Genomic DNA, 60,837 nt, shown 5'->3' with positions numbered 1-60,837 from the left:
AAAATTGTTAGGATGTTCACATTTAGAGGGGTGGAGAAGGAAAATAAAGAGGTGCAAAAATAAATATCTTTATTTCTCTTCTTTTTAATACTATTAAATGTGTTTCGAATATTTCATTTCAAAATGTACTTCGTATATTCCAAAACAGAAATTATGAAATTCTTATTTTGGAAATTTACTTCTCAAAATTGTTTTAAAAATCTTATTCCAAAAATCTGATTTCAGAAATTTTAAAAAACTTGTTTCAAAAAAAAAAAAAATCAAAAACGTTTTGAAGTAGTAAAATGATCTTTTTAGAAATTTGAGGGAGTGACCGAAGAAACTGAGGAGGTGCAGTCAATAAAAACCATGAATTGCGCACAATTCAAATTTCAATAAGGAAAACTGTGTATCCAATACCTTTTCGCATCAGTTTCAATCAAACTTGACTACAAAAATTTTCTGTCAGGGAGACAACAAATAGAAGGGATTATCCAATATCGCAAAATTCGTCTTCCGGTTCACCTTACCATAAAACTTAACAAATTTGAAATCTTCAAATAACACTCACTTGAAGATATTTTTCTCCATATTTCCTTCGGAGTTAAAACAAAAATAGGACTATTTTTTTCATATTTGAATTCGGATGGAGTACATAAATCCAAATTCTTGCTTCGGAAAAGACAAACCAAAAAATGAAATTGAGCATCACTCAGATATGGAGCCCCTCAGATGGGCGAAATTACACCCAAGTTATGACGGTTCATTTCACTGTCTCCTCTACCCGCAATACACATGTAAGCAAAAAAGAAAAGAAAAAAAAAATGGAAATATTATGTTGGAAATCCACTATCATCATGTCATGCCTTAAAAACAAAATAACAGCGGAAGGCATGAGCATGGAACATCGAAAATTGGGTTGTATGGGAAATAGTAGCATGGCATGTACAAGAACAAAATGTCCAGCTCTCTCACCCACCCGACTTCAATCCATATCTTGTGTGCAATCTGATTTTTTCCTTTTAGCAGAAATTCGTGGCCGTAGCTGTATGAGCATGTAAGGAGTAAACTGTAAGCAAAGGCAATATAGTATGGCAAAAAGCAAAATTTATGTGTACTGTGTTTAAGCATGTAAACAATATTTCTGTAAATTTTTTAACTGGGATACATTTTAAAAGCCTTTGCCTTTGTCCTTGTCCCTTACTAATCAAACCAATTCAAGCCTCGTTAAAATATTAACCCTTATTAGCACAGAAGTATAAAAATGCAAACTGCTAATCAATCACCAAATATTCCTTTGACATAAATACAATAATGAAAGTTATGCAGTTTCCATACCACTTCCACATACTTCAGTTGCTTCAATACTTGATCTGTTTCAAGCTCCTGCAGCAAATATATAGGTGAAACGGATAGGATTTAATGAAAGATGATAATATTTGAAATGATCAAAATAAAGGATTTAACATGATAATTTTACTGTCTAATTTATGATACGAATACAATGAGCTATGCCTTGTCCAGATCCATATTCATGTCGAATACATGAAAGGCACAAAATACTACTCACTGTACCTCTACTATAATTTAAATTGGATTTCAGTATCAAATATTTTAAATATATTTTTATTTATTTGAACATGTCTGACAAGCTAGCTGTCTCATGCTTAACATCTCAATGTTAAGTTTTATATAAAATTTAAGACTCGTTGATATATTAGCTGTGATGTTATTGTGTCTTGTATTTTTGCCATATATGTTGTGTCCCCTGTACTGATTGTTCTGAATACTTGTATCTGTGTTATATTCATGCACTCCATTGAACACAACAATATGTCTGTGCGAGAGCATAGAGATCTGACCATATTCAACCAAAGTAAAAGGAATACTCCAATCATAATAAATGAAATACTTCAGCATAATATTTCATGTTCACGCTTGGTTAAGCAAATAGGTAGAAAATGAAAAAAAAAAAGTTAGGTTTTTCAATTCAGAATTAAAAAGTGACACCTTCATGACAAGACAATCAACAGAAAGGAGAAAGCTGAAGAGTTAAATATATTTCACCTGGGGTACAGCACAATCAGCATGAGATGGATCCCAATGGATAGCACAAAAGCACTCCCAGGCATTAGTTTGAACTTCAAAAAAAGGTGCCCTGCCAAACAAAAACATTGTCTAAATTAATGCAATTTAAGCACAAACAAGAGACTCTCTCACACACTACTCCTTTCTCAAGCTTTATTCATTTCTCCCTTCTGTGTGCGAAATAAGTAGAAAGAGTACGATGGTGCAAGGTCTATTTGATGGTGATAAGTCTAACTATTAAGAAGTTTAGCACAAGATAAGTTAAACAAATTTTCCTAGAATAAGCTGGATAAATATCTGGACAAATCAACGTGGAAACTCTTGCAGTGCAGACACACCGCTCTAAGAAATACCTCGGCAAACTCCTTTGGTTCCAAAGGGTGAGCCATTGCAATGAAATGAGCATATTTCATCAACTATTTGTCACCGCGAATATTCTTCCAAGCCCTATAGCACTAGCTATTCTCGAATCAAGTCCACTATTACATGAGACCACGATTGACATGGGCATGGATATACTGAACTTGTATATGTACTCGGTGAACTCATTGGGAAACTTGTGCAAACACACCACTTTAAGAAATACCTCAGCAATCTCCTTGGCAGTAAAAAGGTGAGCCATTACAATGAAATGGGCATATTTCGTCAACTATCCATTGCCACTAATATTTCTCCAATGAAGTCCACTATTTCATTGGACCACACTTATGATAGACTTGGATATGTTGAACATGGATGTACTCAGTGAACTCAAAGGTAAACTCGAGTAGAATCACGAGTTTAAGGGTGAGTTTGTGTTTACATTAAATTTTTAAATTTGATGACTTCGCCCCAGAATTGTCATTGTTCATCGTAATTTTAAAGTCTTTTTCTCTCACGGAACTGTGACTCACTCATGCTAATTTCCCAAACCATTCTCCTCTGTTATTGTTTGACGAATCCATCATACTACAGTCTGCAAACTCACTGGTGCTGATACTGCTGTCTGCAACCTTGTCAGATGAGACTGCTGTTTGACCACTAGTACCCTTTTCACCTATATAAGATATGTTGAAACTTATGGAATTATGGTATTTTCACTATTTTGATACTATGATCATATATGGATAGTTTTTACTTAAAAACTGTATGATATTTTGTTACTTCTTAAGGTATGGATGAAGTTGGTTTTTTAGTATTTCGACTCAAGTTTACAGGCCCTTCACTACCTTACCTAAATTCTCAACTTTAACAATATTGATCGTTGTTACTGGTAACAATCATGCCTTGATCGAATTCTCACTACTCAATTCAATTTGGTATTTCATTGATAGAGCTTGGTGTTTTAATCTATTTTCCTGGAATTAAAGTCAAGCTCGACTCCATGGGTCTCTTTATCTCACTCAAAGCATATACATAAGAGATATTGTGGAAAAAACCAATATGACAGAGGCCAAACTCATTTCTTCTCCTAAGGTAGTGACAAACTTCGAAAAAAAGGATACAAGTAAGAGTGACCCGTACTATAATTTGGTTATATTATACTTAGTCGACTTAGATCTTCAACACACACCCCTCCCATCAAGGACTAAATATCTTGTCAGAATCCCCTTATTTGTGCTGCAGTTAATATTTCCCTGTACAGTTTTAATTACATGATTAGGATATTTTATTGCATTCCATATTTAAGAGGATTAATAGGTTCACAATATATTTTATATTTATTGTACAGGATCACTAATCCTGAATTGCACGGATAAATTATATTCATCATAAATTAGGATTTTCAGTTATTATGTCTTTGTATTCTATTTAAGAGCAATTGCTCCTCTACAAATAATATCAAAAACAGTTTTCTGACATGGTAGGAGCACTCTACAATCCTTGAGAGCCTATGTAATCTCTTGTGTAGCCTTCACTGCTGCAACCCCACAACCCTTTCTTTAGTCTACTGTATTCCTTCTAGGCTTGCATTGTCATACTTCAAACCTTAAAAAGGTTCGATACTCAGACAATCCTTAACCAATAAGACAATTTGGGTAATGCTAAACTACAAAATAATCACCCAAACCTTAGGCTTAATGGGAAAAATCACCTAAAATGGTCTGACTTTGTCCAACCAAACCTTTTTAAAAGGGAAGGGTAAATCAGGTCATTTCACTGACAACCTTCCAGTCTTTAGATCCCAAGTTTGCAGTATGAGACAAGAAAAATGTGGTTGTACTATCGTGGTTGTGGAATGCCATGCCATGACATTAAAGGTGAGTGATGCTTACATGTTTATGAAGACAACTAAGGAGATATGGGATAGTTGTAAAGTAAATTATTCCAAAGTTGGTGATGCTGCCCAAATATGAGATTAAGATGAGAATCTCTAATATAAAACAAGGGAATTACTCAGTCAGTGAGTATGCCCATAAACTACAAAATCTGTAGCAGGAGTTAGACCATTGTGAACAATATGAAGAAAAATGTAATGAAGATGTTGACCTACTCAAACACCACAGGGAGAAGAACATGATCTGCAAGCTCCTGATAGGATTAAACAATAAGTTTGACCATATTAGAATTCAAGTGCTGGGGAAGGACTTGTCGTCCCTCAATGAGACAGCGGTTGTGTTTCGGGCAGAAGAAACTGCGATGGAGTAATGTTAAATCCCCCATCAAATGAAAGTTCGACCTTGCTGGTACAAAACAAGGGGAATATAGTTGGACAAGGGTAAGTCACTTCACATGGAAATGAAGTAAGAGGAATAGATATACCTAAAGGAGATAATAAAGACTCCCTTTGATGTACCTACTGTAAGAACTCGTGACACAATCAGGACAAGTGCTGGAAACTTCATGGGAAGCCTCCAAATCCAAACTGGAATTGGACACCTCATAGATGTAACTCGAGCTTCTCTTCTCCATATGTTCCAAAACAATGTTAGGGAGATTTCTTCCTGCTACCTATTTGGTTTATTGTATACCGTCCAAAACACTGAAAATAACATTCTCATTCAACTATTCTACAACTTTTTCCCCGACTTTTGACAACAAATCATCTATTACCTTGAGTCTTTGGTTGTGTATCCTTTGTCCATGTTCATTCTAAACAAAGGGGGAAACTTGATCCTCGGTCAATTAAGTGCACATTTATTAGTTACTCAACTACCCAAAAGATATACAAATGTTACCACCCTCCAACAAAACGATTCCTTGTGTCTTTTGATGTCACCTTTGATGAAAACATGTAATATTTTCAACCTTATCTTCAAGGGGAAAGCTCATGCATTGAAGATAAGGATAATTTATTCTTAATGGAAAACTTCATTCTCCCAAAATTAAGTCCTATTAATGCTCCACCATCTATTGAGTCTAAACTTCACCATCTACTGAGTCTAGTTTGGTTCCTTCTCCTATTCATTCTCCTTTAATGTCAAGTCCAAAGACAATTAGAGAACAAAATAAAAATGCCACCCATCCACTGCAAGTATACTCATGAATGACAAGGTCTGTTATTCAATCACCACAAGTCTGAATCTGAACCTATACCCGAAATATCTGATATTAAAGAAGAACATTATATGCCAACCATTGAAATTCATGATCTTTCAAGTGCAGTAACGAAAGGTGTTAGAGCATGTACTCAAAAGCAAAGGTACCCATATTCACATTTTTTGTCTTATGACAAACTATCCAATACTCACAAAAGCTTTCTTGGTCTTCTAAATACTTTAGCTATTTCAAAAACTGTTGATGAGGCATTGACTAGTACGGACTGAAAATTGCTATGATGGTTGAAATGGTTGCTCTTGAAAAGTACTAATACTTGAAAGGAGACTCATCTTAGAGTTGTTTATCACATTCTACAATACTTGAAAGGAACACCAAGAAAAGGAATTCTATTTACAAAGGGGAATGAGGTCATCTTAAACAAATGCTGACAATGCAGGTTCTATAGACCACACAAGAGATCTACCTCTAAATATATCATTATTCTTGGAGGAAATTTAGCCACTTAGAGGAGCAAGAAACAAAAATGTTGTGGTGAGATCAAGTGCAAAGGCTTTTATGTATCTAAACATGATTAAATTACATTTTAGTTATATTTTCTCTCTCACATTGAACTTCATCATTTGCTAATAGCCTTAAAGTTATCTTAAATAAAAAGACTATCCTTCAAAATAATAACTTATAACCCCTAAGAAACAACCTTGCATTAAGTTTGAATTGCACCATTCTACAGTCATATCTTCTTGTTTCATAACTCAAAATATTCAAAACAACAATGTTACATGAATTACCTGCGCCATTTTCCACATATTGTTCCATTGGTTCTGTCTATAACTGTCTGACATTGGATCCAATTACCAATGGCACTAAGTTTAGCAGGACTTCGCGTATTCTCTTCCTGCAGAAATGAAAAGCATTTCCATCGGCGGGAGACTCAAATTAAAATGAAGATAATAAAATAAATGGGAAAACCTTTACCAGCAGTCTATTGAAGTCTGAAGGATTAATTTCGAATGGTTCAGGAAGGGTATCTTCATCACTGCAAGAAACAACAAAATGATGTTGGAAGCAACTCAATAGTGAAATATTCCTCATGAACAATTCATATAGATAAACACACTAAATATGCATAATTTCACCTAAGAAAATTAAACCCATCAACCAATCAGTAGAGTGATCTCATCAATTGTTTCTGTGCTATGTGATCTCATTCAATGTTTAGACTGGTTCAGTCACAGATAGAAAGCCTAATCTAGATATGGCCTATTTAGAATGGACTTGTGGGGCAATTTAATTATGTGAAGCGAAAAACAAAGTATAGTTCCAAGGTGTAGTATTGATGCAGAATATAGAGCTAGGGAAAAAGGTGTATGTGAGTGGCAGAAAACGATTCTTGAAGAGCTACAATTTCCTATGACTCTCCCGGTAAAACTGTATTGGGAAAACAAATATGTCATATACATATTAGAAACCTATCCAGCATGACTGATCAAGCATGTTTCCTTCCATAAAAATGACAGCCAAACGTAATTTTTCCTTTTGAGAGACATTCTGCACTTCAAAAATAACAACAACTGAAAACTCTCCTTCCCCCTTACCCCATAAGATAAGACTAAATATAGACTTTCTCAGAAAGTCTCACCCCAACTAACTTCTTCACTATTTATATTTTTTAATTTCTTTCAATAATACACTTTCCATTCCTTCTCATTACTTCCCTACCTAAAGTTTCACTCAATACATCTTGGATGTTCTCAAGAACTAAAACACTTCGTATTCACAAATTGATAAGACTTTTCAGACTTTCAATGCTCAATGGGATTTTTTGGAAGTCTTATAGGGTGAAGGAAGTATATTGTGATGAATTTGCGTCATTTGATCCATTTTATATTCTATTTGTTTGGACCATGATTAACTGTTTTAAACATTATATTTGATTTGATTCAGTAAACTCTTGCAAATTCACTTGTCTGAGAGTGGAATTTATGGACTCTCCATGAGTTTAAATACTCTCAAGTTTGACAACCTTGGTTAGATGTCACCATTCCACTTCCATTGACTTACATGCGTTCCAATTTTGGGAAGTTCTCTTTTCTACAAACCACTTAATCATAAAAATGTCTTCCAAAGTAGACAAATTTAACACCAAACACCCTACCCTTTTATATAACATTGGGATCCTAACATCGACAATTACCCTCATTACAACAAATGGACCCTAAATCCACAAATGCACCTTCATGTGGTGCTCAAAACAAAAGATAAAAGAATGTTACAAATGCTACTTTAATTTGACCACTGTCACTCCATGGATGTAACCTTCCATGAGAACTAGCCCTATTACCCCAAAGTTGCCATTCAAAGTGAAAGAACAAACTAGAACTCCAAGAAATTGAACCCCTTTATTCTACTAAACCCCTCAAAATAGTTTTCTACTCAAACAAAAGTAGTAAAGGTCATTTTTAAAAGCAATGTGAAAAAACACCCACTATAGAATGGTATAGAAAATTTGGTTCCAAACATTTGTGAATAAAACAAAAGTTACCTTTTTATCAGACCTGACCAGTCAAGAACTTCTGCCTGAAATCCTTTACCAACCCGCACACTAGATGTATATGGCTTGGTGTCTCTCAACATCAAAAATATGGGATTTGATTCACCCTTGATTGAGGTAGCTCTACATTTTCCCAATTCATTGTGGATACTTGGTTCCTTGATATTTTTCTGCCTTTTCTTAAGACATGAATGACAAAACCACTCATCTATTGGCAATTTCTTCGAACGTGGATTGTAGCAAGATGGATGATATGCATCTTCACAATGATCACATAAAAGCATGTTCAGTGAACTGTCTAAACGATCACATATTTTGCATGACCTGGAACAACAATTATTACCAGTGATGACAACATCTTTCCCAGAAGCCCCATTATCTTCAGGAGGATATTCTCTAAGAAGTCCATGGGTTCTTAAAGTATTAATGCAGAAATCCTTTGTTGTCACCTCTTCTCTAATGGAATCCATGACTATTACACTGGAGATGGAGCATTCACCATTTCCGTTCATTTCAGTTTCCATACCTGCCTTTGAAGGGGAGCAACTACCATTTATGTTGCTAATACCTAAGTTTTTATGAATGTTATCTTTGGTTACTCCATCGCACAAGACTGAAGGTGTGGTAGGATTTTTATCCACCATTTCATGATTTACCCGAACACTAGCAGGTTGTTCCTCAGCTGACGATAAATGTGCAGCAGAGCTTACTACTGGAGGGTAATTTGCACTTGCCAGCATATTAGTTGGCTCTAGTTTGAAGTTTGAGTCCTTGCGAAGCTTCTTTCTCCTGTATACCATCTTAGGTTTAGGTGTAGTATTTTCCGTCATTATACTAGCAGTTGATGTCTGACCCAAGCTTGAGCGGTAAGGATCATCAGCTTTCCTTCTATCTGCCTCCACTAGTTCAGCTTTTGTACACCAGTCAAGAGGGTACCTATTGCATTCGAGACACACCTGCCAAGTTTCACCACTAGGCATCCGGTCACATAGAACATCTTTCCCATCATCAGATACATAACATAGACCAGCTTCAACTGAACTAAGGAGAGAAGTTTGTATTAACATTATCACCTGAAGCAAATTCAGAAAAAATGTTGTATATTGCTACAGAGCCCCAGAGATAAAGTCTAGACAATCCAATTTTTGTGTAGCAAATTAAAGATTATTGAGTTGTTGGAAGCGTGTCCATCTATCTCATCCCGTCAACACACTAATGGCCACCTGGTTTAAAAATAAAAAACAAAAGTAGGAAAAAAATATATAAGAAACAAGTATAAACAAAAAACAAACTTCCTATCATACATATACATACTACAAACAATATTGAAGCATTTTTTTCAATAACTATAAATTTGAAAGGTTCAAAAATTTTGGATGAAGGCCAATGTTATCGAACAAACTAAATTGATGCCTTCTTCATATACCTGAAAAATACATGTCAGCACAACACAGTATAAATATTGCAATGAATCATTTCAAGACAAACTCAATTATAGATGTTAAATATCCCATCAAACATCGTATTCTATTCAATATGTGAATTAGGTACACCATAATTCCCAATTCATAGATAGCACCACCCCAGAGAGCCATCATCCGATGGCTAAAACTCCACAAGATTACACTCGGTCTTCTGTTAGCCACTTTGTAGGTTGCTTTTTTTGACACACTAGCAACTAGCCCTAATCCAAAGTACAAAGTACAACTTATAAGTTATGCATTAAGCTTTTAAATTGGATGTCTCATATCAACTAGAGATACGGAAATTTCATAGCATATAAGTGGGTGCAAACTTCACCTTATAAGCCGATTTTATAAGATTGAGTTAAGCTTAAAGTCCACTTCTTAACATAGTATCAGAGTCATTTTTAAAGTCTATCCTAGCAAGATTTATAATTGTTGGGCATATAGTTCCACCAGCTATCGGGCCGATATCAAACCACCAATTAATGTCTAGTCCCACGCACGAGATATATATACCTCGGCGTGAAAGGGGGGGTGTTGGAAGTCACACACCGATTAAAGATAAGGCAATTTTGATAGTATATATTACAAGCCGATTTTGTGGGATTGAGTTGGACTTAAAGTCCACTTCTTAATAGAGGACATAGAGAGAGAAGGGTGGAGGGTGACTTGCCTTGTTTAGAATTTTGAGTAATGAAAGGAGGATGACTTACAAATCTAGAGGAATTACATATTCTTGTCAACCCCCCTAATTCAAGAGGGTAAACTTTACCCCTTAAAGTCCTCCATCCATCTAAGGGTTTAAGTCACATATTTCTCCTCCCACTCTCACTCCTTACCTCCCATCCAACAAGAAAAATTTGGTTGCACTAGGGCAAGTTTTGCTTCATGAATTTGACAACAGCATTAATCTAGCATAAGGACTCTTAAGATGAGGATTACTCACTTATATATTGTGTTTTGACTCTCTACCTCTAGTCGATGAGAGACTTTGGTTTTTCCAAATAAGGACAAACTCTCAAAGGAGATATTCATCTTAAAATTCCTCTTAGAAACTTTCTTCAATGTCCTTGGTCTTTCTCTTTGACTCTCCCTGTATTTTTGGGATTAAAAACTATGCAATCTCTTCGTTGATGTCTCCATTGACCTTCTTTGTACATGATCAAACCATATGAAACAATTTTCAGTTGTCTTTTCATAATCAATGTAACACCAATATATCCTTGTATACAACCATTTTGTAACTTGTCCTTTCTTATGTGATCACCACACATCCACCTTAAAAATCTCCCTTTTGAAACTCCCAAAATTTTACTGTTGTTGTCCCTTTAAAGCCTAACAATCACTACCATAGAGTACAGTTAGACATGTAGCAAAGTAATACAATAAAATTTTACTTTGAGCATAGCAACTACTTTATGATTACAAATAACTTTTGATCCCTTTCTCCTTGATAGCCATCCCATTTGTATCTTGCGTGACAACCTCATTAATTTCCCCATCATTTTACATCATTCATCCCATACATTTTAACTTGAAAATTTCTCTCATCGAAACATGGATAAAAATCAAGCCAATACAAGCCGGTATGATTGATACCAAATATGTATCAATTATCAAGTCCAAATCCTTATAAAACCAAGTAATTCAAATCTATAACCAATAATTACGACAAAGACAAAGTCGTCCAAAAAAATTACCAGCACCACATTGTATCCTCCTAATTTTTTCTTCTCTACAACTTAATAATTGTCCCCTTTAAATGCAAAATGCCAGAACACTTTCCTTCACAGGAAGTAAACAAAATTTCTCCTCATCCACCTTCTCACAAAAAAAAAATACAACACACTGATGCACTTCTCCAATCTGTTTGACAAAATATGGAGGGAGTGAACAATGGGACATTACTAGGCAAGATAATAGTTTGTGCTTGATAAGGTAACCTTTACTCGTTAAAACATATAAACATTAATAAAATTTAGTAAATAGAACATGAAAGTCATGTCTCTTATACAATTACATACCATAATTGTCAATCTAGTGCAACTTTAATTTTATCCACCAAAATGGTGGACGTTTCAATAATGTTTTTTTATAGTCATGAGAAAGTAGCACAGCTTATATAAATGTTTATCTTTTAAAGTTTAGTTTCATGAAGTCATTTATCTAACACGACACAAATTTATTGTTACTTTAATGATAAATTAATGAAATCATGGATAAGAATCGTGACTTACCTAAGGTTGTGGAGATGAAAAGTACAAGAGAGTATTGGCCAACAAATTTGCATGGTTTAAAATTAAGTCTAATTAATTTAGTTGGAACCAACACAATTTCCATGTCAATGGTAAAATTCATGCACCAAACCAGCAAGAGTAGGACCAAATACATCCGTAATGATGTTGTGTCCATAAGGCCAGCTCAAGGTTTTAAAAAACACTTTGCAGCCGTGATTTTGCCAAATGGACATGGTTTTTCAGATCTTCGCAACAGCACTTACAGTCATGTTGACTGCATTTGTCTGCAATTTTAAGGATTACAACGAAACCATATTGATTGCATTAGTCTGCAATTTCCCATGATATCAAGGATTGCAAGACAACCAAAACAATTATCACAATATAAAACCTTGGTCTTTATTACAAAATTAATGAATCGGCAGGCAAATAACTAAATGCAACTAATATTGAAAAATTGCACTTGCATAGAAGTCAAGCTTGTTATCCCAAAACTTTTATTAAAAGAACAAAAACTCCAACTAAGTTGTGGGTGAGGACCCAACTTCGTGAAACTTTATTCATTTTTTGGTAATAAAATTGAAGAGACGACAGATTAGGATGTCATTCAAGGGATAGTTAAAAGGGGACAAGTTGACACCCTTGCTTGAAATAGACCATGAAGATAGCATAACATATAAACACAATAACACTGAATTCATAGAAGACCACATGATGCAAAGAAAGAATGATTGTAATAGTTCGGTAATCACTTTCAGTAATGCATTACACAACTGATCTCCCTGTTTCCATGTAAACAAGTGACTACAAACCAGGGCAATAAAACCTTCCTTCAAGATTGAAATAAATTTGTATCTTAGTCTCTATTTAAGTTTTAAAAAGGGATTTCACAATAATCAAATATTGAATCAGGTTTTTGCTGACCCATGAAAACCTTTCAAAGAATAAGAAAGCTGTGCCTTCTTGAGTTATTAGGAAGGAAAGTTTAAATATTTTCATGGTTTTCCCCTGCATGTATGACTAAACCTGTGGATAATTCCAATTTCAACATCCTTGCTGAGTAAGAAAATATTTATAAAGATAAGATTTTCCACATAAATCCATTCAATAAAAATCAATAGCCAAGGTTACTGGTTAGGGCATGAACGCAGAGTTAATGCTATTAGCATCTCCAATAGGGTAAAAAAGACAGGCAATTGAAAGCAACAAGAAATTAAATCTTCCTAAACCTCTAAGAAATAGCAATAAGTAGACAATAATTTGGTGCTTTAACAATGGAAATAAATGGCAAACAGCAAAAAATATGAGATGAGAGGGACGAAGCATCACCCAATCGGATCAGAAATGGTAGAGGCGTTGCATTGAGCGGAGGAGAGGCAAAGAGTGGCTAGCGGTGGCATCCCAATACACGAATGAATGGGTTTTAACCTTCACATCTATATGGGAACCATCCAAAGCCTTAATTGTTCAAAACCCAGAATAACCCCTCCCCTTTGTGTTTCAGTTTGAGTCTCTTGATGGATCCATCATGTTCAAAAAACACACAGTGTTGTGTCTCACAGTCACTGACCAAGACCACCCTTTTTCTGCATTCAATCCTATTTCTCTATAGCTTAAACAGCCTGCACAATAACACCCATCCTCCTTCACCAATTTGCTCAATCAATTTAAACGCTCCACCTTCTCCTCCCAAATTTTATTTATTAAGAGAACGGTTATGTTAATCATGCATGTAAGAATGTCATAAATTCAATTTATTAAACCATTACCAGCAATTGTAGAACATACTCCTCCATTGTTTTTTAATATTCAGCTCTTCAATAAAATGTAATATTTATTATTTATCATTTTTTTAATTTCACAATAGTATATTTCTTTAATTTTGGATGAAAAAACCTTGACTAATATAAGAAAACGTATTGACCAATTTCTCAATTTACTAACCGTTCTTTGCCAAAAATCATAAATTATGCAATTCCAAGAAAGACCAAAGTAATTGTATTGTCTAAAGAATAATTGCACGTTTAAGAATATTTGTAAAAACAAATTCAAAAAAGAGTGAAGTTATAGGAAAGTTCAATCACACTAAGGAATGAAGACGTTTTATTTTATAGTATTTTATTTGTAACGTTGATCTACTAAGGGGTGAAATGAGAGTTCAAACAACAAAACTACAAATTGTATGATAATTTGGGAATATATAATGTTATTTAGCGTTGCAAATATTAGTTTTAATTTTTGAATTTAATAAGCATCTTGTGGACTTATATTAAAATCTATGATAAAATTGAACATTATAATTGTGCCTTGGATATTTTTGTTCTACTGTACTTCAAATTAGGGATATTTATTTGAAAAAATCTAGATTTCAATGTGATTTGAAAATTGATTTTCTGTAATTAAAAAAAAACACAAATATTTGTATTCTTTATGAAAATTTCAAGAATGATGAACCTAATCAAATATCTGAAGTTAAAACAATAAATATTTTACAGTTTGGTTTACTAGTTTACTATGTACATTGATTACAAAACTAAAGATTGAATCTTCTTAAAAAATTTATGACGAGAAATTAATAGAAATAAAGACATGGTAAATATTACCAAATATGATAAAGAACTATAATAGAATAAAGAAGATTTATAGGGGATGCAGAAAATATTTGATTACATTGTGTTTTATTAAAGTTAGAGTAATTAATATTTCATTAATAGTGTTAATGAATTGAAAGTGGAAGTTATTTTACTTTAATAAATATTAATTGAAGTCATTAATATTTTATTAATTATGTTAAAATCATTAATATTTATTAATGATCCTAATATATTTAACTTTCTTTGCGAAATTTCTGTAATATTATTTTATTATTTGGGCACCTAAAATCTTGTAATTCTTTATTGTTTAATTTTGATCAAATATTGTAATTCTATCAACCAAAAACACGTTTAAATGTATCCTAACATTAAAAAGTGTTAAACCTCGTGCTTGTTTAAGTTTGTAAAGTTCAAATTGTTTTCTTAATGATTTCTTTTTTTCATTTGGTTTTTATTTTGAAAAGTATTTTCAGGTAATGAGCCTTCAATGATTTTGTTTTCTCTCTTTCAAGATGAATTTAGCTTATTTTTTACATTCAAGAACCCACAAGCCTCCTATTGAAACAAATGATATTGAGAGGTGTAACAGTGTTTCTTTATTATTGGTTTCAATGTTTAATGATCAAAATTATAACACTTATCATTAAGATACTAATTTTTCATGTTAATGAAAATTAGCGTGATTTCATTAAATAAGTTAAAAAAAAATTTGGAATGTGATACCGTTTAAATTGAGAAAAAATAAGTGAGAAATGATTGAAATTTTATAATAGATTTGATTAATATGATAGAATAAATATGGTTGCATAATAATATATTGGATAATATTTTATGAAATAAATTTTTAAAATAATTGGAAACTTTATAATAAATTAAAAATTGGAAACTTTATAATAAATTGGAATGTGACACAGTTTAATTTGAGAAAAAATAAGTGAGAAGTGATTGGAAACTTTATAATAGGTTTGATTAATTTGATAGAATAAGTATGGTTATATAATAATATATTGGATAATATTTATGAAATAAAGTTTTAAGATAATTTTATGTAAAAAAAGTAATTTTTTAAAATGTAGATCGAAGTTAAAAAAAAAACTATAAATAAAAAGTTATATTTCAAAATAAAAGAATATTAAAATAAATCATCAAAATTAAATTTATTTTATTTTTTGAAAAAAATATCATAACAAATGCAATTAATTACCTTATTATTGTAAACCAACAAATTATTAAATTAATAGTTTTTCTATCTCTTAATTTTAGTAATTGATTGGAATTAATTTATTTTTAAAACTTTGAATTAATTTAATCTCTCATCTCATGAAATGCATAAATTTAATCATTTTAAATAAATTTTGTTAAATTTTTAATTAATATTAAAATAAAAATGTCAAATGAACTTATCAATATTTAATTAAATAGACTAAATTCACAAGTTTTTAAATTTTAAAAACTAAATTGGGTTAATATTTGAAAAATAAATAAATTTTAAATTTTATTGAAAATTAAAGAAGAAAAAAGCATATTTAACATATGTACCCAAAAAAACACATGTCAACGCAAAAATAACAACACCATCCATTTGGGACTAAGTTTTCAACATGTGGAAGAAAGAGAAGAAAGAAGTATTGGATACATGTTTTTGTATACCATCTTCATAATTTAATTGTCCATGAATACTCTGACAAATAAGTTATTCAAGCCTTTTCTGGCACATCGACACAAACTATACATAAAAATCATCTTTATAGCACAATACTTTGGATTTTTAGTAGTGGGAAGACCAAATAAAATACTTTATTAAAAAGTCATTAAAAATAGAAAAATTAAATGCTTTATATGTTCAGATAAAAGAACATCAAAGTAGTATTATAAAGTAACTGAGTATATTTTTCAAAATTATTTAATTAGATATGAATGCTTTTCTTACCTGTATTACTCGAGTTATTTTACATGTAATATTTGTTAACCATATTAAAAGTATTTTCAAAACAACTTCCCTGTAAGATATTACTGATGCCTTTTTATAGTATTTTCATCTTTAAAGTATTTTTTCTGTGTCCTTCCCCGTTATTGTTTGAAATCTTATTAATAACTAGTACCGTATATTTATTATTTTAATTTAAAACAAATTATATATAATGCAAGATTTTTAAAGTTTGTTTGATGGTTGGAACATGAAAGGATGACATAAAACATGGTGAGAATATAATAAAATAAGAAAAAAAACATTAATGTTATCGAAAAATTGTGACAAAAGTAATATAATAAAAAAAGGAGAAATAGTTTTTGGTGAATATTAAGAGATTGAAAGGGTAGTAAAAAAATAGGGGAAGGAAGAAGGATTTGGGTTTTTGTGAGGAGGCTGAGCCGAGCCTAAGTTCCCTTATCCTCAATTTCTTTTGTGTTGTGTCACAAACACACATTGCTCTCGCTTCTTCTGCATCTTCTTCTTCAACAACAACAACATCAACAAGAACCACTCCTATCCCATAATCCCATGACATGACACCCTTCACTCACAGTCACAATCTCAATCTCGTTCATAACGTTGTCCTTCGCTACAACCACTAGAATGTCGTGTTTGTTGCCGCACTTCAATTGCCATATCGACACTTTCAGGAATCATCCAACTGCTCTTCCTACCCATCTATGTAACCGTTTTCTCCGTTCTCTCTCCCATTCCCAATTGCCTTTTATTCTCTCTCACACTCGTTTTCTCCCCCTCTTTTTGCAGCAAGAACAAGACCAAATTTCTGTTTCCAGCCGCAATGTCTCTTGTCCGCCACGTCTTCTTCGACTCTGCTTAATTTGGAGAAGAAGTTGGTATTGGATGCTCCTTCTGATCCTAACGCGTCTTGGCCCTATGTCACGACCGTTGCCCCTCCTTCGCAGGTTACACTTCTACAACTATCTTTTTAATATTAAACATAGTACCAAATCAATTTACCTACACTTATTACTTTGTTTCTCTGGATTGGGAATCTCGTAATTTGCTTTCCAAGTTATTATTATGCATGGTTGGTAGTTCAACTGCAGGTTACCACAGCGTGCTCGACTTCCCTTCTTTAGGGTTGCATCAGGTTTAGAATTTAATATCTATCATCATTTCATCACTATAATTGAATTTTTACTTCCAAAGAAGGTTAATTGGTTTAAGGCTATTGAGGAAGTTCCCAATCACACAAGGCTTCCCATTTTTTTTTTTGTATATATTTTTGTAAAAAAGGTTATTTGTTGCCAACTTGTATTATTAGGCAATCAGTTTTGTTGTGATATGATGTATTATTTGTTGTTTATTCTGTCGGTAATATTATGTAATATAGATGTTGCTGTATATTATTTAAAAGGTGTATCACTCAAGTTATGGAGAAAATGATTTTGCATCTATTCACGGAGCTTAAATATTGTAAACATTGTTTGGTCCTTAAAAACAAGACATTTTGATGAAAATATCAGCGACGGAGTCACACATTCAGCTTGAGATTATTTTAATATCGTTCTTGTTGAGATGCCTTAATTTTGTTAATTGGGGTACCATTCTATGTTTCCTTCATTGTGAATGGTTTATTGGGTTGCAGTTTAAGGTAAAAAAAGTAGTGTCACTCGTTGTAAATTTTTAAACTCTTCTGTTTGTTCTCTGAGTAAAAAATATAATTTCTCTGATTGTATGTGGATCTAGGTCACATTAGCCAAATCATGTTCTTCTTTTGCTTTTTTGTGTTTTTTGTTTTGTCCTCATCTTGTTCCATAACAGTTGTTTTATATACATACTATATCAATATATTGCTTCTATTGAAAGATGTTTTGGATTTATTTTAGAATATATAACTCTTTGATTTTTATTTGAAATACAGAGATTTAAAACCTTGCATCATGATGACTTACTAAAGTATTGATTGCATCAATCTTGAAAACATTTGAAGTTTTGGTAAACCTTTTGACATTGATGGACTTGATCTACTTTTATAATGGAAAGTATGGTCAGAAGTGCTAACAAAATAAAGTTGTTTGAAATTAAAATTGCTCAGGTTGTATTTGAGATCAATTAATTGTGAGATAACTCCAATGGACTAGCCGTATTATTTATGTAAGTGAAATATCCAGATTCTTCTATTATATACCTTTGGTTTATAATTTTCTTGCTTAGAAAGAGCTAGAAAAATAAAATATGATTGATGAGTTGCGTTAGATTATGCCTCAAACATAATTTTGCCCAAGGCTCAAGAATTCCTAGAGATATCCATGTGAAGGGTGATAGATAAGATTCAGTTGCCTTGCCCATGACAAAAATGGTCGTGGGGCTGGTTGGCCTTCAATTGCCTTCCGAAACAATAAATATAATTCCTTGATCTCTTTTAAACGCTATATTCATCCTGTTTTCATTGTCAACCAATTCATAAGCAAGAACTATTATAGATTCCCATTTGGCTGCTTTTAAACTCTCTTCTCTACCTTTTATTTTGAAAATTTCAGTAGTGCTTGTACTTTTTATTTTTGGATCAGTTACTCTTGGGTTATTTTTATAGTTGTTTGCCCTTGCAAAGAAAAAAAAAAAGACATGTCAAACTTGCCCAGGAACTAAGTATATTTATGGCTTTAATCAGGCAAACTTTAAATCAACCTTATCTACGGAATCACTTCTTACTAATGAAGAGGCTGTAATAGCTGCTGCTGCATCTGAAGCCCTTGCTCTTGCTAAAGCAGCAGTGAAGGTTGCAAAGGATGCAGCTTTACTAGTAAAAAAGAAGCCCCAGGCAGAAGCAGAGTATAGATCCAATGTTTCTTCCAAGTCTGATGATTTATTTCTCAAATGGTTTCAACATATGGATGTGGAAAATGGTGTAGCAGGGGAATCCATGGGTGCTGGAGCAGAAATGGTGGAAGGTGTTGAGCTAAGCCCCAGCGAAGAGGAATCTGATGTAGAACCTTCCCATGAGGAACTTGAGCGCCTGCAGGAACAGCTTTCCAACAGTATAGCTGTAAGATCTACACGCCAACCAGAACGAAAAGCTAAAAGAGTCAGAGCAGCTGAGAAGGCTTCCACAAATGTTGCATCTTTTAAGCCTGGCTCCTCCAGCAGAAGAAAGCGTGTTTCTGTGCAAGAAATAGATTATTCAGATCCACTTCGTTACTTAAGAACAACAACCAGTACTTCTAGACTTCTCACCTCAACTGAAGAAATCAAGTTGTCAGAAGGAATACAGGTGGGATTTGTGTGATAGAGACGTGTTGTTAGTATTTTAGGGCCACATTATCCATGCACTTAATGCCCTTAATTGTTGATATGCTCCTGAATCTGCTAATAATCATTATAAAATCTTCACAAAATATATGCTGATCTTTAGATTTTGTGAATCAATATTTGTTATTCTTCATATGACAGAAGCCTCATTTATCTGGCTTGTCATTTCCAGCACTACGTGCAACATCACGCTGTCTTTTGCTTCAAAAGATACCATTTAAATATATTTTCTATTTGTTGCCTTCTTCAATGTTTATTCCTATTTTATCCTACTGTGCTTAAAATGGAAACTCCTAAATTGAATGTTCCATCTCATGGGATCTTTGTATTTTCCTAGAACTGTATATAAAAGAGAAGCTTCTCATATTTACTTGACATTATCTTGCACTTTTTTCATAGTTATGGGCAGAGAGGGCTGTACATTATTCCCTTACCTTTATTTTATATTTAAGGGTAGAGATTTTTTTTTTTTTGGTTGGGATGCTCTTCGAGATTTTTCTTACTGGTTGGTTGGACATTATTACAGTCGAGAACCATCCAGAAAGGAAAAAGAGTGTTACATGCAAGTCAGCAAATTGTTCATTTAATCGTAGCAACTCAGCTTGTGCAGATTGTATTAATCTAAATGATTTTAGTTCAGAAGCATCTGGAATGGAAAACAACGTCACAAATTAGCAAATATTAATTTAATCACAGTGAATCAATCAGGAGATTATATAATTTAGGTGATTTTAATACTTGAGGTTGTAAATATATGCTAGCATATTTTTTTTCTGATTAATGTGTATAATTTTACTATTTTGCTTTCGTTGTCTAATAATTCATTTGCCCATTCTTCTGCCAATATAATTCAGGACCTTCTAAAGCTTGAAAGACTCCAGGAGGATCTTGCAGAAAGATGTGGTGGTCAGCCCACATTTGCTCAATGGGCTGCAGTGGCAGGGGTAGATTCGAAGACACTTAGGAAACGCTTAAATTATGGTAGATTTTGCAAAGACAAAATGATTAAAAGCAATATAAGACTTGTCATATCAATTGCAAAGAATTATCAGGGATCTGGGATGAATCTGCAAGATCTTGTCCAGGTACATTCTCACCCGTTTGATTTTTATTTAAACAATTAGTGATGGTGGAAAACATGGCAACTGTGACTGTTCCAGTAATAAACTATTTTAGTGTTTGTCATTGGTTTACAGGAAGGATGTCGAGGCCTTGTAAAAGGTGCAGAAAAGTTTGATGGTACCAAGGGTTTTAAATTCTCCACCTATGCTCATTGGTGGATTAAACAGGCTGTTCGCAAATCACTTTCTGATCAGTCAAGAACTATTCGCTTGCCAGTGAGTATTATGTGAAAAATCACAAGTTAACATTTCTTATGAGTTGAAATTGCTCTAATGTTTCTAAGGGACTTATGATTGTAATTTTTTTGTTTTGAAAGTTCCACATGGTGGAGGCGACTTACAGAGTGAAGGAGGCCAGAAAACAATTGTATAGTGCAAATGGAAGACAACCTGATGATGAAGAAGTTGCTGAAGCAACTGGATTGTCTATGAAGAGGCTTACTGCTGTGCTTTTGACTCCGAAAGCTCCCAGATCTCTGGAACAGAAGATTGGAATCAACCAAAATCTTAAACCTTCAGTCTGTCCTAATCTTGTTCTAATTTGTGCTTAAGAAGAAAAAAAAACTCTTTTCTTTCGTATGATGTTCATTTTGGTGAAACTTGTATTTCTTTTTACCAGGAAATAATCTCTGATCCTGACGCGGAATCAGCTGAAGAACAGCTCCTTAAGCAATTCATGAAGAAGGACCTGCAAGAGGCACTTGACAGTCTTAGTTCAAGGGAGAGGCAGGTGGTAAGATGGAGGTTTGGTATGGATGATGGAAGGACGAAGACCCTGCAAGAGATAGGGGAGATGATGGGTGTGAGTAGGGAGAGAATTAGACAAATTGAGTCGAGTGCTTTTAAGAAGCTTAAGAACAAGAAGAGAACCAAACATTTCCAGCAGTATTTGGTTCCATAACCCCACCAAATATTTGATATTAAACCGCTGTATGAGTTAGCTTCTTCCATACTTGTGAGGTTCCTCCATTTTTTCCCCATTCTCCGAAAGAGAAAACAACATTATTTTTAGCATGCTAGGAAATGGATGTTCACACAAAGGAATAACTTACGAGGAAGAGTCCACCATTTTTAATGTATGTGAAGTGCAAAATTTTGTTGTAGGAAGTTATCTGCTGGGAAATGATTAATCGCCATAGCTATGGATTATTTTTTTTAAAATTACTTTTCTAAAAGCTATTTTAGGAAGCGGGTAGTAATAGAAATATCTAACATAACAAACCAGTACAAGGATGAGTGCTATTTATTTTGAAACAGTCACTGCAAGAATCAGTGAGAAACACATTTCTATTTTATTGGTGGACAGAAGCCAAATTGTGTTATTGTGTTTGAATAATTTTTTAAAACTTGGCACTGTTGGCTCGAATCAATTTTTCCCCTGAACGCCAAATTCAACTGTTGCGAATATTTGGAGCAGATAAGAGACTTGAGTGTATGGTAAAGTGAATACCGCAGTCCCACATGGAAAGGTGAATGGAAAAATAAATGTATTTTGACAGTTAATTACTAACAGCTAAAAGTAACAGCCATGCATAGTATAGGAACATAACGGATTTAACATTGTACTGGTTTTTTAGGGTTCATTCCAGATGTGTACATTAAATACTTTAAAATGATTAAAGGTTTTAATACTATCCTAAGCGGTAAAAGAAAAAGAGAAAACAGATGACGACTAAAGAGGAAATGGACAAGAGAATATAATGTAAAATAATATATATTAAATAGTTATATATTGTGCAATTAATAAGTTGAGTGTGATGTTATTATTATTGGAAAGTAAATCGATAGAAGAGGGTGGTGCTGGGTCCTATTGTGGAGAGAAAAAAAGAGAAAAGAGTAGAAGAAGTAGCAGCATTTGGTGTGTGTGGCAAAGTAAAGTAAAGATCGAAGATGCAATGAAGAAGAGGATGAACAACAACAACACTTCCACTTCTATTTCAGTTCGGGAGGCCTCAACCAATGAACCATCTTCATCACCTTCGTCCTCTGTTCCTCTTCTCTTTCACAAAGACAATGGGAATGAAGAACAAACCCTCGTGCCTCCCAATCCCAACCCCAACCTCAACCTCGAAGATGGCTTCTATGAAATCGAAACCATACGCCGTAGGAGGGTACGCAAGGTAACAAAACCAACTAACTAATAATTATTACTTTCTTTTTTCACTTAATACGCTTCAATTCTATTCTTCTTCATTGAATGTTGCAAATGGTGATGCGATTCACTGAATATTACAGGGTGAGCTCCAGTACCTAATCAAATGGTGAGTTTTTACTTTACTTGTTAACATAATAATGGTGAGTGACGTAATAGGTGTGAATGAGGCTGTGAAACTGTGATTAACAGGCGTGGATGGCCTGAAACTGCCAATACCTGGGAGCCTCTTGAAAATCTGCAGTCCGTTCCTGATCTCCTTCATGCTTTTGAGGAGGACAGGTAGATGCATCTTCTTCCCTGTATGCATGTGTCACATTACATTTTGTTTCTTACATTTCTTATTTCTTTTCAAGTTTTCGCAAGCGCAAGCGCAAGCATGTCGTTCATCAAACCAAGATCAGGAAGCACCGTCAACGTTCTACCACTTCTTACAGCCTTAGACATTTTCCTACTCACAACCCCCATTCTCAAACTCCTATCTTCCCTAACCAACCTCCTCCTACCACCCTTCCTCAACCCCAACAAACTAATGTAAACGCCTTTGCAGATCACCACCAAAATGATTATGATCCAAAGCTCTGTGAACTTAAGGCAACAACAAACACTGGCCTTGAGCTAGATAACCTAGGAATGCATTTTCAGCAACTTAAGGTTTCAACTGCCAATGGTGGTCACCTGGATTGCGCGGAACCAACTCAAACTGGGCGCTGCAGAGGAGCAAAAAGGAGAAAATGTGGTCCGGTCAAGAGGTTCAAGAGAGAGACGGATGCTGGGAAGCCTGTTGATGCTCAGAATTCAATCAGCGTGCCTGTTGGTGCAGTTGAAGCAGGCTGCACGAGAACCACCGGTTGTGTGGGGAATAATAGTCCTTTGAAGATGGATGATGCTAAAACTGCCTGCAATATTGTCAAGATTTTGAAGCCAATAGGTTATTCATCTTCTTTATCCGACAATATGCAGGATGTTTTAGTGACATTTATGGCCATGAGGTTTGTCACTTAACCAACAACTCCAAATTTTATTGTTTCGCATGCACACTAACACTTTTGATTGAAAATATATAGTTGTATTTATTTTCATTACGAGTAAGTTTAATAACTAAATTGATATTTATACACATATCTAAGTTTAAAGGTTTTGGATTTCATGGTTTAGTTTGTCAGTTTTGAAACGGGGTTAAGAGTGTCTTAAATTGGATATGAATTTCCTCAATAATGAGCAAATGGTTTACAAAATCAAAAACAAAAGCCTCAAACAACTGACAAGTGAATGAAATGAGTAGAAGAATTACTGAAGTAATGAAGTTCAGTCTTACTGAAAGTTTATTCAACATTGCTGAAGGGTTCGATCACTTGTGATCATAGTTATCAAAACTTAAACCGTGTGGGATGTGATTCGGCCAGATCATTTGTTTAGTCCTAGAATGATTTGGTCATTAGTTGAGTAATTTGTTCATCAGATCACACCTTAATAGCAAGTTTATTTAGAATTTAATGCCTCATAACAGCATTCAGTATATCGAAATGGGCACACTTTTAACTAAAAGATATCCTAAGCCTCCATTATATTAGTAAGCTGTTTTGCAATCACCTCGTAATTCAATTCTGTTAAAACTGTTTGGTTTAGTAAGAACCTATATGATTCAATTAGGAGATATCAAAAGCTATTGGTATATTGTTTGTCCTTGGTAATTGGTACTTTGACAAAACTGAGCTTCCGCGTGCTCAACAGATTCGGCCAGTTCTATTTATCTTATTTCTTGTAGTTCCACTTCGACTATGTCATCACCCCACCTAACACTGACATGTTTGGTGTGATTGATAATTTTTTTCATTTGCATTCAACATGCTTTAATAATCTTGATTATTAACTAATTTTTGTTGTTACGCAATTGTAATGAAAATGCTTTTTTATCAACTTAGTTTCAGGGCATATTTTCTTTATTGTTATCTTTTGAGTTGTTTCTTCACTTAACAAAATAGACCATCAATTAATATTTGCATGATTATTTACTTCCTTTATTAAATTGATAAAACATTTTGTAGATTTCAAGGTGTGACCATTTACTTCCTTTATTATTTATAAAGTAATTCTTGTTATAATGCAAATGCTTTTTTGTTAAATTAGTTTTAAGACTTATTCCCGTATTGTTTTTCTCTGAGAAAGAATATTGGTTCTTCTCTTAATAAAATAGGCCAGCTTAAGATTTGCATGATCATTATTTCCTTTATGAAATTGATGAAACATTTTTGCTGGAGTTCAAAAGTGATTGGAGTCATACATTGTGTTGTATAGATAAAAAAAGTTAGTACTATATTAGTGAGAAAGTCCCACAAATTTTTTTCATTAAGGTTTTATGTGGAGTATAATACAAGTTTGCTTTTTCAGTATAAAGTAAGGGGAGCATAAAGAATCTGTATATTTCTAGTCATAGGAATATATAAATTCTAAAGCACAAATATGTTATATTTTGGCTTAACTTGTCACCATTCTACTTTTTAATGACAATTTAACACTTCATTTCACTTTGTGTTATTTAAGCTTTATGTTATTTTTTAAATTCACTTCCCTAAATGCAACAATTTCAATTTTCTTCAATATTATCTTAATTAAATACCCACACTAATCTATGTTCTTTCATTGTTAGTCACAAACAAAAATTAGGTAGGAGAGAATGTTGATCAACAATTATTTGTACTTTGCGAACTGCAAATAAATTAAGTTGGAGAGCACCCTTAGTATTTTATGTATTCATAAAACCTTGATGGTTAGGTGTGGTTATAAAAAGATGTAGTTATTGTCTGTTTAAAAGCATAACAATGGAAAACGAGATAGAGATGACATTTTATTAACAATTTTCTATTCACTAATTGATTTTTTGCTTGTTAATATCTAAAATTGAAAACACAGGAATATTTACAATTTGTACAACAATTAATGACATTGATAGCAAAAGACAACTATTGAAGGTCAATAATAGATGCTTATTAACATACACAAGAAACAATGTTATATATCAATTGAAGAAAACCATCCACTCGACATAGGCAATTCTAAAATAAGGCATTCAAGCATGGTTAAATATTATTAGAAAATAGAATGTCTATGAAAAAATAGAAGGGATGCTAGGCACAGATCTAAAATATTTGATGAAAAAAATTAAAACATTGAACTGTTCCACAAAATTTAGAAGATAGAAACATTAAAGCTGTTTAGACTCCTTTACATCTGTGATAGAGATTCCACTGAAGAAACTCAGACAAACATCATGGGTATGCAATAAAATGATCCCATCTCATACCAGATCCATGGGATGATGAGCTTTGGAGTATTTGAGCATTGCAAACTTGTAATAAGATGTTGGTACTAATTCTCGAGTTAAAGAAACCAAGCCAAAGGCATGGTTTTAAATGAAAGGCCAGGCGTCCACAAAAGTAGCAAGTGAAAAATGATTTTGGCATAACATTCCCCGATTTTATGGGAATCTTGTACTTCATTTCCTTTACTAAATTTGTATCTTATCCAACTACTCATGGAAATTGAAGCAACCTGGATTATTTTCCATAATAAAACTGCATGCTTCTTCACATAACAGCTTACCTGATTAACTTAACAGGTCTGATGGAACAGAAGTGATGGTGAATAACAGATATCTCAAGGCATACAATCCACTTCTGGTAATCTGCAATCTTAATCCAAGTCATATTGAGTTGTTTATTTCGTTGTCAAATTTTCATGGCTTTGACATCTTTTGAAAATGTTGCTTTGGCCTCATTTTTACCTAAAGCTAATGATTTTCTTAATTTTTCAGCTGATAAATTTCTATGAGTTGCATCTCCGGTATTGTCCTACATTGTAACTGAACAGGGTAATGAAGGGACTTCCTTGTGTATGTAGAACTTCCCTTTTTTGTCGTTAAAGATAACAATGTAGTTTTGTAGATGCAGCCGATCGTAAAGGTAATACTTTTTGGTTAGTGATGATACAACCATTAGATCAGTTGTTTTCAATGCCTGCCTACATGTGTTCGTACTATGACAACTAAGTTTAGACATGTTGTACACGGCTATGAAATTGTATTTCAATATTTTGAAAAACCTCTTTAGTCTAAATATTCCATACTCTCCTCCATTCTATCCTCTTGTACGACTCACTAACATATGCAAGACTGAGACACCAAAATAGTTATCTTTGGTGCGAGTATTTTTAGTAACTAGACATTCTTACATCTGAAGTAATTTAACAGGATTTAACTTTTTTATCCTATTATTATATAACCTTTTCATATATTGTTAGCCTTGTTTCTGCGGAAAGCAAAGTGGCCAAGCGTTACAACCGTGACTGGTGGTGCACAAAGTACAAGTGAGCGCCTTTTTCTTCCTACACCAAGTACAACGTGCACCCCTAAATGGTACTACAATAATTCCTAAAAAGTTCAAATTTTGGCCTATAGTTTTTATACTATTTTACAATACATGTTCAACAAATTAAATCCGTGATGAGAGGTAGTTCAAAATTTACAATCTGGAACAAGTCATCACCCTTTCCGAAATAGTTTTTCAGGGACGGAGCATTTTTATATTCTGGCATCCTAAATGACATAAAATTTATGGAGTTCCAAATGTAGCATTCGGAATTTTTTTTTTTCAAAAATATTTCTTGCTACCATGTGCCACCGATTCCAAAATGTACGTTTTCGGAGTTTTTTCTGAAAGGTATTAAAACGGTTTGTAGACACGAAGCAACCGCCACGGAGTAAGGCGTTTTCAATGGTATATTTCGAATTAGAGAGGAAGGGACAAACTTGGCATTTCCAAAATTATGGAGGTGCAAGGGGTATTATAAAGGTACAAAAAGTAAAAGCCTGTTAGAGTTTTGAATCTCAAACTTCACATTGACGTGATGACACTATTCAAGGAAGTTAATGCCTAAAATAATGTTAATATGAAATAATCATAAAACTTACAAATAATAAATCGTCAAATATTTGTATAGAACTGACATGATGTTGCCTCTTCACTCACATTCTCTCGACCATTCCATTCGTATTCATATTCACGGATGGACTTTGTGTACAAAAATGCATCTATTGTGAACCTTCCTTTATGTTTATCACATGAAACCATCAGTTTCACATTTCAATCCTTTTTATAGGTCTTGTTGAGTCGGTTTATCTTGTCAAGGGATCTAATCCAGGAAGCGTGACTTCACCTCATAGATAAAAATAATTGCACTGTCAATAACTACCATTCCATTGAATTCTCTTATGGATAGATTAAGCACTAGTACACAGACACCGTAGATTCAAATCAGAAGTCTAGAGTTCCACACTGTTTTCCCTGGATGCTCTTATCTACTTTACTTTCTTTTCCGTTCTCAGAACCAACACCGCCACGACTTCGTCCAATCCCCAGTTTAGGCAATCCTCTATTCAGCCCGTCAAGCAGAACACAAGCTTTACACCATTTCTGCATATAAAGCATATATGAATAGTGGCACTTAAGGCTACTTCATCAAAATCTTACCCAGCAGAAAAATACCTGACTAGAAATATAACCACATCGTTGGCATGTTCCCTGTTCGGGCATTTTGGTAGTAGTAGAAATCCTGAAATTCTCCCCTGATTTGATGATGTCAAGAATGGCTCTAGGTCTGCATTTCACGTTACACATAAACCCGTAAGTGCAAGAATAGGATGTGGCTTAAGTAAAGCAACAACTTACCTGATTCTTTCCAAATCCTTGATGAACTCGCGAGCAAAACCTCGATATGCATTTGGAGAATAGATGCCTGCAATTGTAATCAGAATGTTTTACTAATCCGTTTGATGGGAAAACAACGATTAAACAGATAAGAATAGAGATTACATTCAGTGGAAAAGTAGTCGAGCCTCTTGAAATATGCATACGTAATGAATCGGTCAAGGAATCAAAACAGAAAATACAGAAAATGAATCGAAATTAAATTGAATTTGGGAAGGGAGTGGAAGGATATATGACGATCTCCTTCTCGTACGTATACTTGAAAGGCTTGCATCTAGGAATTGGACCATCTTCACCGGTGGTAATAGAGGTGCACCTACTCAATCTACGGAAAAGGAAAGAGATAAATGAGAAAGAAGAACAGTAGAGTAAGAGAGAGGAGAAGAAGAGAAGAGAGAAGGAACCTGGCAACATCTCCTCTCAAGAGGTTGAGGAGAACGGTCTCGGCAATGTCATCGGCGTTGTGACCAGTAACGAGTTTGTCGACCTTCAAGAGAGCAGCACCTCGATCAAGGGCCTGGCGACGGAAGACGCCGCAGAAAGTGCAGTTGTTTTTGAAGCCAATGACGTCAACGATTTGGTCCATGGTCCATCCGTACAAGTCCTTGTAGGAAACCACTTGGAGAGGGAGTTGGTACTGAAGGTGGTTCCGATGAACGGTCTGGAGAGAGTCATCACGGTAGCCGGTGATTCCCTCGTCGACGGACAAGAGGAAGAGATTGAGGCCGTAATTATGGAGGCGGTTGAGTTTGGAGAGGACGTAGGCAAGGACGGTGGAATCCTTGCCGCCAGAAGCACCGATGGCAACGCGGTCGCCGGCGATGAAGAGGGAGTTTTGAATGATGACCTGATGGATCTCAGATTCGAAAGCATTGAAGAAGCATTCTCTGCACATGTGCTGTAGGGTTTTGGGCCTCTTCACGGAAGCCCTTTCCTTGTTGCAAACGCAGCATACACGCCCCCCTCTTTTCCTTCCCCTTTCTCCTTCCCCTTCCATTCTGCACCACAAATCAGAATTAGGGTTTTCACTTATTTATTTATTTATTCTCCTATCATTTTAACTGCTAAATTTTATTTCTCAAACCCCAAAACATGCACACTAACTCCGCATAAATCTTATAACCTAAAGTTTATAAAAAAATAATGGTTAGAAAAAAATATTCAATTTCAAATTGTTAAATAAGGTTTTTTTAGCAGGTGTCAAAATATCATCTACAATTACATGTTAAATATTTTTATTTATTATTTTATCAATATTATATTTCAATATTTTAATTTAAAATAAGAAAATTGTTAATAATTTTATTGAGTGTTCTTCTCAATTGTTTTAAATTTGTGTTGTCTGACATTAATGTTTTTCGTCTTCACCATTACTTTTATTCTTTTCAACTTCCCCTATGTTATAGTATAACATAATAATAATATTAAAAAATTATAATTTTTTACTGAATAATAATTAATTTACAGACCACAAACAATTTAATTATTATATAATTTTTTAAATTTATTATATTAATTAAATTAATCAATTGTTTTTGTCATTCCTTTTTCAACTTTTATTATTTCTATTAATCTAAGCAACCATACTTTTTAAATCATTTTTTTTCTTTTTCACTAAATATAAAGATAAGCTAAATGAATGGAATGAATATATTTAATATCTGATTTGATTGCAAATTCAAAATTAATAAACAATAAAAGATCATATTATGAATTTTAAAGATTTAATCACTTTAGGAAGATTAAATTTCAAATCTCATTAAAAAAAAAATAGGTACCAGGAAAATATAAATTTTTCAAAAATCTTATAACATGCATCGGGCAAAACTTCCTAAAAGAGAATTTATCTTTTAGGGGAAAGGCCAATCCCTTAACATATAATCAAGTATTAAGTGAGTCTTTCCTATCAGGAATTCAAGTTCCTTCCACTCAATCTTAAACATGTTGGTAAAGTAGAATCAATAAAGTTCTGGTTTATTTTCTCTATATTTTATATTTCCGTGAGCTTTTGATTTCCCTTCTTCTAATCACCCGGAAGCTCCTCTTTCCATATGCTGTTTGATAATTGATAAGAATATAACAGTGGTGTGCGTGTGTGACATTACATATGGCATCAATTACATATAGTATTACAAAAATCTAGTGAAGTTCAGCAAATGAATGTCACTTTTGTGGGGAGGTTGTCAATCAAGATGCTGATTTCATCTGGAAACAAGATACGGCATTCACAATATCTTATGTTGAGCAACTAAGATACGGAACCCAAACTCGGAAGGTGGTGTATGATTCAATGAATTGAAAAACGCAATAGTAGTAGGTATACATAAAGTAGCACCTAAGGGCCAACAGAGGAATGCAACAATTACAGACAAGTTAATGAAATGCAGCATGAAGTGAGAAGAAAAAGGAAGGATGTGCTAATTGTTTGGAATGTTCTTGCCCACAATCTTGGCCGGAGTTATCCGGAGAAGATTTCCAGGCTTACCAGGGACAGCACCTTTGATCATTACCACGTTAAGATCTTTATCGATTTTGACAATCTTAAGCTTTCTTATCTTCCTCTTGGTTCCTCCCATCCTTCCGGGCATCTTCTTTCCCTTGTACACACGACCAGGTGTGGTTCCAGCACCAATTGATCCCAGTTGTCTATGACTCTTCGAACCATGGGTCATTGGACCCCTTTTGAAGTTATGACGCTTGATTCCACCTGTCAAATGTTTCAATGTTCATATGAGCAAGAGGGCATTCAATTTCAACACAGAAAAGCTTCTTAATCCCTAACAACAGAGGTAATTTAATTGCATGATTTTTCCGGTATGAAACGTATAATATCTATCATTCAGCAACTTCAATTTGGACCTATCGTTACTGAAAATTTCGCATACGAAGTAAATAGGGAAGAATTTGAATCGGACGCCCTAAATATTTGAAAAAGGCAGGGATGAAAGAAGTCGAAGAGAGATGACCTTGGAAACCCTTGCCAATGGTGGTGCCAGAGACATCAACAAGATCACCCTCCTTGAAGAGGTCATCGAAAACGAGGCGTTGGTTAAGTTCGAATTGATCAACGGTTTGAAGACGGAACTCCTGAAGATGACGCATGGGAATGGCACCAACCTTCTCGAGATGACCGATTTCGGGTTTGGTCAATTTGCGGTCTCGAACCCTTCGGTAACCAACCTGGACGGCGTGGTAGCCGTCGGTGGCCTCAGTTTTGATCTGTGTGACAATGTTGCCTTCTTTGAAGCCAACGACAGTGACAGGAACAACCTCGCCGTCGGGTTGGAAGAAGCTCATCATACCCAATTTGGTGGCCATGACTCCAATACCTGCCTCCAGACTCATCATAACCACACCTTTCAGTTTTGGCCTTCTACTCACATGCAGTGGCTGAGCCCTCAAAGAAGACGGCAGCCGAGAAATTGAAAGGGAAGAATGAGAAGAACCATATATCGGCGACGGAATGGACAAGATTGACATGCCTGCTTTGCTTCCTTATCTCAGTGAGCGTCACAGACTCACACTTACAGAAGAAGCACACTGGAATTAATCTTAAACTCTTATCCTTTCTCTCTCTCTCTCTCTCTTTCTCTCCGCTGAGGAATGGAAAGACCCGTTCCTTTTAGTAGTCAAGCCCGGCCCAAGTCAAATATTTATCCAAAAACATGTCTGAAATGCAATATTTTTGTCATTAGGAATTTAAATTGTGTACAGATACAATTGTTTTATTCTGGGATTAGCAATATTTTACTTCTCAAATAAATTATCCTAAAGATGGATTGAATTCAATACGCCTTTCTTTTTCACTTCTTGGTTAATTCGTCTATCATTTTTCTAAGTATGTTGTATAAATACATTCTCTAAGAGTAATAAATAAATTATAAATGCTAAATTAACTGACTTTGCACTAAATTCTTTTATTTCGAGTAACTATAAAAATGTTCTTCACTTTGGAACCTCATGTAGAATTGCATCGAATTTAGTATTTATCCTTCACAAAACAAAATTATCTAGAGATCTAGAGATAATATATTACATTTTATATATTACAATTTCATTAATAAATAATTTCAAAAAAGGCAATTTAGAGAAACTCAAGTCAATTCCATTGAAATCGACCGGGGCCTAAAAGAAGAGTTTGGTACGAGTAAACTTAGTATCCATCATTATGTTATTTAAATCAGTTCAGTAAGAGTAAAGTTCTCCGATTGTTCTTACAAACTCTTATTATGACTTCTACATAAATATTGCAATTTTGTTTATCCCTTATATATGCATATGCTACTGTGTAAGACAATAATAATAATGATTTTCAAGTTAGAAAAAAATGTTTATTAAAAGCAAGTCAAGAATTTTTGGAGTAGGTTATAGGACAAAAATGTCTGGTCTGTCTGTACGCTCCAACTCATTGGTACAATAAATAATTGGTGTGATTCTAATACTATAAAGGCAGAAGACAAGCAAAACTGAAACCATTCCTATTTCGTGTTCTGCCCTCGGCTGGGACTGTGCCAGGCCTTGCCCTAAAAGTTTTAGAATGAATAGATAGATGAGTAAATTATCTCACCACTATAATGCTGCTTGAAAGAAAAAAAGAGTAAGGAACTATGTTCTTCTCCAACCTTTTAGTTCTCTGTAAATAGAAAACCTAAAAGATGGCTGGTAGGTGGCTGCTAATATGACAAACTAAATTGTTCAGCACTGCAAATTAAAGTTCAGCAGTCATGATGTATTCACCAGAACCAAATCCCAACTTCCACAAACCGTTCATTTATCCTCAGATATCTGCAGGGTCGTTGATCTCCTGTAAAGCAGCCAAATGTGCTCATTAGGAAAACATCATAATATCCAATTAAACTAATAATTATGGATTGAATTCTGGAGAATCGTGCATAATCATCTTCCTGTGTCATGATGCCAGAAAGCGTCAGTCTCCATTATAAATGACCCGCCTCAATACTGCTTAGGCTTGCACAGTCAGTCAGGCTTATCCAACCAATGATGACAAAAGGTAAAAAAACAACGACATGAATCCCCATTATACCAGTTCTAACAAAGCAAACTCTTCCAACTAACATCCCACCTACAACCCCTTAAACACCAACAGAACAGCAAACTCTTCCAACTAACATCCCACCTACATCCCAAAAAGCTCATACCGAAGTTAGTATCATACCTTATTCTCAATCGTGACCCCATCTGGAATTTCCAATTTCAAGCCAGGTTTTGCAGAAATAGTCACTCTCCCCTGAAAATCAGTAATAATCAGATAAATACAAGAAAATCATAGCAAATAAACTTCTCATAAAATTATATGAATCGAAGTTCACTGATTTTGAATGCTTACAGTAAGTTATAATGACATTTGTATTATACTCAGTTCACCTAATTATAATCTTCAATTCCATACCAAAAGAAAAAAACTTACCCTACTTTATAGTAAGCAGAAACCTTAGAGTCTAACAAAAAAATTTGTAAAGCAGAAAAGAAGAGCAATACAGTTATTTTAGAAGGTACTGTCTGGTGTCTACTGATATCCGAGATCTATCAGTTTCAAATTAAAAAAAAAAAAAGTGATTTATCTCTTTTACGGATTACCCAGAAATTTTCCATAGTTGATCAGGGATAATCTGAGTATCAGAAATATAAAACCAATTGTGGCCTTCACCCAAAAGTTTATGGGCATTAACATTGCATAAGAGCCTCTCTAAGTGTAACGTTCATCGGCCTTCATTTTCTAAAATATAGCTTCAGAAAGAGTGAATTATTGTCCAGGCTCTGTCTTCAAGTCCACGTGATTCTGGCATCAGAGGATGTGTTGCAGATATAAAACAAATATTAGCATATATTTCATTGCTCAATCTTTCAACAGAATGGTGGTTCTTGACCATGAGACCAGAATTATCTTCAGATTTTTCTGCTTCACTCACACATTATAATCTAGCTTCTACTCTCCTGAAAAATGCTAAATTATCATTTTTTTACTATCGGACCCCCACTCAACCAGCCCCCCTTGCACAACATCTTCCAAACAACTTGGATACGCTTGGGAGAGGCTATGTGACTGCCTCAACTCTTATGAGAAGAGCTTAATTCTTCAAATCTTTACACACTACATCTGGGTTCTGCAAGTGCGTGTCTTATTTCAGTCCAGGTCTCTCAATCCCGTTTTACTTGGTGAGTAGGACCATATTAAAGACCTGCTCAGAGCTGCAGTTTTGGAGTCTTTAGACATATTAAAGACCATATTTTTAGTGATTTTAGAGCTTCACGTAAATCTTTAGTAGTGTTGAAAATTTGCTATAAATTGGGTATGATTAAAATCGATTGGAATATAAAGGCTCCTATAACTTACGACAAAAATCACAGATATTCAGAAAAGGACAAAAGAGACGCAGATGAACAGGGAAAGGAACGTCAATAGTACCTTCAAAGTAATATTAGTTCCAAACCACACATCACCTCTGACCCTCAAACTATCCAGCTCAATGATGCTTGGAATGGATTTGAAACGACTTTGGAAGTCACCAACCTGAGAATAAAACACATATATAAAGGTAATGGCAATGCAAAGATAAGACAAGAAAAAACTAAATTTCACCTTTTCAAATTCAGGTCCCAAGTCTATCACAGGATTTAAATGATTAGTTCTAGCTGGATTGCGAGTTAAAACACCTTCTCTACAAGTGTATAGATCCGACTGCAAGAAACATAATTGGTGAAAGGGGGTCAGTCATGCATGAAAACAATATGTATACAATGAAGTCAGTGTCACCTGGAGAAGTAATAGATCTGATGTTGCATCCAATGGAAAAAACCCAGATTGGGGCACAGATACACCAATTACATTGTCAAAGAACTGATGAAGAAAATACATTAAAAACAGCAATCAGTAACTTCGTAGTTAGCAGAACTGATTGTCTGTTTATACCAGTCAATAGTTTATTCTAGCTTTCCCTCTCATTTCAAGAAGACAGAGGCCAGTGTCACACAACTTAATATTTAATTTAATCTAATTAAAGTATTTATAACACCGGTAGTGCTTAATGGTTTAGTAATACAAATGACCTTTAATACATGTAGTCACAATATCACATGAAAATCCTATTAACAAACAAATGAACCTGTATGGCTCAACATTTAGAGGACATAATCTGAAGTGAGACATAATTCAAGTCAATTGGAATTATAAAAAAACAGAGAAAGAAAAAAAGATAGATGTAAGCTGAGAAAAATTACATCCTGAAAAGCCACTTACAACAAGAAAGGATTCAGCCATTTACATATTGATAGATATCTTTAACACCATTACCAGACTAACAAATCTTAAAAACAAACTGACTCTTAACTGTCTTCATAATAAACTCACGGACTACATTTGTTTCAATTGGGATTAAAATTAACATCAATGGGTAACAGCAGGTTAGTTGGCCTCGCACAGCTCACTCATAATTTGCAGATTAGCATCTGAAACAGAATAAACCTTTTGGTATTATCTGGGAAATTTGGGTTTGTGTCACTTCATTGGATTTGTTTCTGTTAGTAGGATATTAAGTGTACTACTAGAAGTTGTTAGAAGATTGTAATCCACTAAATACTAGAGGACATAATATGAAACATTGGTTGGATTAATTTTAATCCACTAAATATTGATAGGAGGATCTGCTGGATTTTGAGAAATAATGATGTAAATGGATGGATTTGATCTAATCCATTTTTTTATACTGCTGTAACGGATAGATTGTGTATATACTTGCAGATGGAATGAAAGCTTGATAAATAGATTGTTTTGCCACTCTTAGCTGTTTATGGAGTTGTGTTCGGAAAAATTAGTGAATGAGAGAAACATAACTACAAAATGATAGGAGGATAAGAAATCCTAAATAAAGATAATTTAAAAAGATAAAAAAAAAATGAGACTAAGAAATTTCTTTTACCAAAATAAAAGAAAAAAGGGTTGCTCAAACAGATTTTGGCAACTTTTTTATCCGTGATTGATGTATCAATGATGTATCAATGTGATTGATGTATAAGTTTGATCATTCTCCTGGTGGAAGGAACCCATTCAATTCATTCTTACACGAGTCATTAATAGAATAATGACCTAATGACAGCTGGGAAATCATACCTTAAAAATTGAGGGCTTCTCCTGCTTTAGTTCATCAGCATCAAGAAATCTCTTCATGGCTCTTAAACTCACCCACCTGTGCAAAGTACAACACATGCAATTTAGCACTTTTGGTAAATTTTAATACATTGTTGAAGAAAAACCAGCATTCCACTCACATGTTTGTTGTATCAATGAGTTTGAAATTGTTCTTCAACTTCAACACATCATTCTGGAAAAATAAATTAAATCAGATTGGTGTAATATTCTCATAAGTCTTGTCAGAAATTCAAAATAAATCCTCTAAAACTATTACTTAAAATGATAAAAAAAAATACAAATGCATGTAAAAGTTACGAAAATAAAATAAAAATTATAACTTACATTTTTATCTTGGTTTCGGGCAATCTCCCCAAGCTGCACAGATTAACAAACATATAATGTTTAGTCAAAGCTGTCCATGTTAAATTATACAAATCATAGCACCATTTTAATAGGTAATAGCAACCAAACTACCCCATTACCTTATCAGCATTTAATCACATCAAACAATAATATATTACCTTCAGTGACAGTGAAAATTTGAAATTCCAAAAAACTCAACTTCAAAGTACATCTTATATGCTCATATATAATGGCACATGGTAAAAGTTGCACAAATATTGAAGACAAGTGATTAAGTATCACACACTAAGTCTGACACAAATATTAGTGACTAAAGAAGGGATGTAAAGTAAAGGAAATGAAGAATATACCTTAAATTTCATTGTGGGTAAGATTAAGTTAAATGATTGGTTTGGTGTCACCTGTAAAAAAGAAAGAAAATGAAGCAGATTACTCATATTCCCTTGGAAGACAAATGGTAGCAGTTCATATGATGGACACAAATAATTATGCTCACCTCCATGCAATATTCAATATCATTAATCATCAAATGATTTAGTATATCTACAAGTCAGTCAAGTTTGATAAAAATAAAAATATGTTAATCTCAAAGCTAGATTAGGAAATAACAAGTAATGTCTCCAAAAAATGTTGTCATTAATGATAAAAACTATATGAAGGATACTTGGATCAACAATTGTCGCCACATTGTCTGACTTCAACACTAGGATATACTCTTTACCCTGGAAAATAATATGAATAAGTTAGTAAAAATTGGAAAAAATATGCACAACCTCACACATGAAAATTTATGAAATGTTCGATTATAGTCTTATATTGTTACAGTCGTAAAATTCAACTTTAAGTCTTTAAGTCTGTCTCATACAGTTCTAGATAGAATTTAACGCAATAGGACACCAGCTTAGGTAGAAGTGCCCAACAGTATAAAAAGGTTCATACCTGTGACAATAAGGAATCAATGGTTCCACCAGTCATGAGTGATCGGAACACCTCAACATCATCGAATGGATGCCTTAACACGTAGAATTAGTAAATTAGTTTAAAATGAAGTATTTATCATGAAAGCCAATTTGCAAGCACTGGACTGCACAATTCGATAGGTTGAAATATGTTAGAATGAAAATTGGTCATTAACTATTACAAATTTGTTAATCATTAGCTGTTACAGGTTCTAGGAAATTAGGATCATTGATCCCTGATTTTTAAGTAAACATTTAATGTATTTCATTTCCTACACTAGTAAAAATACATATACAATATGGTATGCATTAGACACAATATCATACAATTCTTCTTTTATATTGCATCAATAGTTTTAGTTTTCTTATCCCCCTCTGTTTTAGTTGGGCTTCCTCCTGAGTTTACCTTTATTTGTAATCAAATATTATCTAGTACAATTGTTTAATTTTATGACACCATTAGTGAACAATTACTTTGTTTCTTAGCTCCTCATATGTTTGGGAAGTCTTCTGAACTTTCAACAAATACATCTGCCTTTTACTCCCACTCCACTAACGGGTAGAAATCATGGTCAACGTCCTCATGGGAACTATTGTCAATGGTATGACAATATTGAGACAGATTGTCATACAAACGCAAGACAACAAGCTCCGACTACTAATATTGCTCAGGTTGTTTCTCTAGGACCATCTAATGATGTATCAATTCCTATTGATGCTTATAGTGAGTATCTTCAATACAAGGCAGCCACACAACATACACAAACCAATGTTGCTCACTCTGAAATCATTGTAGCCCTTGTTTCTCAATCCTCCTCCCTTGGACTCTTAACTCTGGTGCCTCTAACGATATGTTTGGTAACAAGCCCCTTTTCTATCATCTATCTTGTTTGGATTACCATGGCAGATGGCTATCAAATAAAAGTTCATGGCATTGATCAAACAAGACCCTCTCTTAATCATACCTTAGATTTTGTGCTTTATATTTCTTGGTGTCTTTTTAATCTAATCTCCATTAGCAAAATCAATCAGCTTACAAAGTAAATGAGATGTACTCTATTAAGTCCACTAGCTTATTTGCAACCCAATAAACAATAGCTATTTGTCACCCTTAATATTATCTTTGAAGTCAATGTTTTGGGAATGTAGGAAATTCCATAACAACTAAAAACATGGTCATATTATAGTATATAAGTGTATGTAAGTCTCTCTTTATAAATCAGTTTCGTAGAGCTGAATTAAGTTTAAAATTTGTTTTCTAAGTTAGTATTAGGGTTTATCATATTATAGTATATAAGTGTATGTAAGTCTCTCTTTATAAGTCAATTTCATAGAGCTGAATTAAGTTTAAAATTTGTTTTCTTAGTCAGTATTAGGGTTTATCCAAGATCCATTAAGAATTGTCACTTATCATGTCATCCACATACCATTAAAAGTTTTAAACTGATGAATGTGAATATAGCACGGAATAATAAAGAAATTTGAAGATACACTTATACATACACTAATTTTACATGCCTTTATGACAGATAAGAATATAGGGAGGGAGAACTACACCACCAAAAGTTATTCATTGTTGTTGAAGTGTAAGACCTTATAAACCACACATTAGAGTCCCATCCCTTGCTACTGGATCCAAACTAATCCATATCTTATAAAACAATTACGGATGGCATGTCTCACAATATTTCAGAAAGCAATCCCGTAAACAGAGAATGGCTAATCCAATTACTCTGCATTGTTTCCACACAACTAAATTATGGCTAAAACATCTAGACTATACCAGAGGTAAGACTAATAACAGTATTTTAACATGTCCATAACATAATAACAATACCATCAATTGGAGGACATTAAAGATGTATTATTCTATAGACATGCACAACAAGTTTAGAATTGAATTTAATAGGCAGATATTTATTTGAAGGATGACATACATTTCCTCCTTACTGGAATGTTCACCCGATAATTTCAATTCTCCACTTTCACCCTACATAATGTTATATATTATGATGTATAGGTCATGAGAAATCACAAATCAATATCACTTCGTCCGAATTGAAACAAATACAAACCGGCTTCAATGTGTGCACTTCAACACTTGATTTCGAATACTTCTCCAAAACCTATGGAAAATGAAGCTGAAGATTACAACAGTAGCTGAAGTCAACAATTACATATGGAAATTGATACGGCATTTCACCTTTAGAGAACTATCCCGAATATCATTTTTGTCAAAAAGCAGCAAAGGAACCCTGCATCCATACTTGGAGTTGAGCATCTACCAAATAACAACAGAAAAATAATAAGAACCAGAGAAAACCAGTCAATGACAACTGTATAGTATGTGCACAATCTGAATCATTCATAAAAAAAAAAAAAAATAGACAAAACAAAGAATACGCCAATGATTTTCATAGGAGTACAGTAATATAAGAAAATATGATTATCATAAACTCATACATTATGTATAAATGTCTCACCTCAATCTGGTTAATGATCATGTCCAGGAACGTCTGTCCATCACTAATATTAATTGCAGATCTACATGAGTCGAAACATTTTATTAGTGTAAATTCAATAAGTCATCAAGTATAAGGTTTAGACTAATCCATGAAAGAGGGTGTAAGAAAAGAATATAACTTTAAACACTTGATGCACATAAATAGAAACACATGTAATTATACATGCCTACATAAACTAACACAAAATAAAGTAAAAAGTACAAAATTGTTTCATAATATTTTGATTACATGAAAAAGGGGTAGAAAAAGCAACAACACATGTACTTATTTATGCATGCATACGTAAACAAACACAAAATATAGTAAAAAGTACTTAATTGTTTCAAAATATTTTGGTTACATGTAGAAGAGAAGAAAAGGGGGTAGAAAACAGCAACAACACAAACAGGAGGGAAAATACGTATAGAACAAATATGGTGTAAAAAGGTGTGAAACCCTTCCAAACAAAAGGTCCAATTGTCTGCCTTCGGCAAGGAAATTATGTATAAAAACATATTGCTCAAACGAAACCAGTCATTGTATGTAAAGCATACGTTAAATGAAGAAGGCTCCACCAACACCAAATTAGATGTAGACTAAAGTGAGGTGTTGGGTGAGTGGCTTACTTGGGACCATCAGGATCCATATTTCTTCCTTGGGCACCATTGAACTTCAAAACAACAAACTTGTCCAAAAGCTTCCTAGTTTCCTCTGTATCTGCTTTGGATGTGAAAATTGCTTAGGTAAACTTTGTAAAAGGCGATAGGAAGAGAAAACAGAAAGCAAATAAGTTTGTTTTGCAACTACGGTTTAGTTTACCTTCGGGTAAGGGAGCTAAACTATCATTGGAAACCACGATTATGTCGACGTTATCCAAATCGCTCTTGCTCTTGCCCTTGCGCGGAGCTTCTTCTCTTTAATTCGTTAGAGAATCAATTAAGTAAATACAACGGGGAAAATGAAATGAGAAAGCTCGAATTAGGTAACGCATAATACCGAGAATCAATTATGAGATTAGCGGCCGCAGCAGCAGCAGCAGACTTCTCATGAAGCAGTGTTTTGGTAATCAAATTACAGAACAGATAAACAAATTGAACAGAATCATTGGCGGGAACAGGATAAGCAATGCGGCTGTAGACATCGAGAGGCATGGCGGAGTCGACCAATGCAACAACGGGAATCTGAAGCTTGAAAGCCTCGTTGATGACGGTAGACTTGCGATCGGTGTCGACAATGACGATGCAATCGGGGGGCTGGGTGGGGCCGAAGACGAGCTTCTTGTTGCGAGAGCGGAACTTCTTGGGGCTGTAGCTGTTGGTGAGGAAGCCGCCGGTGCGCCAGAGGGAGCTGGTGGAGGTGGAGTAGGAGCCAACCTTCTTGGTCATGAGCTGGAAGATGTCGTCGAAGAGAGGGTTGGTGTTGATGAACATGAAGCGGGCGTTGTGGCGGGCGAGGGAGGCGATGAAGTTGAAGGCACTGCGCATGCAAATGAGGGTTTTGTCGGAGTCGATGATGGCCATCTTGTTGCGGAAGCCATAGGTGTAGCCCTTGAAATGGTGAGCAGCAACTCGTCGACCCACCTGCGCATTCGTGCTCAGCAGCTTCTGTATCACTATCGAATGGATCGTCATGCCTTTACTCCTTCGTTACTCTCTCTCCCCCACTCCACTAGGGTTTTTCGATCTCTCTTTCTTTCTTCTTACAAGTAAAAAAGTAATCTATTCCTAAATTCAAATCAATTAAATTTACATTCATGTGGCATAATGTTCCCGTTGGTGATTGATAGATTTGGACATTGGAGTGAAAAGTCTATTATCTCATCATACAAATAGTTACTGTGATTAAATACATATAGTTTAAAATGATTAAAGAGTACTCATGAATATCTTATTTACAAATAAATAAATAAATTTTACTTTTTTATAAAATTGTAATTATTTACAAATTATTTGTTTATTTTACGTTATAGATATTTTTTTCTTAACAAAATACCCTAAAATTTACATACTTTTTAAATTTATTTTCTTTGTAATATTTTTTCTTCAAATATTTTTGTAGTACTACATAAAGGATATACATCATTTGTTAACTTTTTGTGATGTCACCTTTAATTGCACATTTTTACTCTTCAACAAAGAAAACTAATTTATTTAATAAAAAATAATTGAGTAATTTATATTTTTTAAATAATTAAATAATTATTTTTTTTAAATAACTATCATAATTATTTCTATTTCTATTTCCTCCATAATGCATAACATTCTAAACTTCTCTCTTTTCGTTGGAAACATTGTTGTACTTTTTTTTTAAAGTGCTCAATGACTTTAATTTGTTATCTAAGCATCCTTTTTCTTCGAGTTAATACTTATTTATCCAACGGTGGGGTTTAGGTGGAGGCTTGTGGGGGTCCTTGAAAGGTTGTGTGCTATCATGAATCACTTTTTTCTGGATCGATTGAGTGATGGCTGCCGGACGAGGGTTCTCTGCTGTTCACAGTTTCAATGGCATAAATCTCATTATCGAAAACATTTTTACACGTTAAATATAAAATAAAAATACAAGGCAAAAATGTTTCATACTAGTTAAAACTGGAAGATCCTGCAGTTCTTTTGCAGTGCAGGGGATCCTAATCCGATGACTCTGAGTGCTTTTGGAAATGACAATGGCGCCATCTACTCACAGAATTTCGAACTTACGCGAACCCGCTTACACCAACTCAAACAAATGTTCCAAAATGCTACACTACACTAAGTTATCAAAGAAAACAATATAAAGAAAAGTGCAATTTGTGTGCAACTTTACAGAATAAGATAGTAATTGTTGACTTAGACATGCAGAGTCAGGTGGTTCCGTCATCTTTGGGGGCAGAAGAAGTGTCTCCTGGAGCAGATGCCTTCTTCGTGAAAATTGAGCCAAGCTGGATTCCAGTATTACCACTCTCCTGAGAACTTCCTTGGCCAGGACGCCCATCAGCTTTCAGTTCTTTCCTCTTCTTTGCCTTTTGTGCCCAACCAACAATGTTGTGTTGCAAATGCTCATTAAATATTGCCCTCTTATAGTGAGTTCCCATCTACAGTGTGAAATTATGGAAGTCAATGAAAAGAGGACACTACTTAAATTCCTAATTAACCAGCATTTTAGTTTGAAGAGCTACGCAAGCCTACCTGCGTAACTATTGCATAGAGTGGCAGGGTGCTGTAGCTACATAATACCTGAATAAATACCCTGTAATCCCAATATATAGAAGGATAAAAAAAGAAAAGATTCAGCTAAATAGTTTGATAGTCACAAAGAAAGAATTCATATTCCTCAAAAGAAAATTGTTAAATTGTTAAAAGTTACCCAATAACGAGCCTTGGAATAATGTATCGAACTTGACCCATTATGCAGGAGTCAAACCCATATGTAAGCTGAAAAGTGAGCGCACAGGGGCTTCATTATATTCAACACAACTACATATAATTACCCCCAACCACTCATCGTGCCTCTCTAAACCAAAAAGCAAAAGGAAACTAAAAAAAAGAATAAGAGGATTATTCTTCAAGAGAATTATTTGCTTACCCATATCCAGAAAAAAAATGCTATCTCAAAGGCATTTTGGAAAAGGATAAAGTGAATTAAGAAGAGGACAACACGGGGCCGATGAAACCAAAAGTGTTCATCTGATGGCTGCACAACTAAGTCACCTTCTATGGCTGCATGTTTTTCAGCCACTTCATGAGCTAGTTGGGTTATTACATGCTCGAGCTTGGTGCCCACAGCAAGCAAAAGCTGAAAGAATGCAAACCAGAATTATGAAATTAATGAAGGAGAGAGAGATACAGTACGGGGACAATAAAAAAAATAAGGATATTCCAAACAGAGAAAGCCTACTATACGTCAACTTGGACGCACATATAGACATGCATGCCGGTGCAAACGGGTTTAACAAGAAAACACCAGTACAAAGAAAAACACTAGCACAAATGTGACTCTCCTATAATCAACAGCTGAGTGTATTCTAGAATATTCAGCCAATAACGCAATCCACAACTTACGAGGATTGCCTAATAGCCACACTCAGCTGCCCAGACATGAGTCGCAGTGAAGCACAACAACAGAATAGAGCACAAACACAGACACAAGATACGCGCACCCTTCCAAATATATTGTTACTGATGTAGGTGTTAAGGTGCCTTTGCAAGTATATCTCCCCCTCCTCTATCCTTCTTGTTGTAAATAGCAGGTTAAGATAAAAAATATTCTCAATATCACAATAGTAATTTGGAAAAAAGTATCTTCAGAATCTTCCTATTTATTTCAGCATACTTTTGTTTTCTTTTTTAAAGGTTTTGGTGTAATTGATGTGATTGTTATCAATAAAACCAATCTTTATTTTCTTAAACAGTTCAAGTCTTGTAAACCAATACAAAGACTCGTCATTAACCGTGAGCAAAAGGTGAGCTTCCAAGATCTTTTGGAGACTGAGCTTGACTAACTTTAACCCAAAAAAAGACTATACCTGCCTTTTGGTGGGATAGACACTAAAAATATGTCCAGAAATAAGTGTTAAGAGGTAGTCTTTTTCCAAAATATTAAAAAATACGATATTATAGAAATTTTAAGGAAATTGTTGAACCAATCACCTTGTATGTATGCAGCAGCAGAAAATCAAGGTATGACACCGGTTTAATAGAAACAATAGTTTTCTACTGTATAGTTGCTTGATTTGATTAAGAAACTCCATGCAACATTGTAAACAAAATACCCCTCAAACAAAATTAAGACAAGAAGGGTATGTAAGACAGGTAAAATGAATGCACGGCCATGTAAATGTCCACTCAGAAAGGATAAAAAATTTAATCAAGATACTTACGATGACAGGAACAAAAGCAATCCAGAAATATGTATGCCAACCTGGAAAAGTTAAGCAGACATCTTAATAACAAGATACCAAGTGATGTTATTTAGTAATTAACAAGAGCAAAAAATATAACTAGATCAATTACTAGTTATAGGCAAATGTATACTGGTCAATATTGTTAACTGGCATGCTTGATATTCATCGCCAAGTCAAAAAATAATAGGCAAAAACATATTGGTCATAAAAAATAATTCTTAAGCTCATTTCCTTTTTTACACCAGAATGTATTTAAATTAACTTCATTACGAAATACAGAGAGAGATATATAACACTACCACAGTCCATATAAACAAGATCATGAGGTAAATACAAAAACATAAAACCGGGTTTTAGATGCCAGTCTTGACATTGTAAAGTGTCAGTCTGGGCAGAGACAATTAATTCATGACATACGAGAAGCATAACTTTATATCTTATAGCATACCATTGATATTGAGCAACAAGAAGATAACCACAAAGAGCCAAAGATACCAACTGCAAACACAAAAAATGTAATTGTTATTACAAAAGAACCAATGACTATACACAATGACACAAATGGCACTAAAGTTTTATTGGCAATTACATGGTGTATAAATGTCATACACGCATAGAAGCAATAATACAGAAGAACTTACCTTATACCAACAACTTGCTTGAAATCATCTTCAAGGGCGCGAATCATGTACTTGTGAAAATTAAACTTTGGATTTGACTTGCAGTGGGTCTAACAAAAACATGAAAGGATAAATTTTACTACTCAAGCATCGAAGCCATTGACCAATAGCTAGCTGAGACATTACTAATTTGACAGCAAATATGGCACACTAGAGCTTTACCATAATGAAACCATGTCGTAACGTCACATAATCTGATTTTGTCACAGATCCATAAAATTGCTTAGAAAAGGATATCTGAAAGAAGCAACAAATGATTAGGAGAGATAACTAAAAAGAAACAAAAACACTAAGAAGGCACTTGCTTAGCTTTGAGTTCCCAAGTTTATTTGTTTTGTGTGGTGAAGAAAATAACTACGTGGTGGTCATCAAACATCAAGGAAAAAGTGTATCAAAATTAAAAACAATATCTAAAACAAACCAATATTTAAAAAACCTTTGATAAGATTGGAAGTATAAGAGATGGAAGTATACGGATTGAGGAGAAGCAAGACTGGACAAATACAATCAGCAGGGATACCAAAGAAATATGGCACATGTGCGGTTCCACTACATAAAGCTTGTAAATGTTAAGGACCCAACCAAAGAAGCATCAGTGTATCTTTAAATGAGCCAGCTTGTAATTGCCAAGGACCCAATGATGACATTAGTATATCTTCATTTATCGCATTCATTAACTTACAGACCATGACAAACTTATAATTTACTTACCATCCAACCAACTATGGCAGAGTCTTTCCCAAAACCAGAAAAACGGCCCCTGATAAAATCATGCTGCTGAACAACAGTCACCTTTGGTTTCAGAACTGCATTAAACCAACAGGACTGTAAGTGGGGGCGAGGAAATAAAAAGATTTAAAAAGAACTAGAAAATTCTTTGCAAAGGTGTGATGCTTTAGTTGACACAAAGTAAAATTAGGCGGTACCAAAAGCATAAAGCATGTTATATTTATAAACAATAAAGAAAATGCACAGGAATAATAAAAGCAATTGAAGACAGAAAGAGGAGGATGCAGAAAGAATTAAGGAAAGAAAAGAAAAGAAATAATGTACCTCGGTCGGTTTCGTAGTTCTGTTTTGCAATTGAATCTTCCCAGTGTTTCCACTGACGAATCTGTATATAAAACGAGAGTGATAGCATGAACAGAGAAAAGCGACGAAAAGAAAAAAGAAAAGAGTTGGGTTGATGATGGGAAAGGGGGCATAGAACTCACCCTGGCACCTCCAAAGACAACGGTGAGTACGGAAAAGGTGACGTGTACGACAGCCAAGACAAAAATGAAGATGTGGAGGTGGTGCAGTGCTTCCACAGACAACAAAGGCACCTTATTCTGAAAAGTGAAAAGCGAAATGGGCGTGGGTGGGGTAATTCGAAGATGCGATTCAATGTTCATAATAGTTACAATTAGTGAGAGACCTTGCGAGCGCAGAAACCAGTCTCAGTTCCAGTCTCAGTCACAGCCTCAGTCTCGGAGTGAGGCGGCGCGTGTTCCCCCGCAGCGGCAGCGAGAAGGCGCCTGGGTGTTCCCGGGAAATAAAATGTCTGGAAGTGAGATTCATGATGGGGAGCGAGGTCGAGGCTACACGGAAGCATGTGGCGCGTGAAGTCCGGCGGAACGCAGATTTTGGTAATGCCGTTTTGAGTAACCGTCAAAAGGAGGGAAATGAAGCCCAAAAGCATGAGCTCTGAGGCAGTGCAGAGATAGATCGTGAACTCGGATTTGAATTTTATCGAAGCATGGATGATGAAAAGAAAAGAAAAGAAAAGAAAAGAAAAGAAAGAAAAAAAAAAGAAAGAAGAGAAAAAGAAAACCTTCTTTAATCTTCTGCAGTGCTTCGTAGAGCGGCTTCTGGTCCTTGGCTTTGAGAAACTTTCCGCCAAAATGAAGAAAGCGCTCTGCGGCGAGGGAGATGGCGACGATGACGGTGCAAACAGCGGCCACCACCCACGTCGGAGTGAACTCCAGAGTCTCTCCTTCTTCTCCTCCGCCACTCATTTTTTTTTCTCTCTCTTTGTTCTGTATGTGTTCTCTCTCTGTCTCTCTCTGCACCCTTTCTTGAGTAATTAGTGGCTGTGACTAGCAATCACCGGTCATCATCATAACACAAAACGACCCTTCCGTTCTCTCTTTCTCTCTCTCTCGTGGCGCATCTTTGACAGCTGACAGACAACATTTCTTTTTTATTTTAAATCTAAAATACACCTATCATTTTCAATTTCAATAGGATATTTATGAATTTATAGGTCTCACGTGTTAATAACTAATTATATATCAATAATAATAATTATATTAATTACTTTTTCCCACTGCACTATTGTTGCCCTTCCAAATCAAAACTTTTTAACAAACAATCCGTTGTAATAAAATATCTAAAATCATTTTTTTTCCCGATAATTGCTGAAATGAAATTTGACTAAACTGTCAACGTTTCGCTCACTCATCACCAACTCACAATCGACAATTATCAGATTAGTTGTGATTAATTCTATGATTAATGGACCCTTTTGAGTTGATAGTGTTCGAATAATATTTTTGTTATTTGGACACGTCCTAAAATCATTAAGGGGCACAATTTCAAAACAGTTACATTCCTTTATGGTTTAGGATATATCAAATCAAGATATGTGACAAATTTTTAGCACCTATTACACTATTGATTAAAAGTTCTCCAAATTAATAGCTATAAGTGAGATCTACCAAACTTTGTTATTCCAAAATAAAAAGTGTATTCAAATTACCATTAATCTAATGTTATTTTAATTGAAACCTTTTCGTTCCTTTTAGTCGTAATTATAATTTAATAGAATATGAATTAAATATTCGATAAAATAGTTTAAAGCAAGTGCTTGAGTGTAAAATATTTTTAGAAAATAAATACGTTCCGTTTCAATTTATTTTGAAGAAAAGAAAAATAGACATAACTTCTTTAAAAAGTATTACAAAAAAGGCTATTTTGAAAAATGAATATAGACCAAATTAAATACAGGCAGTGACTATTGGTGTGACAAAGGAAAAGTCGTTGTTGCGTGTGATAGTTGAGAAGTGATTAGGTGTAGAATTGTAGTTGCAAGGGATGCCATTAAAATGAAGTAAATTAGTTGAAAATGAAAGTGAAACCAGATCGTCCCATGTATGTACCGTTTTGTTGCCTTGTCAAAGTGGCCAAATTTTATTTTTTTTTTTTGTGGCCAAGAAGTTCCATTCTTTATTTCTTGATAGGAAGGATCTACACGATCAAAAGATTTTTATGAAAAATTATACATTGACAATTTTTTTTCGACAAAATTTGACAAACTATTAAATAAGATAAAAATATAATAATTTTAATACTTTTTTATTAAAATATAAAAAATTAATCTAATTTAATCCTATTTATAAAAAATTGTCAATTTTATCAAAATCTCATTTTCTTTAGAATATATATATATATATATATATATATATAAATTGATTGATACATTTTCTCGTTGTAAAACAAATCATATCAGTATATATGTCATGTCATTCTATATCTCTTATTTATTAATATTGTATAAAAGCAGAAGTGCCAAAATGGACCAGCCCGACCCATTTTGATCCGATTCGTCTATGATTCACAAAAAAATGAGCTGAATCGGATTGGCTCACCACTAATAAACGGGTTAGATATTGTAACTCGTCTAGTCTTAGAGCGGGGTAACCCGCCTCTTTTTTTATTTTTATTTTTTAATTTTGTTTTTACTTTTTAAAAAAATTTGTATATAAATTTATTATATATATATATATATATAAATTTATCTATACAATATAAAAATGTATTATTTTAAATTATTTTTAATTTTAAATATACAAGAATTAGAAAAAAACAAGTTGACAAACTAGACGGACCGAATTACAGTAGGTTGACTCCAACCCAGCTCGCCCTTGACGATCCTAACCTACTTTGACATCCTTATATAAAAGTTTAAAGAATTATTAACTATTTTTATAAAACTTTAAATATATAGATGTGTAAGAGTTTTTGTTCGATGCATAAGTTGGTTTTAACTTACAAAAAATATTTTTTTCTTTCCTTTTAGAAATACCATCAAAAAGTTTGTCGAAACATATATATTTAAATAGTATAAATTTATATTTCTGTATATATAATTTAAACTAAATAGGAGAATAAAATGGTAAAACTGCACACTACAAAACATGTGATTATTTTAAGATAAAACTACAAAATATGTAATTATTTTAAGATAAAATTGTTTGTAATGAAGAAAGGAACAAGCACCTACGACAAAGATAGAGTATAAACTACCTTGGTTTTGTAACAGAAATGGAGTACGCAATAATTACAAAGCTAGCTTGCATCCCAATCAAACTAGCAAGATTAATAAATGAAGCACTCCAACATTCACCCAAATATATTGTTGTGTAAAAAGGTGTTCTTGCCACATTTTCGTGGCAATCATTATTTGGTTCATATTTAACAGACACAACGTGTTGCTGCACGCGCTACTGCTTATTGTCTTTTTCAGACCAATTCTTGTACCAGCTCATCACTTTCGCTATAAACTCTGCAACAAAATAATTCCAATCATCAATTATTAATATACAACTATTATCACCTTTCTCAATTTACCTTTTACTTGGTCCAACTCCAAAACGTTTTTCACGATTCCCCAACCGGGAATTTTGTCCACAACACTGAAACTAAGTCACGCGTTGGAAGTGAATAGTAAAAAGGAAAATTACTTTTCACAAAAAAAAAATTGACTAGTTATTGATAATGTCGACATGATAATATTTCATTGAATAAAAAAGGATTTAATGTGACTTCAAAAGAAAAAAGAGTTTGACATGACTTAAAAAAAACTTGTAAATAAAAAAGTTTGTGAAAGTATCATAATTTTGTAAAAATATTGAAGAATCTAAATGGCAGAAAGTTAGAAAATGTTTTACCTTCCACTTTTAAGTAAGTTAAGGCATTCTTTTTTGTTGAATCATTGTTCTTGTCATCAGATTCCGACTGTTTTTGAGCATGATAGAAGTGCTGCTTCATAGTTTCAAATTTCATTTCACTGGCTCTCTGAGAAGGGACCAAAAAATCTAGATCAAAACAGAACAAAGTGAAACAGAGAAAAGAGTTTGAGCATTATTTACCATGAAGTCCCTGTCGAGTTTGGCAACCCCTGGGCGTAGCGAGTGATGAACAAGAGTGGTTAATTCTGGTACCAAAGACTGCATATTCATCAACCAATTAACGCCTTAAGTTGGAACCTTCAAATTTTATTTTCATTTCAAACAAATAATTCATTTACCTTGTAAATAAAATCTGGAGGAACATCATGGCTCATAAGACTTCGTAGCTTTCTACGAATGGCGTACAACCTATTGCAAATATAAAAAAATCAACTCAAAAACTAAACTTCAATCATAAATAGAAACAAAAGCTGGTGTGAAATTCCTTACTGTCGTGGACTTTGCTCTTGGATTATTTTCTTGGCAATATCCAAAATATCTTGTTCCCAACCCGTTAGAATCACGTCGTCGTCTTTGATAGCATTCCTGCATGCAAATCAAAGAGTGTTATTTTCTGTTTCTTGTTTCTTTAATTCTTCACTTTCAGAAAAAGAAAGCATTAACATAAACTTGTTGAACATGAAAACGACAAACCTGTTTCGGCAAGTGGCCTCTAACGAGCGAATGGCTTGGCGTAGGTTGTTGTTGGATCTCAAAATTATGGTATCGATTAAGTGGCGTGATAACTGTATCCCTTCTTCTATTGCAATGTTTTCCAAAATCTTAGCTAGCTGTTGGGTGAAAAACTCATGAGAAGCATGTTATGTGTTATGTTATGTATTGAAAATGAAGGAAACGAGAAAGGAACCTCTTGGGTTGACGGCGATGAAAGGCGCAGAGTGATGCAAAGTGGCTTCACAGGTTGGAGCTTAGATTCATCGGAGCAACAGAAGAAAACCTTATTACACCCGTCGTACTTCTCTAGCAGCCACTTAATGTACAACAACGATTCTATCGACAGCTTTTCCGCCTCGTACAAAACGATTGCTTTCAAACAAACCACAAACAGAGACATTAATTAGTAAAAAGAACATGTTGTTACCTAATTCACAACCGCACCTTTTCCTTCACTTACCTTTGCAGTTTTCTGGGCAACAAGGTTGAGAGTTATCTATCACCTGCCCATATGTTTCCTTGAATAAATCAACAATTACATGTTTTTCGTATCCATTTGTCTCTGACAGATTCACCTCCACATGATGGAGTGATTTCTTCACGCGCACTTGCACACTATCAACCATTTCTCCCTACGCGTAGATATCAAAACAATAATTATCTTCCTGGTATTGATCAGGAACAAACAGTTTATCATCCATGAAAATGCAAGATGTTACCTTCAAAATGAAGTTTTTATATTCTTCTACGACCTGTGATGTCATTCAGCGGTAAAATTCTCATGAGTGTAGTTTTTGTTTTCTGCGGATGAACGATACAAATGTATTTGAGTTAGAATAGTTTACCTGGACCCTTTCGGAGCCGAATACCTCTCCCAGCATAGCCCTTATCATGGATCTCTTCCCCACGCTTGGTGGTCCTTCAAATATAAAGTGGCTGCACCCACAACCACCTTCTACCTGTGCGATTATCAAAATCCAATTTTAATTTCATTTTTCCCAGACCATGCACCCAATTGCTCTGTTCAAAAATTCGTTTAAAAAGTGTGCCCGCTAAATTAATTAATCAATTCATTAGTTACATTAACATATAATGTCCACAAGTTTTCATATACTTGGCCTATTAAAGTAACACCAAAACTTTGAGCAAAATAAAATATGAAGTTTCATATATAGGAAACATCATGAAATTAAACATGTAAGAGAAGGTGTTTGGTATACTTTAAATGTTATCTCCAAAATAAATAAATAAAATGATAATAAAAATAATTCGAAATAATACATTATACAAATGAGTAACCTTTTCAAGTACAATTTTTTAAAACCATTTTTATTTCTATAATTGCATAACTGTTAAAGATACTGTGTTTTTAGGTATGGATTATATCTCATAGAATTATGAAATGCAATTAATTTGCATGCAATCATGGGATGTAATTAATTTTCAAAGTAATTAAATTCAGGTATACCAACCCTTGCTTTTAGGTATGGATAATATGTTATAGATTTACAAAATGCAATTAAGAAAAAGTAATTAGGTTTAGGTATATCTAACCATTGTCTTGAGTTGACTTGCTATATCTTTGTTGCAGATGAAGTCTTCCAAGGCCATGGGTTGGTATTTGGCTGCCCATGTATAATCGTACCCATCTCCTTCTTTCCATTCAGATTCAGACGAAGCAACAACTGCTTCTGATGATGAAACAACTTCTTTCACTTCCTCTTCCTTCCACACATCCATCTCGCTTGTTTCCGATGCTTTCTCCCCCAATGGCTTCTCTTCAGTAACATCACTCATCAACTTTCTATCCAACATTGTTTCTTCTGACACTTCAGTCACCATCTCAACATCATTCTCTCTCAATGCCTTCTCTTCATCAACCACAACACAAGTTTTCTCGCCAAGTTCTTCCAATGCATGATTGCCAACTTCATCAGTTCCTTGAGTAACAAAGTCAACGTGAGGAGCATCGACCATCAAGTCCTTCAAAGTAGGGTCTGTCTTGATGATTGGAAGGGAGAGTTTAGGGTTTGTAGTGAAAGGAGGTTGAAGCGAGGGTGCATGGAAGAGAAAGGTGTAGTGAGTGAGAAGGCCTGCATAGTAAGGACTAGGGGTGTAGGAGAGGGAGTTGTGGGGAAAAGGAAGAGGATGGTTGTGAGGGGTCCAAGGACCAATAGCAAGGGAATAGTCCGTAAGGCCTTTGTAATAAGGACTTGAAAGAAGGTCGGAGGAAGGGGTGTGAGGATGAGGATGAGGTTGAGTGCAGGAGGGTATGGTGTCCACAATGGCAAGAGACTGGTCGGTGAGACCCTTGTAGTAGGGACTGTTGGTGCCGTCGATGCTGTATGCGCGGAAGCTGAGCGATGTGAGGGGGCAAGCAGAGGTGGTTTTCCTCCTTCTGGACCGAAACCTGCGACGGGTGGGTGAGATGTGGTTCTTCGACATGCTCTGATCGGAAACGTTAACGTTGGGTTGCTTCATGGTTGGATCTGGCAGTTGCATTGACAGGTTGTGTTCGCCATTCACCATTGTTAAGCCTAAGCTTGAAGCTCAAGCTGGATGCATAGAATGCGATGCGATGTGATATATCGGATGTTTCGAAGTAGGCGATGATGTCTATGCAACAAAACAGATAGGACCGTTATTCACAAGGTCCTTACCGCGCCGACTCTGTCACATTCACGTCTCATCATAAAATACTTACGTCCAAACATCTATTACTATTATCTTTATTTTTTCTATAATTATAATTTACCTAATTAAATTTTGAATCTTTTACAAATTTAAATATTTACGGTTAAATTTTTTATTTTATCAAGCATTTAAAATACAATTTTGCAAATTTTATTTTTCAGTTGTTGGATTTTGCCACTCTTTATAGTCGTTATAGAAAACATTCAAAATAGCTTAATTAAATTTTAAATTTCCAATTTAAATATTTTTAATTAAGTTTCTACCAAAGAATTAATGTATTGAATTGAGTTTTTTCTTTTAAAACAAAATTGAGGTGATGTGAATAAAAGTCACTGTTATTTTCTTATCATTAATAAAATTAATTTAAAAAATGGAGATTAAAAAACAAATTGAAAGAGATACACAGTTTAGAATATTTAGTAATACAAACAAAGAAAAAATAGTTTGAGATGGTTCAGGATTTATTTTGCTAGATACAAAGGTGAAGTATGGAAGACATATTCAGAGAAAACTATTAAAATATTTAATTGAGAAAGTGGCAATAGTCTCATTCTCTATATTATGTATTTTAATTTATAACGTGAGAATATACTATCATACTTATTCCACCTTTTTTAAAATCAATTGATACCATTTTTTGATTCCAGAAAGTTCGTAAGGGGTTGGAAATAATTATTTATTAATATAAATAATTATACTAATAAAAGAAATTGGTGTATTGTCTAAATATATTTACATTTAGGCAACAATAAATAAATTATATAAGAATTTGATAAACATGTAATATCATCACTATATAACATTAAACGAATAAAACTAAAGAACAAAACATTCCAATTCTTTTAATATTAGGTATTGGTATATGTCACAGTTAAAATTTACGAACAAATTTTCGGTCATATCACATTTAGTTTATCAATTCTAATCACATTCACCAGTACAAACAGGAAAAGATCGTAACTTTTCGAGCATGTTAAGCTCCATCGGTTTATCGAGATTCAGAAATAAAATAAATTATCAGCTTTTTTCTCTGAAGAAAATATGCCAAACCCACGTTTATGGATATATGCAATTGCATCGCAAGACTTTAAAATTTAACATAATTTTTTTTTCTATTGTAAATTCAAACAAAAGATTAAAACATGCTAAACTGACTATTTGTTTGATGAAGTTTACGAGAGTGACAGGGTCTTACGGTACAATATGGGAGACACAGACCTTCCTATGTTACAAAATACTCCTTGAGAGATGATATATACCCTATATATTGCCTAACAACAATCTAATAAAAGAAAATAGTAGAATGATCTTCCCTAACAGATGATATTTACTCTCAGGTTCATCCATATTTATATATCGATCAACCCAGAATTTTTAGATTGGGTCAGGACAGGTCAGGTTCAACCCTGATCAGATTAAGCTCTAAGGCTCTGTGTATTGTCAGCCACAGTCACTAACTATAGTTAAGGCTGCCCGGTGAACAAGCCCCTCCTAGTCCTAATGGGGTTTAAGGTGGTTAAATATATACAGTCTTACCCTTACAAAGGATGCGGCAATTTCAAACATTTCAACATGTGACCTTTAGACCACAAGGTTCCCCCTCGGAGAAGAGAACTGCCTGCCCTAGTCATAATATAATTTTTAAACAAAAGAAAACTCAAAAAATGATTTAAATATTACAGTGAAACCTCTTGCCTGTTAGAAATCATAAAGATTATAATTTGTGAAGAAGGAGACTATCCATAAAACTGGGTTTGCATTGCAAAACTTCATTCAACGAAACTGGTACCTTACAGTCATTTTGAACCTAGAGCTCCAAGGCCCCTACTTCAAAAGGGCTCACAAATCCCATTCACATAATTGAACAGAGATTCACAAAAACGGCATCATTATCCATACAGTGAATATAATGGAGATTTAGGAATTGAAAGGTCTGTATACCTACAAAATGTTAAGAATCCTTCCTATCTGCAGGCTCACGATCAACTAAGGCAAGTGGATCTTCTCCAGTTTCAGATGGGGGTTCGGACGGAGGGGGTTGCTCTTCATTTTCATTGTTCTCAGGGTGGAAATTGATGGGGAACTTCGTGACCCTGGGTTTATCAGACAAAATGTTCCTTTGAACCCGATCAATTAACACCTTTGGAGGGGGTTCCTCTCTCAGCTGCTCATCATCGTAATCATTGTTCACATAATAGCCAACACGAATAAATTCCTGTCCCAGATAAGAGCACGTCAACAGAAGCACTGTCACACCAATTATATCTTCTTCACGAATCTTTGATGGATCCGGTGGATCTGCCTGCAAACCAAACAGTATTTTCAAAGTTAGAGCGAGTGTGTGAGCAATTGCATGGTGCAGCACAGAATTCGTAAGATTAGTATTCATAAGGCTTGCCTGTAAAACGAAGCGATAGTTTCCAACGTTGACAGGACCAACAAGGACACTTTCTAATAATTGGTCATAGGTCTCATCTTCAGCAGATCCAACATATATAAGCTTCCATTCCAAATCTGCACCCACAAGATAGCATACATTGTCAAAACCAAACGTGGTAACGAAGGCCACAGAAGCAAGACGATATAGGAGTGAGATTACAGTGAAGAGGTTAGAAAAATAGGATTCACTCTGATTTCTCGACACAAATTCAACATGATAATTTAGACCGACTTTGTTCCCAGAAAATCACTTACAAGAAAATATTCTCAACAAGCTTTCATATTTACAAGTATAGATTACAAAATTTAAAATAACAGATAACAATTACCGGAACAAGGTCAAACAGTAAAGGTTGATTATACCCTTCTTGTTTTTTGCTTTAAAAAAAAAGCTTCTTCTAAATAATTTCACACGCTCAACTATCAATTTCTTATTCCAAATCCAATAAGTTTTGAAGAAAAAAAATTCAAAAACAAAGTTTTAGAAGCAATTAACAGAAATAGCAGAAGATATTTTGTCCATTCAGCTCGTTATCTCAAAGTAATGAAGCGCTGAGAGACAATCTTCTGGGAAACAAGAATTTGGTCAAGAAAAAGCTCTTTCGAATGTGCTCAACAGGCATACAAATTTTAGTGAAAAAAAAAAGGCACTAGACAAACAAAGCCTAAGTCATGAGAAAGTATCGTCTTACAGAATCATCAAGTTGCAATGGTATTTAGTTCTGGGTGGGTTACTTTGTGCCCCTATCGAATAGAATGAAAGACAAACAAAATTGTAATATTGATAAAAAAGCAGTCTTGTGCGAATGATTAAGCAGGGTTTTGGGTATTAAATTAGACGGAAAAAATTGGGGGTTGCAGAGATAATGATAAGAAAAGCGAGGATGAAAGAGATCCGCATCCTCGTGGGAAGGGTGAAAGAGAAAGATAGAGAGGGGATTGAGAGTGGAATGGAGCGATTAAGAAGTTAGAGAGTGAGGGTCTGAAGAGAGGGATGAAGAAACCCTAAAAGAAAGAAAAAAAGAGAGAGAGAAGATGTTACCGTCTTTGAGAGCGGTGAGACACTCGTAGGAAATCTCGAACTGAAAAGGGGTGAGAAAGGAAGCAGGGTTGTCGAGGACGGTGACGTTGGTGATGTTCACAGCACTCATGCTGATGCTGCTGCTGATTCTTCTCTTCTTCTCTTCTTCTCAGACAATGAATGAATGAACCAATCAAACAATGTTGGGAACCCCAAGAACCGCACTTTCCTGTTGTTGGCGGGAGAGGGTTTGAAGACACCAAAAAATACCTCGCTTTTCACTCCCAATTCACAATACAATTCCCACCCTCACACTATTTATTATCTTAGTTCATTTCAAGTTTCTTTTAACTTTATATATTTTTAATTCAATTATTATTATTTTTTTTCAGATTAATTGTTTAATTGATTATTATCTGTTTGTTGTCTTGATTATTTGTATTAGCTTGTCAAAAGAGGTTAGATTTTATAAATCAATTTAATTGTTAATGCATAAAAAAAAACTTTTTATGATTTTAATTAAAAATATGTTAAATAATAAGATTTTTATATTCATCCATAATTTTCATGTAATTAACTACAGATATTAAATGTAGGTGATGATGGTCCTCCTTTGTTACGTAGAATAAAAATCATCTTTTATCTTACGTTAATTATAATATCTTTAACATTAAGTACAAAAAATTAAATTTTTGACACATGCATACACAAATAAAATCAATAATGAGTCATGTTAATAATAACACATCAAAAGTTAAACAGCAAAAATTAACTAAAAGATATAAAAGTTTTGGATAGGAAAAAATAAAAATAAACATTGACTCAATTAATATAATTATTTATTTGACCAAAAGTTGTAGTAACGATGTTTTAAAAATAATAGCCTTGACCAAATTACTAACTTATTGGATTATTGATTGAATCCATGTACTGTGACTAGATCAAAGGAATTTTCAATAAATAAGTACTCTTTCTAAAATGACAACTCTTATAATTGCAAATATCATTAAACAATTAATTTGACTAAATATGTAAAGTATTATCAAATATATTTATAATTAATGACATTTAAAAAAATATTATATGGAACATAAATATTCGTAAAATTTAGTAAGGACAAGAATTTAGGGGAAAAAATAATATTTTATACAAATTGTAAAATCTCTTGTACCATTCTTTTTAAGATATGTTTTATGATAAATGAGAGTATTTAATAACACTTATACTAAAACATCAAGTTTGATGTGTTGAGCCATTTCTTCTCCTTTTCCATAATTTTAACCTGAATTCTAGTAGATTTAAAAATTTTAAATTTATTCTATAATTTAGAATTTTCAGTTTTCATTTTTTATAATGTAATTTAGAAACATTTTAGATCATATAATCCAGAACGTTAAAGATCATTTTCTTCTATATTTGTATCTATAACAATATATAAAGGGGATTCCCTTTTTGTGTCCACTTTTCAAAATACCAATTTTACCCTTTAAATACAATAATTTATTAAATTTTAAAAAATTGACCGTTACTTCTACAAACATTTTATAAAATCAGATATCTCTACTTCTTTTCTTCTTCTTTATTTATCAATGATTATTATTTTATCTGTTCTGATATATTTCACTTTTTTTTTAATAAATATAATTTTAATATATATTAACTTAATAATATTATAATATTATCACCTAACAATATATAAAGGGGATTCCCCTTTTTGTATCCACTTTTCAAAATATCAATTTTACACTTTAAATACAATAATTTATTAAATTTTAAAAAATTGACCGTTAATTTTACAAACTTTTTATAAAATCATATATCTCTACTTCTTTTCTTCTTCTTTATTTATGAATGATTATTCTTTTATCTGTTATGATATATTTCACTTTATTTTTAATAAACATAATTTTAATATATATTAACTTAATAATATTATAATATTATCACCTACTAATATAATATCACGCATATTTAAAAGATGCATACACATAGGCGCGATAGCGCGCGTCTGTGTTACGCTGGTAAATAAAAAGAGGATTCTCTCTTTTTGTGTCCATTTTTTAAAATACCAATTTTACCCTTTAAAATATAATTGTTTATTAAAATTTTGAAAATTGATTGTTATTTTTACAAGTTTTTTATAAAATCATTCATTTTTGCTTATTCTCTTTTTTCTTTATTTATCAATGGTTATTTTCTCATCTGTTCTGATATATATCACTTTATTTTTAATAAATAATTTTATTAAAAATAGGTGATGATGTCCTAGCCATAAACGATGGATACTAGGCGCTGTGCGTATCGACCCGTGTAATGCTGTAGGTGATGATATTGCTAATTTAAAATACAACTTTATATGTTAGGTTGTAATTTTAAAATAACAATGAATAAATTTGTTGGTATCTTAAGAAAATCAAGTGCATTACATAACCGTGTTTAGTCGGATGTTGATTATGGTTTCAACACTATGTATCATCAATTTCACTCATCCAAACCTACCTCAATTTCGACATATTTATACAGTATGGTTTTTTAAGTATTTATTTTATATGATTTTATATTTCACATTACTTTTTACACTTTCTTAAGATTTTTGTCTTAATATAAGAAACTAGTACGTTTATAAATTTTAATTATTTGTATTTCACTTAAATACACGCTTTTTCAAAAATAAAGAATATTTCATTTTAATTTTATAATGAAAGATTTTATTTAAGATCATCAAGAGTTTTATAATTTCACATTTTAATTTTAAAAACTTAACTACGAATTTTGTTATTAAAGATTTCCTTAATAACTTCATAT

General features: G+C 33.8%; 9 protein-coding genes across 15 annotated transcripts; 2 read left to right on the top strand and 7 right to left on the bottom strand.

Moving 5' to 3' along the window:
* Positions 1 to 583: 583 nt before the first annotated feature.
* Positions 584 to 13,518, bottom strand: LOC114164793 (RING/FYVE/PHD zinc finger superfamily protein). 3 transcript variants are annotated; one of them, XM_028049557.2, is made up of 8 exons: positions 13,131 to 13,516; positions 9,172 to 9,321; positions 8,090 to 9,070; positions 6,523 to 6,583; positions 6,336 to 6,442; positions 2,047 to 2,137; positions 1,318 to 1,365; positions 584 to 1,024 (listed from the first exon to the last, which is right to left on the bottom strand). In XM_028049557.2, the coding sequence occupies exons 3-8, from the start codon at positions 8,926 to 8,928 to the stop codon at positions 965 to 967; spliced, it is 1,206 nt and encodes a 401-aa protein (XP_027905358.1). In that variant the 5' UTR covers positions 8,929 to 9,070; positions 9,172 to 9,321; positions 13,131 to 13,516; the 3' UTR covers positions 584 to 964. The 3 variants fall into 3 exon arrangements, with proteins under 3 accessions (XP_027905358.1, XP_027905357.1, XP_027905356.1); XM_028049556.2 differs by having other exon boundaries at positions 8,090 to 9,054; XM_028049555.2 differs by having other exon boundaries at positions 8,090 to 9,321; positions 13,131 to 13,518.
* Positions 13,519 to 16,730: 3,212 nt separating this feature from the next.
* Positions 16,731 to 21,922, top strand: SIG2 (RNApolymerase sigma subunit 2). The gene is made up of 7 exons (XM_028048488.2): positions 16,731 to 17,049; positions 17,133 to 17,290; positions 19,003 to 19,602; positions 20,495 to 20,725; positions 20,837 to 20,977; positions 21,079 to 21,279; positions 21,381 to 21,922. The coding sequence occupies exons 1-7, from the start codon at positions 16,971 to 16,973 to the stop codon at positions 21,660 to 21,662; spliced, it is 1,692 nt and encodes a 563-aa protein (XP_027904289.1). The 5' UTR covers positions 16,731 to 16,970; the 3' UTR covers positions 21,663 to 21,922.
* Positions 21,923 to 22,093: 171 nt separating this feature from the next.
* Positions 22,094 to 27,028, top strand: LOC114164029 (chromo domain protein LHP1-like). Of its 2 annotated transcripts, XM_028048489.2 has the most exons (6): positions 22,094 to 22,881; positions 22,997 to 23,022; positions 23,106 to 23,195; positions 23,270 to 23,905; positions 26,533 to 26,593; positions 26,728 to 27,028. In XM_028048489.2, exons 1-6 carry the CDS (start codon positions 22,519 to 22,521, stop codon positions 26,773 to 26,775), a joined length of 1,224 nt encoding a protein of 407 aa, XP_027904290.1. In that variant the 5' UTR covers positions 22,094 to 22,518; the 3' UTR covers positions 26,776 to 27,028. The 2 variants fall into 2 exon arrangements, with proteins under 2 accessions (XP_027904290.1, XP_085523341.1); XM_085667215.1 differs by lacking the exon at positions 22,997 to 23,022.
* Positions 27,029 to 27,833: 805 nt separating this feature from the next.
* Positions 27,834 to 29,707, bottom strand: ROL5 (repressor of lrx1). Its single transcript, XM_028048490.2, has 6 exons — positions 29,083 to 29,707; positions 28,911 to 29,003; positions 28,784 to 28,824; positions 28,640 to 28,706; positions 28,457 to 28,568; positions 27,834 to 28,384 (listed from the first exon to the last, which is right to left on the bottom strand). Exons 1-6 carry the CDS (start codon positions 29,673 to 29,675, stop codon positions 28,226 to 28,228), a joined length of 1,065 nt encoding a protein of 354 aa, XP_027904291.1. The 5' UTR covers positions 29,676 to 29,707; the 3' UTR covers positions 27,834 to 28,225.
* Positions 29,708 to 30,786: 1,079 nt separating this feature from the next.
* Positions 30,787 to 32,289, bottom strand: LOC114164345 (Ribosomal protein L3 family protein). Its single transcript, XM_028048981.2, has 2 exons — positions 31,645 to 32,289; positions 30,787 to 31,385 (listed from the first exon to the last, which is right to left on the bottom strand). The coding sequence occupies exons 1-2, from the start codon at positions 32,156 to 32,158 to the stop codon at positions 31,096 to 31,098; spliced, it is 804 nt and encodes a 267-aa protein (XP_027904782.1). The 5' UTR covers positions 32,159 to 32,289; the 3' UTR covers positions 30,787 to 31,095.
* A 698-nt stretch (positions 32,290 to 32,987) lies between these two features.
* On the bottom strand, positions 32,988 to 42,382 carry LOC114164344 (UTP--glucose-1-phosphate uridylyltransferase-like). Of its 4 annotated transcripts, XR_003599536.2 has the most exons (20): positions 41,650 to 42,378; positions 41,473 to 41,567; positions 41,280 to 41,370; positions 40,633 to 40,693; positions 40,353 to 40,430; positions 40,225 to 40,275; positions 40,087 to 40,139; positions 38,130 to 38,202; positions 37,855 to 37,912; positions 37,687 to 37,733; positions 37,541 to 37,591; positions 37,170 to 37,202; positions 36,965 to 37,017; positions 36,807 to 36,882; positions 35,454 to 35,537; positions 35,280 to 35,378; positions 35,106 to 35,210; positions 33,855 to 33,926; positions 33,301 to 33,482; positions 32,988 to 33,201 (listed from the first exon to the last, which is right to left on the bottom strand). XR_003599536.2 is itself a non-coding variant. In XM_028048979.2 (19 exons), the coding sequence occupies exons 1-19, from the start codon at positions 42,282 to 42,284 to the stop codon at positions 33,656 to 33,658; spliced, it is 1,824 nt and encodes a 607-aa protein (XP_027904780.1). In that variant the 5' UTR covers positions 42,285 to 42,382; the 3' UTR covers positions 32,988 to 33,655. The 4 variants fall into 4 exon arrangements, 3 of the variants coding, with proteins under 3 accessions (XP_027904780.1, XP_027904778.1, XP_027904781.1); XM_028048979.2 differs by having other exon boundaries at positions 32,988 to 33,664; positions 41,650 to 42,382; XM_028048977.2 differs by having other exon boundaries at positions 32,988 to 33,482.
* Positions 42,383 to 43,169: 787 nt separating this feature from the next.
* LOC114164368 (MLO-like protein 1) lies at positions 43,170 to 48,353 on the bottom strand. Its single transcript, XM_028049013.2, has 13 exons — positions 48,026 to 48,353; positions 47,630 to 47,898; positions 47,427 to 47,543; positions 47,266 to 47,326; positions 46,924 to 47,018; positions 46,375 to 46,449; positions 46,174 to 46,262; positions 45,981 to 46,030; positions 45,509 to 45,549; positions 44,215 to 44,424; positions 43,996 to 44,063; positions 43,818 to 43,878; positions 43,170 to 43,723 (listed from the first exon to the last, which is right to left on the bottom strand). Exons 1-13 carry the CDS (start codon positions 48,207 to 48,209, stop codon positions 43,493 to 43,495), a joined length of 1,551 nt encoding a protein of 516 aa, XP_027904814.1. The 5' UTR covers positions 48,210 to 48,353; the 3' UTR covers positions 43,170 to 43,492.
* A 2,060-nt stretch (positions 48,354 to 50,413) lies between these two features.
* Positions 50,414 to 54,593, bottom strand: LOC114162194 (replication factor C subunit 3-like). The gene is made up of 11 exons (XM_028046002.2): positions 53,433 to 54,593; positions 52,724 to 52,837; positions 52,598 to 52,630; positions 52,339 to 52,510; positions 52,072 to 52,250; positions 51,858 to 51,994; positions 51,654 to 51,749; positions 51,503 to 51,572; positions 51,345 to 51,422; positions 51,144 to 51,270; positions 50,414 to 50,758 (listed from the first exon to the last, which is right to left on the bottom strand). The coding sequence occupies exons 1-11, from the start codon at positions 54,405 to 54,407 to the stop codon at positions 50,697 to 50,699; spliced, it is 2,043 nt and encodes a 680-aa protein (XP_027901803.2). The 5' UTR covers positions 54,408 to 54,593; the 3' UTR covers positions 50,414 to 50,696.
* A 1,716-nt stretch (positions 54,594 to 56,309) lies between these two features.
* Positions 56,310 to 58,329, bottom strand: LOC114162495 (histone chaperone ASF1B-like). The gene is made up of 3 exons (XM_028046409.2): positions 58,054 to 58,329; positions 56,971 to 57,086; positions 56,310 to 56,874 (listed from the first exon to the last, which is right to left on the bottom strand). Exons 1-3 carry the CDS (start codon positions 58,160 to 58,162, stop codon positions 56,524 to 56,526), a joined length of 576 nt encoding a protein of 191 aa, XP_027902210.1. The 5' UTR covers positions 58,163 to 58,329; the 3' UTR covers positions 56,310 to 56,523.
* Positions 58,330 to 60,837: the final 2,508 nt, after the last annotated feature.

Source organism: Vigna unguiculata, chromosome 9 (assembly GCF_037176805.1).
Source record: "Vigna unguiculata cultivar grain cowpea cultivar isolate G323 ecotype 2 chromosome 9, ASM3717680v1, whole genome shotgun sequence".
NCBI lineage: Eukaryota > Viridiplantae > Streptophyta > Magnoliopsida > Fabales > Fabaceae > Vigna > Vigna unguiculata.
The sequence above is the reverse complement of the archived record's forward strand: the minus strand, read 5'-3'. Positions and strand labels throughout refer to the sequence as shown.

Excerpts from the sequence above, each read along its gene's own strand:
- LOC114162495 (XM_028046409.2), bottom strand. The coding sequence starts at position 58,162 with ATGAGTGCTGTGAACATCACCAACGTCACCGTCCTCGACAACCCTGCT. Across the intron at positions 57,087-58,053 it reads TCTCACCGCTCTCAAAGACG|ATTTGGAATGGAAGCTTATA; the intron begins GTAACATCTTCT and ends TTGTGGGTGCAG. Across the intron at positions 56,875-56,970 it reads ACTATCGCTTCGTTTTACAG|GCAGATCCACCGGATCCATC; the intron begins GCAAGCCTTATG and ends TTTGGTTTGCAG.
- LOC114164793 (XM_028049555.2), bottom strand. The coding sequence starts at position 9,165 with ATGTTAATACAAACTTCTCTCCTTAGTTCAGTTGAAGCTGGTCTATGT. Across the intron at positions 2,138-6,335 it reads ATATGTGGAAAATGGCGCAG|GGCACCTTTTTTTGAAGTTC; the intron begins GTAATTCATGTA and ends TTTGTTTGGCAG. Across the intron at positions 1,366-2,046 it reads CTGATTGTGCTGTACCCCAG|GAGCTTGAAACAGATCAAGT; the intron begins GTGAAATATATT and ends TATTTGCTGCAG.
- LOC114164345 (XM_028048981.2), bottom strand. The coding sequence starts at position 32,158 with ATGTCAATCTTGTCCATTCCGTCGCCGATATATGGTTCTTCTCATTCT. Across the intron at positions 31,386-31,644 it reads CATTGGCAAGGGTTTCCAAG|GTGGAATCAAGCGTCATAAC; the intron begins GTCATCTCTCTT and ends AACATTTGACAG.
- SIG2 (XM_028048488.2), top strand. The coding sequence starts at position 16,971 with ATGTCGTGTTTGTTGCCGCACTTCAATTGCCATATCGACACTTTCAGG. Across the intron at positions 19,603-20,494 it reads AGTTGTCAGAAGGAATACAG|GACCTTCTAAAGCTTGAAAG; the intron begins GTGGGATTTGTG and ends AATATAATTCAG. Across the intron at positions 21,280-21,380 it reads ACCAAAATCTTAAACCTTCA|GAAATAATCTCTGATCCTGA; the intron begins GTCTGTCCTAAT and ends TCTTTTTACCAG.
- LOC114164344 (XM_028048977.2), bottom strand. The coding sequence starts at position 42,284 with ATGACGATCCATTCGATAGTGATACAGAAGCTGCTGAGCACGAATGCG. Across the intron at positions 40,694-41,279 it reads ATGGATCCTGATGGTCCCAA|ATCTGCAATTAATATTAGTG; the intron begins GTAAGCCACTCA and ends CGACTCATGTAG. Across the intron at positions 38,203-40,086 it reads CATTCCAGTAAGGAGGAAAT|GCATCCATTCGATGATGTTG; the intron begins GTATGTCATCCT and ends CTACGTGTTAAG.
- LOC114162194 (XM_028046002.2), bottom strand. The coding sequence starts at position 54,407 with ATGGTGAATGGCGAACACAACCTGTCAATGCAACTGCCAGATCCAACC. Across the intron at positions 52,838-53,432 it reads CAAGTCAACTCAAGACAATG|GTAGAAGGTGGTTGTGGGTG; the intron begins GTTAGATATACC and ends ATAATCGCACAG. Across the intron at positions 50,759-51,143 it reads AACTTACTTAAAAGTGGAAG|AGTTTATAGCGAAAGTGATG; the intron begins GTAAAACATTTT and ends ATTTTGTTGCAG.
- LOC114164368 (XM_028049013.2), bottom strand. The coding sequence starts at position 48,209 with ATGAGTGGCGGAGGAGAAGAAGGAGAGACTCTGGAGTTCACTCCGACG. Across the intron at positions 47,327-47,426 it reads TTGTCTTTGGAGGTGCCAGG|ATTCGTCAGTGGAAACACTG; the intron begins GTGAGTTCTATG and ends TTTTATATACAG. Across the intron at positions 44,064-44,214 it reads CATTTTTTTTCTGGATATGG|CTTACATATGGGTTTGACTC; the intron begins GTAAGCAAATAA and ends CTCACTTTTCAG.
- ROL5 (XM_028048490.2), bottom strand. The coding sequence starts at position 29,675 with ATGGAAGGGGAAGGAGAAAGGGGAAGGAAAAGAGGGGGGCGTGTATGC. Across the intron at positions 28,707-28,783 it reads CGACTACTTTTCCACTGAAT|GCATCTATTCTCCAAATGCA; the intron begins GTAATCTCTATT and ends TTACAATTGCAG. Across the intron at positions 28,385-28,456 it reads GTGGTTATATTTCTAGTCAG|AAATGGTGTAAAGCTTGTGT; the intron begins GTATTTTTCTGC and ends CTTTATATGCAG.
- LOC114164029 (XM_028048489.2), top strand. The coding sequence starts at position 22,519 with ATGTTATTATTATTGGAAAGTAAATCGATAGAAGAGGGTGGTGCTGGG. Across the intron at positions 22,882-22,996 it reads GCCGTAGGAGGGTACGCAAG|GGTGAGCTCCAGTACCTAAT; the intron begins GTAACAAAACCA and ends TGAATATTACAG. Across the intron at positions 23,196-23,269 it reads CATGCTTTTGAGGAGGACAG|TTTTCGCAAGCGCAAGCGCA; the intron begins GTAGATGCATCT and ends TTTCTTTTCAAG.